The 72089-nt window shown below is 44.9% G+C and overlaps 1 protein-coding gene across 1 annotated transcript; it reads left to right on the plus strand.

Annotated features, from left to right (window-relative positions):
* Positions 1 to 23274: 23274 nt before the first annotated feature.
* Positions 23275 to 31935, plus strand: LOC123136409 (uncharacterized). The gene is made up of 4 exons (XM_044555764.1): positions 23275 to 23584; positions 23882 to 24150; positions 26058 to 26269; positions 30968 to 31935. The coding sequence occupies exons 1-4, from the start codon at positions 23394 to 23396 to the stop codon at positions 31517 to 31519; spliced, it is 1224 nt and encodes a 407-aa protein (XP_044411699.1). The 5' UTR covers positions 23275 to 23393; the 3' UTR covers positions 31520 to 31935.
* Positions 31936 to 72089: the final 40154 nt, after the last annotated feature.

The following is a 72089-nucleotide window of genomic DNA, read 5'->3' on the forward strand; positions in this document are numbered from 1 at the left end:
TATTCCATCCTCCTATCGTACGTATGAATATGCAATGTTGTCTTTTATATTCCATCCTCCTATACTGTGCTTGCCTTACATCAAAGTAGTGTTCGTCTGTATCATGCATCAACCAGTTATGCAGAGCTAATTTTATTCATCTTCTTTTGATTTTGACTTCATAAGGCAATATCAGAAAATAGGAAGGAAAAGAGTAAGTTAGGGGATGTTGGTGGTCCTCCGGACCGACGCAAACAGAGACTCTCTAGATTTGCCACTGTTGCTGTTAATGAAGTTGAAGTCCCAAGTCTACATGATGAGTTCATCTCCCGTACTCCACCATCACAGGTGCTTGCTCTAAGTTGACAATGTGATAATTGGTTTCATGTTGCATATGTTTCCTAGCCTGTATTTCTTCTATTTTGATTAAATTGCACCTGCTGAGTTTATATGTTATACATGTGCATATGACATGCCTTTTTGTGTCTAGAATACACTGCATCTTTCAATCATACCATGTTCTTACATCAAAGTACTGCTGTTGTGTATCCCGCATCAGTCACTCATGATTGGACGCTTTTAACATGGCAGTTTGATAGTGGTTGCATCTTGCATCGATTTCTACGTTGTACTGCTTCTAATTTTTCAAAATGCCACTTATGATAAGACACTTTTAACTTGTGAGAGTGATATATGTTGCATCTTTCATATGGTGTCTAGCTTGCATTACTTCTATTTTTTTTGAAAATCCTTCTACTTAGTTTACACATCGTAGATGTGAATATGTCACGCCGTCTTGTTTTTTTACATGTTCCATCCTCATATGGTTGTCTTACATCAAAGTATTGCTTGTTTGTATCATGCATTAATGAGTTCTGAAGAGCGATTTTATTCTTTTATGTTGTGGGTACGGCTTGACATGGCAAAGTCAAAAAAGAGCAAGGAAAAGAATATAGTAGGGAATGGTGTTACTCGTCGGGTGAAACAAAAAAGGATCTGCCCTTGAGATTCTGCTGGTACTTATAGTGCAGTAGAAGGTCCAAGTCCATTGGCTAAATCTACAAACACAGTATCACCTGCTCCACCAGTTGCAGCATCCGCTTCAACTGTCCGCTTCAACTGTACCAGCATCTCAACGAGTTACTCGTTCGTTTGCTCCGGAACAGGCCAGTTCCCAAGCTGCCTTCACACCTAACACTACTTTTGAAGCACTGCTGACACAACAGGACTTGGCAAGATCAGATGAACCTCATGAGCATCAACACCAAGACGGTACCTGACCGAGTCAAGTTGCAGTTGCATGCTCCTTTATATGTACTCCCAAGTTTGATGTGCACTAACACTTTCCATATTCGTTGTCGAACTAGCACCACGGTGCAAGCGGAAACAGACATCAGGGATAATGCTTGACAGATTAACAAAATCTAAAGGAGGAAGAATGGAGATCCATTTTGAGGCAGGTTTAAAAAGGCCACGTGATGCTACAGATTCAGCCAAGTTAGTATCAGAGGTAGCCGTTGCCGTTAGGTGTCATGCACGTATCCTCCCAACGTGGAGCCAGTACAGGAATGAGAAAGACAATACCCAGTTTAACACCTTCCTTGACCATTTATCCGTAAGTAATGTTATTCATCGCAATTTGCAATATTGTCTTGCTCTGTGCCATACTTTCTAGCTTCCTCCTAATAAGACTCACATTCTTTTTTCAACACATGAGTCTCAAGTTGGATCCGAAAGATGATGCAACTAAACAAGCATGCACTCATGTTTTTCAGTCTGCTCTGCGATAGTATCGGTACCACCTTAAAAAATCTCACTTTGAAGGCAAGGATAACAATCAAATCACCCAAACATCTCCAATGGAATATATTACAGATGAAGACTGGACAACCCTTGTTAAACACTGGTCTGATCCAAAGTATCGGGTAGGGTATATGTATTTGATCAGATCACATATTGAACTTGTATTTATGTATGTGCCTTACAAGTGTATCTTCTTCTAGGCTAACTGTTTGAAGAACAAGACCAACCATTCTAAAGTGAAATTCCAACAGACAACAGGATCTCGTAGCTATATTGCACACTGCGAGGCTCTTGTAATTAGCTGCTAGTTCTTCTTTTTCTGTGCCATATTATCGTATCTATATTGACTTGTTCCAAACACAGAGGAAAACCCGTGCGGACCAAAAAGAACCTAAACCGAATGCAGTGCAAATCTTCAAGGATTGCCACACCAGCAAGATGAAGGGCATGAGCACACCAGTTCAAGCCGATGTTGTAAGTCCTTACTCCTCCTGCCTTTGAACTGATTGGTACTGTGATGTGTTCATTTAACTACTTGGTTTGCAGCCAATGTCAGTTACTCTGTTCACTTCTATACACAGTTGTCTTAACGTATCATTTCATCTTACATGGTTTAAAAGAGATGAAGAATATTCTTTTGCTCTTGATCTGTAATCTAGTTGTGATATTCATGTGCGCACACAATGATACAATAGCCTGTTTGTTTTATATCTGTTTTCCCATGATATGAATGATGTCATACTATGTTCATCCTACTTTAAACCATGTCTCTTTATCCTTATATGTCAACGAATATGAGGAAATAGACAATACAGTAGGCATGCTACATGGACATATGTTCCGAAAGTGATTTTATTTTGTAGTTGGCACTACAATACATGCTAATGTATTACAGTAGTTTACCAAAATAAGTTATGTATAAATGTGAAACCTACTTTGTTTGTTTTTATCTCATTAGTAACTTATCTGGTACACTAATCTACAAGTTCAAACTTTCAGCAAGCTATGGAACAAATGATTGAACAGACACAACCACCTGAAGGTGACGAGACTACCACAGGCACAATGTCACCTCTTGCTGCAGTGCGTCAGTATCTCTCCACTAACAGTGCAAAAAGCACCTTCTTGCGTAATTCTGGGTTGGTTGTCAAGGTAACCTCATCCAAATCGCCTACTGAACAAAATCTTCCGGCTAGACAAAGTGGTATATCTGTGCTCCAGACACAATTCCAATCCCTAATGGATGTTGTTTCGGAAACAAGAATAGTGGTTGATAAATGTTGTGAAGCTATGAATGTCCGGCTAGACGGAGCAATGGCGGAAAAAGGGGGAAGAACATGCTGCTCCATCAGATTCTACAGCCTGAAACATTAGCACTTAGATCAAATGATCTGTGCTTCTATACATGTGATTGTGCTTTTATCTGCAAGGACTGTAAACTTTATGCCAACAGGCCTTTTGTTGTATGGTTGGAATTTGTTTTGTTGTGATACATCATTTATGATGTTGCCAAAGGCAGCAGTAATTACGACTCTATTTTTGTATAGTGTAGGTTTATCTTAGTAATGTATTCGACCAAAAGCTTCGTAGGAGCCTAACATGCCAACATTCGTCGGGCCCATTCCAATTGGGCTAAAAATGATTATGGGCCAAAATTTGCATGTAGCCCACTAAAAATATCTGGGCCTAAATCAGTATAAGCTTTCATATTTTTCTGGTAGGCATGTGCCGATAGTGGGCCTTTAACAGGCCTAAACATAATTTGGCCCTTTGTAATAATAGGCCGTTTACAGGTGTAAATATCTCGAGCCCATAAAAACATGGGCCTTTAATAGGCCTAAAGTGAGATTGGGCCCTGATTGTGTCAAATAACCCACTGGTCTTAGCAGGCCAAAATGGTGGCCCATTTACAATGCAAATCGTCCAGAAGTCGTAATTCACACGAACCGTAAATGCGCCGACCTACTACACGAGCCTTTAACTGGCCGGAAGTTCGGTCGGGCTTGATTTGTGTCATTCTTATATGGGCCGTTAGTAGGCCCGATGTGACGTTGGGCCACATATGGCCCATGGATTTCGTCCGACGTTAACAGGCCGAAAGTCACAACAGGCTAAAAGTGTCCCAAATCTATAGTGGGCCTCTAACAGACCGAATGTGAGACATGGTCGAATATGACCCAAATCCTTCACGGTCGTTTATGGGCCGAAATTTTTAATGGCTATAAATGGGCCCAAATGAAGCAGGACCTTTAACAGGCCGTAAACACACCGGGCCGTAATTCGGCCCAAATACTTAGCGGACTGTTAACGGGCCAGAAGTGACCATGGGCCGCGATGATGACAAGTTTAGGATGGGCCGTTGACGGGCCGATTTGACACTAGCCGTACGGGCCTTAACTAAGAATGTTGGGCCTTTAGTTGGGCCGGCCCATTATGGTCAACAAAATCTTGTGGGCTTTTAGCTGGGCCGGCCCATTATAGTCCGCTAAATCGTGTGGGCCTTTAGTTGGCCCGGCCCATTTAATCTTTATGGGGCACTTTTGGGCTGGTCCACGTGTCAACATATCATAGGCGCATCTCGCCCATTGGATGAGTGACACCTGTGCCAACGCGGAGCTGACACATGGTTCCGTCAGCCAATGAGAATTTTACACGTGGAAAATCGGCATTGGTCATTGCTGTTAGTGGGTTATCGGATCCAAAACCAGACCCGATAGCTGAACAGCGACCCGTTACGGTGGATGCCACGTGTCGGTCACCCTTGATGAAAGCACTTCCATGACGCGACATTTATCGTCATGGAAGTGGACACTTCCGTGATGATAATTTTGGTAATGTCATGGAACACTTCTACGACAGCACAAGTATGACTATCTTGATTCTGTCATAAAATCATCATGGATGTACATGCATGACAGAAAACGTGACCTACTGTGACAAACACGTATCATCACGGAAGTGTATTTTTTTGTAGTGGTTGGTGTAGGCATCACGGGAACGGCTTTCTCTGATGTACTACGTGTTGGAAATATGCCCTAGAGGCAATAATAAATGGATTATTATTATATTTCCTTGTTCATGATAATTGTCTTTTATTCATGCTATAATTGTATTATCCGGAAATCGTAATACACGTGTGAATACATAGACCACAATATGTCCCTAGTAAGCCTCTAGTTGACTAGCTCGTTGGTCAACAGATAGTCATGGTTTCCTGACTATGGACATTAGATGTCATTGACAACGGGATCACATCATTAGGAGAATGATGTGATGGACAAGACCCAATCCTAAGCATAGCACAAGATCGTGTAGTTCGTTTTGCTAGAGCTTTTCCAATGTCAAGTATATTTTCCTTAGACCATGAGATCGTGTAACTCCCGGATACCGTAGAAGTGCTTTGGGTGTACCAAACGTCACAACGTAATTGGGTGACTATAAAGGTGCACTATAGGTATCTCCGAAAGTGTCTGTTGGGTTGACACGGATCGAGACTGGGATTTGTCACTCCGTATAATGGAGAGGTATCACTGGGCTCACTCGGTAGTGCATCATCATAATGAGCTCAAAGTGACCAAGTGTCTGGTCACGGGATCATGCATTACGGTACGAGTAAAGTGACTTGCCGGTAACGAGACTAAACAAGGTATTGGGATACCGACGATCGAGTCTCGGGCAAGTAACATACCGTCTGACAAAGGGAATAGTATACGGGGTTGCTTGAACCCTCGACATCGTGGTTCATCCGATGAGATCATCGAGGAGTATGTGGGAGCCAACATGGGTATCCAGATCCCGCTGTTGGTTATTGACCGGAGAGCCGTCTCGGTCATGTCTACATGTCTCTCGAACCCGTAGGGTCTACACACTTAAGATTCGGTGACGCTAGGGTTGTATGAATATGAGTATGCAGCAAACCGAATGTTGTTCGGAGTCCCAGATGAGATCCCGGACATCACGAGGAGTTCCGGAATGGTCCGGAGGTAAAGAAAACTATATAGGAAGTGCTGTTTCGCCCATCGGGAAAGTTTCGGGGTCACCCTGTATTGTACCGGGACCATCGGAAGGGTCCCGGGGGTCCACCGGGTGGGGCCACCTATCCCGGAGGGCCCCGTGGGCTGAAGTGGGAGGGGAACCAGCCCCTAGTGGGCTGGTGCGCCCCTCCCTTGGGCCCCCCTGCGCCTAGGGTTGGAAACCCTAGGTGGGGGGGGGCACCACTTGCCTTGGGGGGCACTCCACCCCCTTGGCGCCGCCCCCCCTTGGGAGATTGATCTCTCAGGGCCGACGCCCCCCCTGGGGGCCTATATAAAGGAGGGCAGGGGGGAGGGCAGCCGCACCCAAGTCTTGGCGCCTCCCTCCCCCTGCTACACCTCGTCCTCCTCCCGCAGCAGCTTGGCGAAGCCCTGTCGGAGTTCTGCTGCATCCACCACCACGCCGTCGTGCTGCTGGATCATCATCAATCTCTCCTTCCCCCTTGCTGGATCAAGACGGAGGAGACGTCACGCTGACCGTACGTGTGTTGAACGTGGAGGTGCCGTCCGTTCGGCGCTAGGATCTCCGGTGATAGGATCACGACGAGAACGACTACTTCAACCCCGTTCTTTTGAACGCTTCCGCTCGCGATCTACAAAGTGGTATGTAGATGCATCTCCCCTTTCACTCGTTGCTTAGATGAACTCATAGATGGATCTTGGTGAAACCGTAGGAAAATTTTTTATTTTCTGCAACGTTCCCCAACAGTGGTATCAGAGCCAGGTTTATGCGTAGTTCTCTATTGCACGAGTAGAACACAAATTTGTTGTGGGCGTAGATCTTGTCAACTTGCTTGCCGCTACTAGTCTTTTCTTGCTTCAGCGGTATTGTGGGATGAAGCGGCCCGGACCGACCTTACATGTACGCTTACGTGAGACAGGTTCCACCGACTGACATGCACTAGTTGCATAAGGTGGCTAGCGGGTGTCTGTCTCTCCTACTTTAGTTGGAGCGGATTAGATGAAAAGGGTCCTTATGAAGGGTAAATAGAAGTTGACAAAATCACGTTGTGGTTATTCGTAGGTAAGAAAACATTCTTGCTAGAACCCAATTGCAGCCACGTAAAAGATGCAACAACAATTAGAGGACGTCTAACTTGTTTTTCCAGCAATTGTCATGTGATATGATATGGCCAGAAGTTGTGATGGATGATGAATGATATATTGTGATGTATGAGATCATGTTCTTGTAATAGGAATCACGACTTGCATGTCGATGAGTATGACAACCGGCAGGAGCCATAGGAGTTGTCTTTATTTTTGTATGACCTGCGTGTCATTGAAGAACGCCATGTAAATTACTTTACTTTATTGCTAAATGCGTTAGCCATAGAAGTAGAAGTAGTCGTTGGCGTGACAACTTCATAAAGACACGATGATGGAGATCATGATGATGGAGATCATGGTGTCATGCCGGTGACGAAGATGATCATGGAGCCCCGAAGATGGAGATCAAAGGAGCTATATGATATTGGCCATATCATGTCACTACTATATAATTGCATGTGATGTTTATTATGTTTTATGCATCTTGTTTACTTAGAACGGCAGTAGTAAATAAGATGATCCCTTATAATAATTTCAAGAAAGTGTTCTCCCTAACTATGCACCGTTGCTAAAGTTCGTCGTTTCGAAGCACCACGTGATGATCGGGTGTGATAGATCCTTACGTTCACATACAACGGGTGTAAGACAGATTTACACATGCAGAACACTTAGGGTTAACTTGACGAGCCTAGCATGTACAGACATGGCCTCGGAACACAGAGACCGAAAGGTCGAACATGAGTCGTATGGAAGATACGATCAACATGGAGATGTTCACCGATGATGACTAGTCCGTCTCACGTGATGATCGGACATGGCCTAGTCGACTCAGATCGTGTAACACTTAGATGACTAGAGGGATGTCTAATCTGAGTGGGAGTTCATTAAATAATTTGATTAGATGAACTTAATTATCATGAACTTAGTCTGAAACCTTTGCAAAATATGTCTTGTAGATCAAATGGCCAACGCTCATGTCAACATGAACTTCAACGCGTTCCTAGAGAAAACCAAGCTGAAAGATGATGGAAGCAACTATTCGGACTGGGTCCGGAACCTGAGGATCATCCTCATAGCAGCCAAGAAAGATTATGTCCTAGATGCACCGCTAGGTGAAGCACCCATCCCAGAGAACCAAGACGTTATGAACACTTGGCAATCACGTGCTGATGATTACTCCCTCGTTCAGTGCGGCATGCTTTACAGCTTAGAACCGGGGCTCCAAAAGCGTTTTGAGAAGCACGGAGCATATGAGATGTTCGAGGAGCTGAAAATGGTTTTCCAAGCTCATGCCCGGGTCGAGAGATATGAAGTCTTCGACAAGTTCTATAGTTGTAAGATGGAGGAAAACAGTTCTGTCAGTGAGCACATACTCAAAATGTCTGGGTTGCACAACCGCCTGTCCCAGCTGGAGATCAACCTCCCGGAAGAGGCGGTCATTGACAGAATCCTTCAGTCGCTCCCACCGAGCTAAAAGAGCTTTGTGTTGAACTACAATATGCAGGGGATGGTGAAGACCATTCCTGAAGTATTCTCAATGCTGAAGTCAGCAGAGGTTGAAATCAAGAAAGAACATCAAGTGTTGATGGTCAATAAGACCACTAAGTTCAAGAAGGGCAAGGGTAAGAAGAACTTCAAGAAGGACGGCAAAGATGTTGCCGCGCCCGGCAAGCCGGTTGCCGGGAAGAAGTCAAAGAATGGACCCAAGCCTGAGACTGAGTGCTTTTATTGCAAGGGGAAGGGTCACTGGAAGCGGAACTGCCCCAAATACTTAGCGGACAAGAAGGTCGGCAACACCAAAGGTATATTTGATATACATGTAATTGATGTGTACCTTACCAGTACTCGTAGTAACTCCTGGGTGTTTGATACCGGTGTCGTTGCTCACATTTGTAACTCACAACAGGAGCTGCGGAATAAGCGGAGACTGGCGAAGGACGAGGTGACGATGCGCGTCGGGAATGGTTCCAAGGTCGATGTGATCACCGCCGGCACGCTACCTCTACATTTACCTACGGGGTTAGTTTTAAACCTCAATAATTGTTATTTAGTGCCAAGTTTGAGCATGAACATTGTATCTGGATCTCGTTTGATACGAGATGGCTACTCATTTAAATCTGAGAATAATGATTGTTCTATTTATATGAGAGATATGTTTTATGGTCATGCCTCGATGGTCAATGGTTTATTCTTAATGAATCTCGAACGTAATGTTACACATATTCATAGCGTGAATACCAAAAGATGTAAAGTTGATAACGATAGTCCCACATACTTGTGGCACTGCGCCTTGGTCACATTGGTGTCAAGCGCATGAAGAAGCTCCATGCTGATGGACTTTTAGAGTCTCTCGATTATGAATCATTTGACACATGCGAACCATGCCTCATGGGCAAAATGACCAAGACTCCATTCTCCGGAACAATGGAGCGAGCAACCAACTTATTGGAAATCATACATACTGATGTGTGTGATCCAATGAGCGTTGAGGCTCGCGGAGGATATCGTTATGTTCTCACTCTCACTGATGACTTGAGTAGATATGGGTATGTCTACTTGATGAAACACAAGTCCGAGACCTTTGAAAAGTTCAAGGAATTTCAGAATGAAGTAGAGAATCAACGTGACCGAAAGATAAAATTCTTACGATCGGATCGTGGAGGAGAATATTTAAGTCACGAATTTGGTACACACTTAAGAAAATGTGAAATCGTTTCACAACTCACGCCGCCTGGAACACCTCAGCGTAACGGTGTGTCCGAACATCGTAATCGCACTCTATTGGATATGGTGCGATCTATGATGTCTCTTACCGATTTACCGCTATCATTTTGGGGATACGCTCTAGAGACAGCTACATTCACTTTAAATAGGGCACCATCTAAATCTGTTGAGACGACACCGTATGAATTATGGTTTGGGAAGAAACCTAAGCTGTCGTTTCTAAAAGTTTTGGGGATGCGATGCTTATGTCAAGAAACTTCAACCTGAAAAGCTCGAACCCAAGTTGGAAAAATGCGTCTTCATAGGATACCCTAAGGAAACTATTGGGTATACCTTCTACTTAAGATCCGAGGGCAAGATCTTTGTTACCAAGAATGGATCCTTTCTGGAAAAAGAGTTTCTCTCGAAAGGAGTAAGTGGGAGGAAAGTAGAACTCGATGAAGTACTACCTCTTGAACCGGAAAGTAGTGCAGCTCAGGAAAATGTTCCTGTGGTGCCTACAGCGACTGGAGAGGAAATTAATGATGATGATCAAGGTACTTCTAATCAAGTTGCTACTGAACTTCGTAGGTCCATAAGGACACGTTCCACACCAGAGTGGTATGGCAACCCTGTCCTGGAAATCATGTTGTTAGACAACGGTGAACCTTCGAACTATGAAGAAGCGATGGCGGGCCCAGATTCCAACAAATGGCTAGAAGCCATGCAATCCGAGATAGAATCCATGTATGAAAACAAAGTATGGACTTTGACAGACTTTCCCGATGATCTGCGAGCGATAGAAAACAAATGGATCTTTAAGAAGAAGACGGACACGGATGGTAATATTACCATCTATAAAGCTCGACTTGTCGCTAAGGGTTATCGACAAGTTCAAGGGATTGACTACGATGAGACTTTCTCTCCCGTAGCGAAGCTTAAGTCCATCCGAATCATGTTAGCAATTGCCGCATACTATGATTATGAGATATGGCAGATGGACGTCAAAACGGCATTCCTTAACGGGCATCTTAAGGAAGAACTGTATATGATGCAGCCGGAGGGTTTTGTTGATTCTAAGAATGCTAACAAAGTATGCAAGCTCTAGCGATCCATTTATGGGCTGGTGCAAGCATCTCGGAGTTGGAACATTCGCTTTGATGAGATGATCAAAGCGTTTGGGTTTATGCAGACTTATGGAGAAGCCTGCGTTTACAAGAAAGTGAGTGGGAGCTCTGTAGCATTTCTCATATTATATGTAGATGACATACTTTTGATGGGAAATGATATAGAATTCTTGGACAGCATTAAGGCCTACTTGAATAAGTGTTTTTCAATGAAGGACCTTGGAGAAGCTGCTTACATATTAGGCATCAAGATCTATAGGGATAGATCGAGACGCCTCATAGGTCTTTCACAAAGCACATACCTTGATAAGATTTTGAAGAAGTTCAAAATGGATCAGTCCAAGAAAGAGTTCTTGCCTGTACTGCAAGGTGTGAGATTGAGCTCGGCTCAATGCCCGACCACGGCAAAAGATAAAGAAGAGATGAGCATCATCCCCTATGCCTCAGCCATAGGATCTATTATGTATGCCATGCTGTGTACCAGACCTGATGTAAACCTTGCCGTAAGTTTGGTAGGTAGGTACCAAAGTAATCCCGGCAAGGAACACTGGACAGCGGTCAAGAATATCCTGAAGTACCTGAAAAGGACAAAGGACATGTTTCTCGTTTATGGAGGTGACGAAGAGCTCATCGTAAAGGGTTACGTCGACGCTAGCTTCGACACACATCTGGATGACTCTAAGTCACAAACCGGATACGTGTATATGTTGAATGGTGGAGCAGTAAGCTGGTGCAGCTGCAAGCAGAGCGTCGTGGCGGGATCTACATGTGAAGTGGAATACATGGCAGCCTCGGAGGCAGCGCATGAAGCAATTTGGGTGAAGGAGTTCATCACCGACCTAGGAGTCATACCCAATGTGTCGGGGCCGATCAAACTCTTCTGTGACAACACTGGAGCTATTGCCCTTGCCAAGGAGCCCAGGTTTCACAAGAAGACCAGGCACATCAAGCGTCGCTTCAACTTCATCCGTGAAAATGTTCAAGATGGAGACATAGATATTTGCAAAGTACATACGGATCTGAATGTCGCAGATCCGTTGACTAAACCTCTCTCGCGAGCAAAACATGATCAACACCAAAACTCTATGGGTGTTCGATTCATCACAATGTAACTAGATTATTGACTCTAGTGCAAGTGGGAGACTGTTGGAAATATGCCCTAGAGGCAATAATAAATGGATTATTATTATATTTCCTTGTTCATGATAATTGTCTTTTATTCATGCTATAATTGTATTATCCGGAAATCGTAATACACGTGTGAATACATAGACCACAATACGTCCCTAGTAAGCCTCTAGTTGACTAGCTCGTTGGTCAACAGATAGTCATGGTTTCCTGACTATGGATATTAGATGTCATTGACAACAGGATCACATCATTAGGAGAATGATGTGATGGACAAGACCCAATCCTAAGCATAGCACAAGATCGTGTAGTTCGTTTTGCTAGAGCTTTTCCAATGTCAAGTATCTTTTCCTTAGACCATGAGATCGTGTAACTCCCGGATACCGTAGAAGTGCTTTGGGTGTACCAAACGTCATAACGTAACTGGGTGACTATAAAGGTGCACTACAGGTATCTCCAAAAGTGTCTGTTGGGTTGACACGGATCGAGACTGGGATTTGTCACTCCGTATAATGGAGAGGTATCACTGGGCCCACTCGGTAGTGCATCATCATAATGAGCTCAAAGTGACCAAGTGTCTGGTCAGGGGATCATGCATTACGGTACGAGTAAAGTGACTTGCCGGTAACGAGACTGAACGAGGTATTGGGATACCGACGATCGAGTCTCGGGCAAGTAACATACCGTCTGACAAAGGGAATAGTATACGGGGTTGCTTAAACCCTCGACATCGTGGTTCATCTGATGAGATCATTGAGGAGTATGTGGGATCCAACATGGGTATCCAGATCCTGCTGTTGGTTATTGATCGGAGAGCCGTCTCGGTCATGTCTACATGTCTCCCGAACCCGTAGGGTCTACACACTTAAGGTTCGGTGACGCTAGGGTTGTATGAATATAAGTATGCAGCAAACCGAATGTTGTTCGGAGTCCCGGATGAGATCCCGGACGTCACGAGGAGTTCCGGAATGGTCCGGAGGTAAAGAAAACTATATAGGAAGTGCTATTTCGGCCATCGGGAAAGTTTCGGGGTCACCCGGTATTGTACCGGGACCACCGGAAGGGTCCCGGGGGTCCACTGGGTGGGGCCACCTATCCCGGAGGGCCCCGTGGGCTGAAGTGGGAGGGGGAACCAGCCCCTAGTGGGCTGGTGCGCCCCCCCCCCTTGGGCCCCTCCTGCGCCTAGGGTTGGAAACCCTAGGTGGGGGACGCACCACTTGCCTTGGGGGGCACTCCACCCCCTTGGCCGCCGCCCTCCCTTGGGAGATTGATCTCCTAGGGCCGGCGCCCCCCTTGGGGGCCTATATAAAGGAGGGCAGGAGGGAGGGCAGTCGCACCCAAGTCTTGGCGCCTCCCTCCCCCTGCTACACCTCGTCCTCCTCCCGCAGCAGCTTGGCGAAGCCCTACCGGAGTTCTGCTGCATCCACCACCACGCCATCGTGCTAATGGATCATCATCAACCTCTCCTTCCTCCTTGCTGTATCAAGACGGAGGAGACGTCACGCTGACCGTACATGTGTTGAACGCAGAGATGCCGTCCGTTAGGCGCTAGGATGTCTGGTGATAGGATCACGACGAGAACGACTACTTCAACCCCGTTCTTTTGAAAACTTCCGCTCGCGATCTACAAAGTGGTATGTAGATGCATCTCCCCTTTCACTCGTTGCTTAGATGAACTCATAGATGGACCTTGGTGAAACCGTAGGAATTTTTTTTATTTTCTGCAACGTTCCCCAACACTACTTTCCAATTCGAGAGAAGGTACAACTACCTCATCAAGTTCTACTTTCCTCCCACTCGCTTCTTTCGAGAGAAACTCCTTCTCTAGGAAGGACCCATTCTTAGCAACAAAGATCTTGCCTTCGGATCTGTTGTAGAAGGTATACCCAATGGTCTCTTTAGGGTATCCTATGAAGACACACTTCTTCGCTTTGGGTTCGAGCTTATCAGGCTAAAACTGTTTGACATAAGCATCGCATCCCCAAACTTAAGAAACGACAACTTAGGTTTCTTGCCAAACCATAGTTCATACAGTGTCGTCTCAATGGATTTAGACGGTGCCCCATTTAACGTGAGTGCGGCTATCTCTAATGCATAACCCCAAAACAATAGTGGTAAATTGGCAAGAGAAATCATAGAACGTACCATATCTAATAAAGTACGGTTACGACGTTCGGACACACCATTACGATGTGGTGTTCCATGTGGCGTGAGTTGTGAAACAATTCCACACTATTTTAAATGAAGGCCAAACTTGTAACTCAAATATTCGCCTCCGCGATCAGATCGTAGAAACTTTATTTTCTTGTTACGATGATTCTCTACTTCACTCTGAAATTCTTTGAACTTTTCAAATGTTTCAGACTTGTGTTTCATAAAATAGATATACCCATACCCACTCAAATCATCTGTGAAGGTTAGAAAATAATGATACTCGTCGCATGCTTTCAACACTCATCGGACCGTATACATCGGTATGTACTATTTCCAATAAGTTTCTTTAGCTCGCTCCATTGTTCTGGAGGAGTTTTAGTCATCTTGCCCATGAGGCATGGTTCACAACTATCAGATGATTCATAGTCAAATGATTCCAAAAGTCCATCTGCATGGAGTTTCTTCATGCGCTTTACACCAATATGACCTAAAAGGCAATGCCACGAGTATGTTGCACTATCATTATCAAATTTGCATCTTTTGGCCTCAATATTATGAATATGTGTATCACTATGATCGAGATTCAATAAACCATTTACATTGGGTGTATGACCATAGAAGGTTTTATTCATGTAAACAGAACAACAATTATTCTCTGACTTAAAAGAATAACCGTATTGCAATAAACATGACCCAATCTTGTTCATGCTCAACGCAAACACCAAATAACATCTACTTAGGCTCAAACACTAATCTCGAAGGCATAGGGAGTGTGCGGTCGTGATCGTTATCAACCTTGTAATCACTTCCAACACACATCGTCACCTCGCCCTTAACTAGTCTCTGTTTATTCTGCAACTCCTGTTTCGAGTTACTAATCTTAGCAACTGAATGAGTATCAAATACCTAGGGGCTACTATGGATACTAGTAAGGTACACGTCAATAACATGTATATCAAATATACCTTTGTTCACTTTGCCATCCTTTCTTATCCGCCAAGTATTTGGGGCAGTTCCGCTTCTAGTGACCATTCCCTTTGCAGTAGAAGCACTGAAGGAAATATGCCCTAGAGGCAATAATAAAGTTATTATTTATTTCCTTATTTCATGATAAATGTTTATTGTTCATGCTAGAATTGTATTAACCGGAAACATAATACATGTGTGAATACATAGACAAACATAGTGTCACTAGTATGCCTCTACTTGACTAGCTCGTTAATCAAAGATGTTTAAGTTTCCTAACCATAGACATGAGTTGTCATTTGATTAACGGGATCACATCATTAGGAGAATGATGTGATTTACTTGACCCATTCAGTTAGCCTAGCACTTGATCGTTTAGTATGTTGTTATTGCTTTCTTCATGACTTATACAAAGTTTCTACAACTATGAGATTATGCAACTCCCGTTTACCGGAGGAACACTTTGTGTGCTACCAAACATCACAACGTAACTGGGTGATTATAAAGGTGCTCTACAGGTGTCTCCGAAGGTACATGTTGGGTTGGCGTATTTCGAGATTAGGTTTTGTCACTCCGATTGTCGGAGAGGTATCTCTGGGCCCTCTCGGTAATACACATCACTTAAGCCTTGCAAGCATTATAACTAATGAGTTAGTTATGGGATGATGTATTATGGAATGAGTAAAGAGACTTGCCGGTAACGAGATTGAACTAGGTATTGGATACCGACGATCGAATCTCGGGCAAGTAACATACCGATGACAAAGGGAACAACGTATGTTGTTATGCAGTTTGACCGATAAAGGTCTTCGTAGAATACGTAGGAGCCAATATAAACATCCAGGTTCCACTATTGGTTATTGACCGGAAACAGTTCTCGGTCATGTCTACATAGTTCTCGAACCCGTAGGGTCCGCACGCTTAACGTTACGATGACAGTTTTATTATGAGTTTACAAGTTTTGATGTACGAAGGTTGTTCGGAGTCCCGGATGTGATCACGGACATGATGAGGAGTCTCGAAATGGTCGAGACGTAAAGATCAATATATTGGACGACTATATTCGGACTTTGGAAAGGTTCCGAGTGATTCGGGTATTTTCGGGGGTACCGGGGAGTTACGAGAATACGAGGAAGAAGCAATGGGCCTCGTGGGCCAAGTGGTGGAAGAGAGGAGGCAGGGCGCGCGGCCTTCCTAGCCCAAACCAAATTGGACTAGGGGGGCAGCCCCCCTTTCCTCCTTTTCCTCCATCTCCTTCCTTCTCCTTCTCCTTCCCTTCCTTCCCCTCTCCTAGTTGGACTAGGAAAGGAGGGAGTCCTACTCCCGGTGGGAGTAGGACTCCTCCCTGGCGCGCCCTCCCTTGGCCGGCCGCCCCCTCCCCCTTGCTCCTTTATATACGGGGGCAGGGGGGCACCCCATGACACACAAGTTGATCATCATGATCGTTCCTTAGCCGCGTGCGGTGCGCCCCTCCACCATATTCCACCTCGGTCATATCGTCGCAGAGTTTAGGCGAAGCCCTGCATCGGTAGAACATCATCATCATCACCACGCCGTCGTGCTGACGGAACTCATCCCTGACACCCTGCTGGATCGGAGTCCGGGGATCGTCATCGAGCTGAACATGTGCAGAACACGGAGGTGCCGTACGTTCGGCGCTTGGATCGGTCAGATCGTGAAGACGTATGACTACATCAACCGCGTTGTCATAATGCTTCCGCTTACGGTCTACGCGGGTACGTGGACAACACTCTCCCCTCCCGTTGCTATGCATCACCATGATCTTGCGTGTGCATAGGAATTTTTTTGAAATTACTACGTTCCCCAACAAGCACTTAGTTTCAGGCTTAGGTCCAGCTTTGGGCTTCTTCACGGGAGTGACAACTTGGTTGCTATTCTTCTTGAAGTTCCCTTTCTTTCCCTTGCCCTTTTTCTTAAAACTAGTGGTCTTGTTAACCATCAACACTTGATACTCTTTCTTGATTTCTACCTTCACTGATTTCAGCATCCCGAAGAGCTCATGAATTGTTTTCGTCATCCTTGGCATATTATAGTTCATCATGAAGTTCTAGTAGCTTGGTGATGGCGACTAAAGAACTCTGTCAATCACTATCTTATCTGGAAGATTAACTCCCACTTGATTCAAGCGATTGTAGTACCCAGACATTCTGAGCACATGCTCACTGGCTGAGCTATTCTTCTCCATCTTTTAGGAAAAGTACTTGTCAGAGGTCTCATACCTCTCGATACGGGCATGAGTCTGAAATATAAATTTCAGCTCTTGGAACATCTAATATGCTCCGTGGCGTTAAAAACGTTTTTGAAGTCCTGTTTCTAAGCCATAAAGCATGCCACACTAAACTTAAGTAGTCATCATATCGAGCTTGCCAAACGTTCATAACGTCTTCATCTGATCCTGCAATAGGTCTGTCACCTAGCAGTGCATCAAGGACATAATTCTTCTGTGCATCAATGAGGATAATCCTTAGATCACGGACCCAGTCCGCATCATTGCTACTATCATCTTTCAACTTAGTTTTCTCTAGGAGCATATCAAAAAATAGGGGAGCTATATTGTGAGCTATTGATCTACAACACAGATATGCAAAAACTATTAAGACTAAGTTCATGATAAATTTAAGTTCAATTAATCAAATTACTAATGAACTCCCACTTAAATTAACATCCCTCAAGTTGTTTAAGTGATACATGATCCAAATCAACTAACCCTTGTCCGATCATCATGTGAGATGGGGTAGTTAGCAATGGTGAACATCTCTATGTTGATCATATCTACTATTTGACTCACGTTCGACCTTTCGGTCTCCAGTGTTCCGAGACCGTGTCTGTACATGCTAGGCTCGTCAAGTTTAACCCAAGTATTCTGCGTGTGCAAAACTGGCTTACAACCGTTGTATGTGAGTGTATAATCTATCACACCCGATCATCATGTGGTGCTTCAAAACGACAAACTTTGGCAACGGTGCATACTCAGGGAGAACACTTTTATCTTGAAATTTAGTGAAGGTATCATCTTACAATGCTACCATCGTTCTAAGCAAAATAAGATGCATAAAAGATAAACATCACATGCAATCAAAATATGTGACATGATATGGCCATCATCATCTTGTGCTTTTTATCTCCATCTCCAAAGCATCGTCATGATCTCCATCGTCACCGGCGCGACACCTTGATCTCCATCGTTGCATTGGGGTCGTCTCGCCAACTATTGCTTCCACAACTATTGCTAATGCATAGGGATAAAGTAAAGCAATTACATGGCGCTTGCATTTCATACAATAATTAAGAGACAACGCTAAGGCTCCTGTCGGTTGTCGATATTACAAAACATGATCATATCATACAACAACGTATATCACATCACGTCTTAACCATATCACATCACAACATGCCCTGCAAAAACAAGTTAAACGTCCTCTACTTTGTTGTTGCAAGTTTCACATGGCTACTACGGGCTTCTAGTAAGAACCGTCCTTACCTATGCAAAAACCACAACGAAGATTTATCAAGTTTGTTGTTTTAACCTTCTTCAAGGACCGGCCGTAGTCAAATTCGATTCAACTAAAGTAGGAGAAACAGACACCTGCCTACCACCTTCATGCAAAACAAGTTGCACGTCAGTCGGTGGAACCAGTCTCATGTACGGGACATGTAAGGTTGGTCCGGGCCGCTTCATATTACAATACCGCCGAATCAAAATAAGACGTTGGTGGTAAGTAGTATGACCATCACCGCCCTCAACTTCTTTGTGTTTTACTTGTGCATATCATCTATGCATAGACCTGGCTCGAATACCACTGTTGGGAAACATTGCATGGAAAACAAAAAAAATCCACGCACAAGCAAGATCTATCCATGGATATGCATAGTTACGAGAGGGGGAGAGCATCTTCATACCCTTGAAGATCGCTAAGCGGAAGCATTTATCAACGCGGTTGATGTAGTCGTACACCTTCACGATCCATCCTGGTCAAGTACAGAACGTACATCACCTCCGTGTTCAGCTCGATGACGTCCTCGCCTTCTTGATCCAGCAAGAGGGGCGAAGTAGTAGATGAGTTCCGGCAGCATGACGGCATGGTGATGGTGTTGGTGAAGAACAATCTCCACAGGGCTTCGCTAAGCACAACGGAAACTATGACGGAGGATAAACTAGAGGGACGGGGTTGTCGGCACACGGCTTGGTGTATCTTGATGTGTTCCGGGTGCTAGCCCTACCCCTCTGTTTATATGTTGAGCCCTGGGGTCTAAACGTGGAGAAAGAGCCTCCTCAAAGTCGGTTTTGCTCGCAAGGAAGAGTCCTTCTCGGACTTCCAGGACCAGATGCCACAGTCCTCGGCGTCTGGCCTAGACGCCATGGGCCTCGGTGTCTGGCCCAGGGTCAGGCACCAGGGTCTCCGGCGTTTTGACCCTGACCTCTGCAAAACATCCTTTTGCACCGACCTAAAGCTACGTGGGCCTTACCCCTTGGCCTAACCATATCATCCTATATATCAATCTTTACCTCCGGACCATTCCGGAGCTCCTCCTCGTGTCTGTGATCTCATCTGGACTTCGAAGAACATTCGGTCACCAACATACATAACTCATATAATACTATATCGTCAACGAACGTTAAGCGTGCGGACCCTACGGGTTAGAGAATGATGTAGACATGCCCGAGACGCTTCTTCGGTCAATAATCAATAGCGGGACCTAGATGCCCATATTGGTTCCTACATATTCCACGAAGATCTTTATCGGTCGAACCTTTATGACAACATATGTAGTTCCCTTTGTCCGTCGGTATGTTACTTGCCCGAGATTCGATTGTCGGTATCTCCATACATAGTTCAATCTCATTGCCGGCAAGTCTCTTTACTCGTTCCGTAATACATCATCTCGTAACTAACTCCGTAGTCATTTTTGCTTGCAAGCTTATTATGATGTGTATTACCGAGAGGGCCCAGAGATACCCCTCCGATACTCGCAGTGACAAATCCCAATCTCGATCCATGCCAACTCAACAGACACCTTCAGAGATACCTGTAGAACGTCTTTATAATCATCCAGTTATGTTGTGACGTTTGATAGCACACAAGGCATTCCTCCGGTATCCGGGAGTTGCATGATCTCCTGGTTGAAGGAACATGTATTTGACATTAAGAAAGCAGTAGCAATAAACTGAACGATCATATGCTAAGCTAATGGATGGGTCTTGCCCATCACATCCTTCTCCTAATGATGTGATCTCATTATCAAATGACAACTCATGTTTATGGTTAGGAAACCTTAACCATCTTTTGATCAACGAGCTAGTCTAGTAGAGGCTCACTACGGACACGATATTTGTTTATGTATCCACACATGTATTTAAGTTTCCGGTCAATACAATTCTAGCATGAATAATAAAACTTTATCATGATTAAGGAAATATAATAATAACCGTTTTATTATTGCCTCTAGTGCATATTTCCATCACACCTTACACCGTGGGAAATGCCCAGTGGCACCGACGAGCGGGACCAAGGGCAACACCGGCCCACCCGTCATCTATACATCACAGGTGTGAGAGCGGAAAATAGGTGCATCAGCGCCGGCCAGTTCCTATGGCTCGCCCATGCCGCACGACGCGGACTCCGCGTGACGAGACACGAGACGCAACAGGACTGGCTCACCCGAGCAAAATTAACCCAAACAATGGAAGGCATCGCCGAGTCCACCAGTCATCGTGCGTCAACGATAAAAGTCTGGGTCAAAAACAGCTTGTAAAAATCAAACAATCGTGCACACGCGTTGACCCGACCAAGCCTGACCGAACGGCAAGAAATGAGGCGAAATCGGGCGACGCTCGGGACGGCGGGTCGCCCCGGAACCTTATATGTTAAAATTACCAATCAACGCATTTTAAGATCCTCTTGGTGACTGTTTTGCTATTACCCCACATGAATTTCCATATATCAGCTTCATTGCTATGTTTGATCTCATCCAGTTGAGCAGCAAGCTGATGAAACTATTTTTGGCTTTGATAGTGGAAGCTGGAAAAGATTATAACAACTCTCCATGTTTTTTTGGCTTTGCAACATATATCATATCATGCTCAATAAAAGGAGTGGTGCTCAGGTATTCTTCTCGTCATAATGTGACCCTTCTAAAGATCATTCCAAAGCTTTGCAGTGTCCCCCTTATGGACCTCACATAGAACCTTTCTTCTGTAAAGATCAATTAAGCTTAGGCAATCCCTCCACCAGAAAGAGCCCTTGTTAATGCTAGCATGTGGCACGGTCTATGTAATAGGCTTGCCATATAAGCTTGACCCATGAGATATCCTCATGATCATAAAATTTATGTAGGTGCTTGATCAATAGTGCATTGTTCTATACTATGAGATTAAGCACCCCAAGCCTCCTTGATCTTTGGGTTTGCATAACATTTTCCAACTGGCAAGGCAAATTGCCTTCTTGTTGATATCATTACCATGCCATAAAAATATCTGCTGGACTTATTGACATGACCTAATATGGTGATGTGAACTTTGAAGGAGCACATAGAAAATATGGGCATGGATGCAATGACATAGTTGACATAAGTAAGTCTGCCAGCATAGTTCACAACCAACACGATGATAATCTTTTATCATTCCTGGCAATGATGGGCATTAGCTCATGAACAGATAGTTTGGTGGTTCCTGGTGGGAACTCTAAATAGGTGAATGGTAAGCTATTGATGTAGGGACCAACAGAGTAAAACACAAAGATTTAGGGGCCCTGCTGGGACAGGGTCCTGACAACTACATCTCGCTTATAGCGAGACGGAAGCAGCTCTCGCGCGAAGGAATCCCCTTTCTCATCATTTTTGGGCCGGCCTGTTCTCTGTGTTTTTTCGTAGTCGCTAGTTTTCTCATCGCTCCATCGAGTTGTTCGTTGGTTTTGGTCCGATCGTCTACTTTTTTCTTTTTCTTTCTAATTTTCATTCTTTTTTTTTGTTTTTTCATGGGTTTCTTTGGTTTTTCTGTATTCTTTGTTTTTTTCACCGGTTTTCTTCGCTCTTTTCATGATTTTCCCTTTTTTTCTTTTCTTTCTTTTTCTTTGTTTTTCTTTGTTTCTTTTCTCCGCTTTCAATAACATTTTCTTTGTTCCCTATTTTCTTTATTTTTCTTCCGTTTTTCTTTATTTTTCTTGGATTTCATTGGTTTTCTTCATTATTTTTTGTTTTGTTTCTCGGTTTTCACCTTTTCATTCTTTTGCATTGGTTCTTGGGTTTTATTTTTTTGTTTCTTTTGTTGGTTTTCTTTGGTTTTTTCTTTCTCTTTTCGTATAGAACATGAATGTTTTTTTCTACACATTTTTTTCAAATACATGAAAAAACCCATATGCATTTGAACAGTTTTCCTGGACATGTTGAACATTTTTCTTAAACATATATTTTGATGTCAACTTTTTACATACACATTCAACTTTTTTTTACACATTAGGAACATTTTTCATATACACGTTTAACATTTTGTAAATACACGATTAACATTTTTTAATATGTATATTTTTTTATGCATACCTTTTTCTATACATTTCTACATCTTTTGTATATGTCAGATTATTTATGTATACGTTTATTTTATTTTTCAAATACATGATTATTATTTCTTCAAACATAACCTTGACATTTATTTTGGATCGACAGGAGTATAGTTTGGGCGTATGCTTTTTTCCACGCACATTGTACCTTTTTTGTATACATGATAAACATTTTATATGCACATTTAATAATTTCCAAATGCATGATTAATATTCTTGAAATCATATACTTTTTGCGTCTACCTTTCATGTAAACATCGTACATTTTGGTATACACTAGGAACTTTTTTATATACACATTTAACATTTTCCAAGTACATGATTAGCATTTTTGAAACCATATACTTTTTATTTCTACTTTTTGTATAACATTGTACATTTTTGTATACATCAGTAACATTTTGTATGCACACATTTAACATTTTTCAAATACATGATTAACACTTTTATCATATGTATATGTTTTGATGTATAATTTTGCATATACATTGTATAGTTTTTTATACATTAGAAACAATTGTATATACATGTTTAATATTGTTTTAATACATGATTAACATGTTTCAGTTTTTTGTATAAAGTGATTTTATAATAGATACAAGCAAAATAAAAAATAAAGAAAAAAGAATCCAAAAATGACCCTCGCAAAAAAAAAATCAAAAAATGCGAAAAAACGACAAAAAAAGCGTTTAAGGTCTGTGTCCTCGCTGGGCTGGCCCATTCTCGCAAGCGCTTGTACAGGCAGCCAAGTTGGAGCGACGCCGGCTGCACAGGATACGTTCCCCGACCATGAGCACGCCTAAAAAAAAAAGGCTATGGGGGCCGATGTATAGGGTCGCCTGCCGCCGCCAAATCCGTGAGGACCTGAGGCGGCGGAGATGCAAAGCGTCTCACGATCGATTATTGGTCTCTGCGCATGGCCTCCGGCGCTTGGGCGCTGGCGCTCTTGCGTCGGCAGAGTAGTCTCCGCTCCGCCTCGCCGGTGGCCAATAGCGCGCGAGGGACGAGATGCTTCACTCCTTCTGTCATCATCAGCCCATTCGAATCGGCATCTGGATCTTCTTTCCAGGTCTGTTATGGCCTCCTTTCATCTCTTACTTCAGAACATGTACCGTGATAATCCTGTGCCTTGTAATGAACTTTTGGATCTGGATTCTGGCCAAATTAAATTAAAGAAATTGGTATTTGTTGGATTAAAATTGCTATTAGGTCGAATCAGAATTGGAAATATAGAGTTTGATTATTTCACTAATTAGGGTTCCTGGCGGTTCTGTGATAGTATGCATTTTTTTCTAGATAAAAGTGCGATAGTATACATCTTATTTGAGCCGGATGTTAAGATTTGCTTTTATGTTTGCACAACTAGCTGCAACAAGGAGAAGCAGAATAAGCCACACTCGTACAAACCCGAAGGTTGTGCCACTATCAAATGCCTAGACACTGCAAATACGAGGGAGAAAGTAACCAGTGTGAAGAAGTTAACCAATGAGGTCACAGATAGCAATCCCACGAAGGTTGCTGATATATTCATCCCGTGTATCTACTCAAATAGCAGCCACCGTGATGGAGCCATATACAAGAACAAGCTTTTCACGGAAAACTGGTTTGATATCGACATTACCGACCACAACGAGAGTATGTATCCAAATTACTAAATCAGCTTCCCCATTTTATCCATATTCTTGAATGAGTATTTGCTGCACAAGTCCATGTTGGTGAACATCTGAACGGCTTTAGGGTGTAAAAATGGAATTAATCTAGACAGCTCTAGTCTATTGGTTACTGTATTTCATGATTGGACTTACTTTGCCAAGTTAGATGGCCCAAAGTCAGCTCATGTTGGCGGCAAACTCCAACCTCAGGCTTGGGGCATCCAAATTAGATCAGGTTGAACCGTTGAAGAATTTGTTTTGTGCATATGTTTCACAGCATGGGTTTGCACTCAATACTTTTACATTATTGATTATTCCTAGGGCATTTGACAATTCAGGTGATTAATTGATATATTTTCTGCTAGGGCTTTGCGGATATAATTGTACCATCTTCTTTATTTATAACACCATTCCGCCCGTCCACAAATGTAAGCATTTCTAGGATTTTAGGACAGATAAAGGAGTAAGGGAAAATACTATGATGCCCCTCACTAAAGTAGCCAGAGTAGCTCCTGAATGGCCAGCGTGAGAGAGGTTGGGAGATAATTTGGTGAGGGTTGCTTTGATGGAGGTTGAAGACTATTGAGATACTTTATGGACAAAACGTCAGGAATTGCTTACACTTGTGGACGAAGGGAGTATTATACCTAACCTAACCTTTTTTTGTCCAATTTTGCAAAAACTTGTCAGAAAGATAGGACTGCATCAAGGGTCAGCTTTGAGCCCTTATCTTTTTGCCTTGGTGATGGATGAGGTCACAAGGGATATACATGGAGATATCCCATGGTGTATGCTCTTTACGGATGATGTGGTGCTAGTTGATGATAGTCGGACGGGGGTAAATAGGAAGTTAGAGTTATGGAGACAAACCTTGGAATTGAAAGGGTTTAGGCTTAGTAGAACTAACACCGAATACATGATGTGCGGTTTCAGTACTACTAGGTGTGAGGAGGAGGAGGTTAGCCTTGATGGGCAGGTGGTACCTCAGAAGGACACCTTTCGATATTTGGGGTGAATGCTGCAGGAGGATGGGGGCATTGATGAAGATGTGAACCATCGAATCAAAGCCGGATGGATGAAGTGGCGCCAAGCTTCTGGCATTCTCTCTGACAAGAGAGTGCCACAAAAGCTAAAAGGCAAGTTCTACAGGACGCCGGTTCGACCCGCAATGTTTTATGGCGCTGAGTATTGGCCGACTAAAAGGCGACATGTTCAATAGTTAGGTGTGGTGGAGATGCGTATGTTGAGATGGATGTGTGGCCACACGAGGAAGGATCAAGTCCGGAATGATGATATACGAGATAGAGTTGGGGTGGCACCAATTGAAGAGAAGCTTGTCCAACATCGTCTGAGATGGTTTGGGCATATTCAGCGCAGGCTTCCAGAAGCTCCAGTGCATAGCGGACGGCTAAAGCGTGCGGAGAATGTCAAGAGAGGTCGGGGTAGACCGAATTTGACATGGGAAGAGTCCGTTAAGAGAGACCTAAAGGATTGGAGTATCACCCAAGAATTAGCTATGGACAGGGGTGCATGGAAGCTTGCTATCCACATGCCAGAGCCATGAGTTGGCCGCGAGATCTTATGGGTTTCACCTCTAGCCTACCCCAACTTGTTTGGGACTAAAGGCTTTGTTGTTGTTGTTGTTGTTGTTGTTGTTGTCGGAAAACTCTTGGATAATAAACTTGCTTAGATGAGTCTTTTGAAGCACATTGGTAATTTTTGTCACTCGTACATTGAGCTAACCGACAATATTCTTATATTCTTTAGGCAGCCGTTCTCTGCAACTTAGCACAATACTTGGGGCAACTAATTGTTTACCCTTTTTGTAGTATGTAATTTCTCTAGTCTATGAACTAATAATTGTTATATGTTGTGTAATCTTTGGTGAAGCTCGGTTGGAGCCGATGATGTTCTCAAAGGCAATCAAAAAACTTTATTTTCCATGCAACATGTTGCAATTTTTCTCATTGATGTTGGCCGAGTGTTCCATCAACCATGACCCCATAGAATTGTATGGGTATATAGCTGTGCGGGATGATAGGGATGGCATGCGTAACTATGTTCTTAATTATAGCAGGGATGATCCCATCATCACACAAAAGGTACAATTCTAAACTTATCTTTAATCATTGATAATTGTTATTTTATATTTTAAGCTTAATCCTATTACATGCGTAGAAGAAATGAGGTTCAACCTACATACAACTCTTGATGCTTGTTACAAAAAAATATATTTGAAATCGTAAAAGCTTGGGATAGAGGATATAGTATGCAAGATAGAGAATGGAAATGTTGTATTAATTGTCGCCTTAGTTTTTCTAATAGAATTATTATTTGCCCCATGTGATCCCAAATTATGTTGAATTTACGGTTCGACGCAGTAATTATGACCATACTTGAATAACCATAATGTACCATAATGATATGGCTCGTTTGGTCAATGGAAGTGGCAAGGGGTGATAGCCTGTTTACTTACTAGGGAGACTAAACAACTGATTAGGTCGGTTTAATTCTTACTTGCTTCCCAAAATGTTCTGTTGTTATCATCTTACTAGCGAAATATATCTTGAGACATCAATCTAGAGGCATTTTTTATGAGCGTAAGTGAGCTAATTTATTTACTACCTCGTGACAAGAGTCAACGTCCTCGTCTCTATCTACCATCGTGCACCTCTTTGGTTCATTTCCTTTGGTTTGCATCTCTTCTTTCCTACCCATATGGCCATATCATGAAAGATACTCTTTCGCGTAAATGGGTCCTTTCCGTTTTCCACTTGTCCAACCAGTATTGTGTGGTCATGTCCTTTCATTCTGCATACTACTATTTGATGAGTGTTGCAACGTTCGTCCACTCGTCATCACTCTAGCGTTCCTACCAGTTAGAGCATCGACCCATAGTGTTACTTCCATATTCTTTCTTCTCCTCCTTCCCTCGTGAAACAACTTGAGTTTGCATTCCCCTCAATATCGCTGCTTATTGTCGCTACTTGTTAGTTTACTTCATCACCGCAAAATTTCCTTGTCGAGACTTATGAGGAAGAGTGTGGTACAACCCGAGGGCGTGTTTGCTTGTTACTGTGACCCGAGGTCTCATTCCTTGCTGCAACTTATGAGAAACAGTGTGGTACAACCCCATACTGATTTCCTTGAGGGGAAGGTACAATCGCCGTTGAGTCGGAGGATGATGACAAATGGGTAGCCGTACTGTCGTATGCACGCGTCATGTGGAATTATGGAGGCCCAAATGGAGCATCACCGATCAAGGAGGCAAGCCTTTGCGAGTTACTTGGCAAAGGGGCTAGAAGTTCGCTCGTACTCGGTCTAGACTCCTACCCATATATGACGAGGACATCTACATGTAGGAGAAGCTCATCGCCATCTAACAACTATATTGTGTTGTCCAAGACCCCGCAAGAAGGACCAAGCAGATCTGGCACATCTCACCTAGATCGATGATCATAGCGCTGAGTTGCTTACGAACTCGTCGGATTCACTGTGTAACCATGTTTGTACTCTTCTCCACATATTAGTCAAGGCGGGAGTAGTGCTATTACTCCTGACTAGGGGGACGGAACCTGGCTAAATTGTGTCTTGGCACCCCTATTGACATGAGGTGATGTTCCAATGATTACATAAATCATGTACTACTACCCTACCATTATGAAGCGACCAAAATTACACTATAGTTGGCATCGACTGCGGGTACATTGCGTTGTCGGATCCAACTTATGTAGAAGTGAATCCCAATGAAGCAACAAACTTGTGATAATTCATGCAAACTCCACGTTAATTGTTCCCACGCAAGAGCTAACTATCAAGAGTTCTCGCGACTCATCGATATGGAGCTTGTAGAGTTGAAAGACGAATCTCCTAGATCGCCAAATGTTAACCACTTGTGGGGTGGTTTGTCTGCCACATGTTAACCACTTGTGGGGTGGTTTGTCCAGTTGAGAGTTGTGAGATAGGGAGGGATGCCAAGGGGTTGTTTGGTTAGAATGTAGAGAGTCCAATTATAAAATGGAATGACGGTTTAACAAACTAAAATCACATTTGGCTACTCTAACCAATTCTTAGATATGCAAAACTGGACTATCTGAAACCATAATTTCTAAGAACATGCTATATCTCTCTCGCCGATCCTGTTGGGCACATTCATCAGCCGAAGAATAGAATCTGCAGGTCCCGGTGACTGACAACAGTCGTGACGGGCCTAGTGGTTTGCCACACCTTGAGGCCGCCCTCTAGCCGAAGCTTCCTCTGCACCGTTCGTCCTAGCCGTTCCCACCATCAAGGTTAGCTCCTTGAGCATTTGCGCACGTGCGTTCAACAGTCGGCGGATCAAATCGATCTAGTCGGTTGCCCTAGATAGCTAGCTTCTACATGTGCATGTATGCGGCATTCTGTAGTTGACAGATTGAATTGATCCAACTGCGTACCCTCGATAGCAAGGCTCTACATGTGCGTACATGTATGCGCCTGTCATTTTGTGCGTTTGGTAGATGGCGGATCAAATCAATCCAACAGCTTGCTCGACTACATGCGCGTGTATGTGACCGTCCGATGAGATCGATCAACCAACTATCTTGTACTTGTACCCCAACAAAATTTGACGAGAGAATGAGAAGATCACGGAAGAACAAGAATAGTCTGAATCGTTATCTAAATGACAAACACACTTCCCAACCCAAATATAGTCTTCTATACATTGATTATTAACAGAAAAATTAGTAAAAATGGTTTTGCTAAATATCAAGTAAAAACTCGTATCTATAACCAAACGCATTTGCTATCCAAACAACCACTAAGGTCGTGACCAGGAACATCGTGTTGCTCACCCTCAGTCCTTGACCCCTAGATCATATTGGTCGAAGCGCATATTCTGTTCGACGAGTTCAATTATTCTAATATCAAACCCTACCTGTGACGCTACCATTTGGTTGTATTGCCTATGATCAGCTTAGCATTCATCACGTCTTGATCGGTGGCGAGAGCTCCCTTAAGACTAATATGATCAAAAAAGGACCTCAAGCAGATGATAGTCCGACGATCCGTAACAAAACAGACTTGTGTTAGGGGCGACCCACAAGCCATCTAGATGAGTGGTGCAGTTCTTTACGTCGCTATAAGGTGACATGTGAAGGAATCCACTTAAAAGAGTTAATAGATACATAACCATTGCTTTATAAGCTTATATTTCAGATAGACCGGAACAGGGTCGATTATCATAGGGAGTAGTGCTCTCTTGAAGTTGTTGACTTTAAGATGCCTTACAATGCCCTCCTAGGCTGGCCACATCTCGCTTAGGTTTTTGTCGTTCCAAGCTAGCGACCAAAAGGCGTCATCGTAGTCCATAGTTCCTTGTGCATGCGGTGGATTGTGATAGACAAAGCTTGAAGTTGGTTCCCCGGTCATCCAGCGGGACCAAAACTCACATAACTATCACAAGTAACCCACAAGGCATCTTTTCCCCTAAAAATAACTACTATACATCCTTAGCACACCACCTTGCCACCTTGGTCGATAATGATCCTTGTGGGCCTTCAAGGCCTGCGCATACCTAGTCCAATACGGCTTATACTGTACACACGCCGCTAGGATACGCTAGTACGACTGCCCATTGATATGGTGGACGATGTCATCTAGGTTGAAATGCATCCAAAGAGAGGTAGAAATACCAAGGCCATTAGAGAAGGTTGACCAAATTAGAGACGGTTATCCCTTGTGATCATTGGTTGAAGCATTCATTGTTCCTGCTCTAGGTCCTCGAGTTCTTTGGAATACAGGTATTCCACATGACGTCCAAGTTGATCCTTCGCCTCGCTATCTTCGCCCAGATGGCAATGGCTTCCCTGGGACGCTGCCGAGCACAACGCTCTGGCCATTATTTCAGCCCGACAAAGTTTAATAGGACAAGACCCCAAGTTTTGCACATCTCTAACTTGTCGCCCTGGATAGTTGGACCTAGGCGCCCAACGAGTTTCTAGAGATTCCAATCACGTTGTCATGGGGACTCCTTGTCGTGAGATGGGCGATTGTGTCCAAAGAGGTGGCTGACCCTAAGTTCCATAGGGTGTGTTTGGTCTGAGCCCCAACTAGCCAAACCAACATTTAGCATGACCAAATAAAGGGCATGGCCATTTTTTTTAGCCGGAACACCTTCCATTCTAATTATGAGGAACCGACCAAATCGGCGGCCATGGCACGGATTACATCAGGCGGAGATCTGAATACCAAACATGCTGGCTATCAGGATACCTCTGGCAATCATAGGCAGCCAAGGTGTGCGTTGGGAGATTACAAGCCCTAGGACAGTATATGACTTTGTAGTCTATGAATCCGCTGCAACGAGAATTTGGCTTCAGAGAATAACAAGTGGGCCATGGTCAAAAGAGGTAGAAGTGATCGCTTGCTGTAGGACCAAATCAAGGGCATGCCCGTTATTTTGGTAAGGTGGTGTCGTTTGAATTATAGCCATGTACACATGCCAAGTTTTTGGCAAGACTTGTAGGTTTTTCAAGAGTTCAGGATTTATGCTATCATTTATCTGAGTTATTGGCTAACGTTCATTTGTAGAACTCATTTTTTTATGTGAGTTTATGATTTATGTGACCATCTATTTTAACGGTTGGTACTTGACTAATGTTCGTTTGTAGAACTCAAATTAGTTTGCTTTCTAGGAGTTTAGGATTCGTGCATTTATTGCAATTGTTCGTACATGGCTAGTAAGGATAGTTTCCAGTTTGGATATTTCTTAGTTTACTATGTACAGCTATAAATTAACAACAACAATAATTTTATAGGGTTCTTCCATTCAAATGACTGGACCTAAGAGAGCCATCGAATTGGTTTCCCCTGTTTTAATAGAGTTTGATATGAGGATCAAGAATGGAGGGCAAGAAGAGGAGGATCTGCAGTTGATAGATGGAGCAATATCATGCCATGACCGCAGATCATGGAAACCAGTCAAACATCGCATTAAGGGCAATTGTGGTGCTGTTGACATGTCTTTCGCATGTATTGAGCAAGCAGTGGAAGCGACAATAGAAGTAGTCATATCAGAGGTGCATAGTAGTTTCAGTTTATCTCTGCGGTCCTTTGTTTATGTTTTGGAAGACTACGAAGAAACTCAGCTTTTCCATGGCTCTATTGATCAATCGTGTGGCTTGAGAAGGTTTGTGCTTGCTGTCACGCATGGTGACATGATGATATTGAAGTTCAGGTTTGGTAACAGTAATGTTGAACGCCGACGTTCTTTTAAAGCTGAGCTCTACGGATGTTCTAGTCGACAGATAAAGCATGAGCTCGCTAACATCTCAGTCAAGGTGAATTGGTCCACAAATTCAGCTTTCTAGGCTCATGGCAATGTTGATTAGTCACGTTCCATGCGAAGATCTATGGTTGCTGTTAACGTGGGAAACTTTGATGCTATTGAAGTTCTTTCTTTTTTGTTGGTAGCTTACCAAGCTGGTCGCTTGGTGCTGTTGAAGCGTTAACGCCCCTTGCTAAAGCTATATGGTCGTGCTAGTCTGACAGACAACATGGAGCTAGCTTCTGTCATGGGGAAAGTGAAATGAAAAGAAGCCAGGTAAACTACAGTCTGGAGCTCGCTTCTATCCTGGGGAAGATGACCAGTTGGTGATACTTATTTTGGAACGGAGGGAGTAATGTAGCACTGGACGGATGTGCCCTTTATTACATACTGATTTTGCGCTGGAACTGAGATTATTGTTTACCTTAACCCCCCATTCTATTTAGCTGTTGGAATGTCTGCTTGTTTTTAAGTTATTTTTATATGTGTCACTAGTGGTTGGGGCCCACCAATGTGGGCCTCCTGAGTGTTCCTTTGTGTTGCCATGTTGGCTCTCTACATTAGGCTGCCTTGTGTTGGTGCTATGTTGGCTCTATACATTGAGATGGCCTATTTGTTACTCCCTATGTAGCAAGAAAAATGTTCTTATATTATGGGGCGGAGATATGCAAAATGTGTTAACAACCTTATCAGCAAGCAAATATATGAACTCGACCCATTTGAGGCATGTCTCCTAAGGCTGAATTTCATCAGGCTAGTCGTGGGCTATTGGATTAGAAGCAAGATAAGCGTCCGATCTGCTAGCTAGACCCACGCATAGAGGAGCGTGTCTAGGTGGTTAGTTTGGATATGAATTAACTGCGATTTGTTTTCATAATGCTTCCGTAAATCATGTCTATCCTATTTTAATCGTACATACATGGAATTAACCCCCAAATTAAGCCCATCGCTCTTGGTCCACGCATACAGGGTTGCTTCTAAAGCAAATATTATTTCCATTATTATCCAAATTTGCCTCTTGTTTTCAACGTGTTATTTAAATATTTTGCTCCCACAGTTAAAATTGCTTCCATGGAGAATCAAACTTTTTGTGATTTGGTATAAATTTGTAGTTATGTAATGTTTCTTTTTTACTTCAGAAACATTAAAAAAAATGCTTTTGCCTACCAGATAGTTGTTTCTGTACAATAAGACCTTTCAGTAATGGAGAAACATTATCATGAGTATGTATGCTTTAAACATATCAGCGTTGTGTTTCCTGGGAACACAATTATACAAATGTGCTCAATTTGCATAGATGGACAGAAAATTATGCTTCCATAGTTCCATGTGGATTCTCCCGATTCCCTCGCATGCATCATGCACTCACTAGACCTTGGCCTAGGTATCTAATCCTCTAATTTTGATTCTTCTGTTCATAATTTTTTAGGGAAAGAAAATCAGTCGGCTTTTTTTTTTTTGAGGATAGCATGTTTGGCAGTATCTGACAGTCCACCTCGACCTGGATTGGGCCATTGAAATATTTTGCCAGTTCCGGAGTCCGTGAAGTAGCGCCATGCTCTCTGCTTTTACCACTGCCCCACAATGACTCACGTTACGTCCCATCGACATATAAACTAGACCTTGGTCATTTCTTGCAATCGCTCCACCTGCACTTTCTCCCTATGCAGCTTCAAAAGTCGCATCTGTGTTTAATTTGGCCACACCGGCAGCAGATACTATATTGGTGGTGTTCCTTTTGTCTTGTGAGGCACGCACTTCCTCATCAAACTTCCTTAAAAACGCCACTGATCTCGAGATACATTCTTTCCCATTCCCGTGGACTATGTTTTCCCGGAAAAAACATGCACGCCATAGTAACATTAGCACCCTACTTCTCTCTTCCTCGTTACATGCAATAAGGAGGCCCTGAAGCCAGTCTTCCCCCTTGTGCCAGAAGGATCTTTCCTTCGGAATCTTCCAGTACTTCCTCATCTCTTGCATGAGCGCTCTGCTCTTTGTGCAGGTCATCACCGCATGATATTCGTTGTCTCCCGCAGTGCCGCAGATGTCGCATATGTTGCCCGTGGCCAACGTACGTATGCACTTATTGGCTTTGGTTGCCAGGGTGTTAGTGGCTACCCTCCACGCAAATATTTTGATCTTCTCCGGCACTCTCGTTCTCCAGATGCTATCCTAGATACTCCGGTTATCTCTGCTTGCAGTAGAACTAGAGGTCTGCGGTCCCAGTCCCTTGTCGAGCATGGCAAGTTTGTAGGCGCTCCTTACCGAGAAGACACCGTTTCTTTCATAATGCCACGCTAGTCCTCGGCCTCTACTTGTGGGATCCTGATCTTGAGGATCTCCGTAGCATCGGACGGGCTGAAGATCCGCTGAATGAGTTCTTAGTTCGAGCTCCTAGTGATGGGATCTATGAGTTGGTTTACCCATCTTATCCTTGATCTACATGTGAAGCTAGCTGCTTTCAAGCCTTCGCTCCTAGGGATCCATTGGTCCCTCTGTACTTGTATGCTCTTCCCGTTCTCCACTCGCCAAATGAGACCCTTCTTGAGAAGTTCAAGTCCAAACTCAATCCCTTTCCATGGTTGTGAAGCATCAGTGGCAAAAACTGTGTCCAGTAGCTCACCATTAGGGTAGTATTTGGATTTTAGTACTCTTGCACACAGGCTCTCCAGCCTCTGAATTAATCTCCAACCTTGCTTGGCCAACAATGCTTGATTAAAATGGTGCATATCTCTAAATCCAATGCCCCCGCCTCTCTTCGGCCTTATCATCTTGTCCCACGCCATCCAATGCACTCTCCGATGGCCGTCCTCCTCTCCCCACCAGAATTCCCTTATTAATCTCTCATACTTCTCGCAAAAGCCCATGGATAGCTTGAACACCCCCATGGTGAATGTAGGCAATGCTTGGACAATCGATTTTACGTGCACCTCCTTTGCTGCGTACGACATTTGTCTCCCTGACCTATTATCACATATTTTCATGAATCTCTCCATTATTGGTTGAAATTTCTCATTTTTCATTCTACCCTCTGGTGTTGGCAGGCCAAGATACTTGTTCTCGAAAGTGGATGTTTCAACCTCTAGCACCCTTTTAATACCCACTTGGATAGTGTTTGGACATTTTTCCGAAAAAAGTAAGGAACACATATTTGCCCCCACCACATACCAAATCCCAAACATGGCGAATCAAGAGACCGATAAGAATAAGGTGGTGCTGGTTCAGGAGGAAGAAGTGGCATTGAACGGCAAGGCCGTGCTATGCACAAGGCCTATGGAGCTAGGTGGATCGTCTCAGGGGCGCGGTGATCTGTACCGCACACCAGAGGCAAGGGGAGTGGAGGCACCACAGGAAGAAAGGTATGAAGTGGCAAGTGGAGTGTTCCCAGTCAGCATGGCGGTGCAAACCACACATGTGGTGGCCATGGATCTGTCAAGGGAGAGGGCTTCCATGAGGTCTAGGTGGATAGCAATTGGCCTGTTCTTTTCTATGGAGCTTTTCAGTGTCAGCGGGCTCTTCCAGGAACTTAAGAATAAGTGGGGGCTGCGTGGCCGCCTCAACTACTCGCCGCTCAAGAACAACAGATTCCTTCCGGAGTTTGAGCACGAAGGGGATCGCCGCTTCATCCTCAATAACGGGTCATGGACTCACCGTGGAGACACGTTCCTGATGGTGGAGGTGGATGGTACTGCCAGGCCAGCAGATGTGATGGTCGCCCACCTGCCAATATGGGCGCACATCTTCGATGCCCCGCCCATCATGTTCTTTGAACCAGTTGCCCGCGAGCTGTGAAGGAAGTTGGGAGAAGTAATGGAAGTTGATGTGGACACTCAGGGAAGAATTTGGGGTGAGTCAATTAGGGTCAGGGTTAAACATGATGTTGATGAGCCGCTCTGTAGCAAACTAGAGTTCCATGACTATGCGGAAGATGTTGTGTATCGCCTCAATGTAAAATATGAGAGGCTACCACGTTTCTGTAGTTTCTGCGGTCATCTAGGGCCTGGTCAACGCGAATGTAAGCTACCGGCGGACCTCCAAAAGATGAGGTTCTCGGCGGCAATGCATGCCTCCCCTTTTAAGAGAAGCAGCATGAGAGGAGGGTTTGTAGTGCCTGAAGCAGCTAGCGCTAGGTGCTTTCTCCATTTTGAGTCAGAGGCAAATGGAGTGGCCAAGTCAGCACCACCATAACTCGCAACTGAAAGACACAGAGAGGAGGCAGAGGCAGTCCTGGCGGACCCGCTGGTTCTGGCAGCGATCACCACCGTTGGAGCCATCAAGATAGGTACAGAGGAGAAGGAGATAGATGATCAGAACAAGGTAGCTGAGATGGTAGTGGATGAAGGAGTAGGCAAGACAAAGGCAGAGGTGGGGGTCTCCATTGCCGAAACCCCTCCCCTGTTGACAGCAGTGGATCAGGCGGTAGTCCAGGAGGTGGGGACTAGCCAGGATCTCTGAAATATCCCCCGGCGTTGAACAGAACCCCAACTTGGCGCTCCCAAAGGAATCGCTAACCCATCTATGGTTGGCCAGAAAGGGCTGCTGGAAGAAAAACCAAATGGTGGCGAAGAGGAATCGGAAGGGAACAGGAGGGGCAACAGCACAACCGTTCCTGTGGTGACGGGAGGTAAATCTGTAAAGGGACTACATGGAAAACACAAGCACCAGACCGGTAGACGTCCTCTGAAGTCTGAACCTGCAAACCAGGAAACAACGTTGGCAAGGAATCAAAATGGGAAATAAGACGCGAGGGCTAGGCCAGGGGATTTAGTGTCGGAGGAAAGAGGTGGGCGTCTGAACATGGATGAAAATAACACAAAGGATGGTAGCGAGTGTGATGGCACGGATGTACACAAGAAGAAGAGAGGGCCGGAAAACCAGAATGAAAAGGAGGAGACTGGGCTTGAGGAAGATTTGGAAGCGACCGGGCCAGGGGCTCCCGGTGTACTGGCGGATGCGGATGAAAGCGTCCGCCAGGGGCCATGAGGATCCTAAGTTGGAACTGTCGGGGCCTGGGGCAGCCCCGGACAGTTCAAGAACTTGTGTGCTTGGTTAGCACACACCTTTCTTCTATCGTTTTTCTCTCTGAAACTAGGCAGAATAAGGAGCGGGTAAATAACCTTAGGTGGCGGCTGAGTCTTAAAGACGGTTTGCTGCATGATGGTAGGGGAAAAGGTGGAGGTATCGCCTTGTACTGGGATGAATCTGTTGAAATAAAAAAACTATCACTTGGCCCGCGGTACATAGATGTGTTGATTCGTAATAATCCTAATGAACAATGGTGGAGGGGTACGTTCATCTATGGAGAACCAGAAGCACATGAAAGGATCCACATGTGGAACTTAATCAGGAGAATTAAGAATAACTCAAATGCGCCTTGGATGTTGATTGGTGACTTTAAGAAAACGTAGTGGCAGAGTGAGCATTTTTCAGCAGCGAAGAGACCTGAGAAACAAATGGCAGGCTTTAGGGGAGTGTTGGATTGGTGTGATTTGCATGATCTGGGGTATAGAGGTCCTGACTGGACTTATGACAACAAGCAAGAAGGGAGCAAGAATGTGAAGGCTAGACTGGATCGGGGGTGGCAACGCCTTGCTGGAGTAGGAGGTTCCAGAATGCACAAATCGAACATATATGTTCGACTAGATCTGACCACCTACCGTTGTTGTTGCAGTTTGGCCGAAAGTTGGAGTATAGGAGGAAAAAGGAATTCAGATATGAAGCACTATGGGAAAGAGATGAAACTCTACAAGCTGAGGTGGAAGCTTGCTGGAACAACACGGGGGCAACAGCAAACCTGCAGGAAATAAAAGAGAAATTGGTCATCATGCAACAGAGGCTGTGAAGGTGGAGCGCACAGAAAATAGGATCAGTCAGGAGACAAACGAACAAGCTCCGGAACCGTCTAAAAACCCTAATGAACAAGCCAACTAACCAAGCAAATGAGAAGGAGATTAAGGAGTGCACAAAAGAATTGGATGAACTGTTAATAAGGGAGGAAATACTATGGGGCCAAAGGTCCAGAGCAACACACTTGAGAGAGGGAGACAGGAATATGGAATGGTTTCACCGCCAAGCTACCTGGAGAAAGAAGCAAAATACCATCTCCACACTGCAGAACGACAATGGCCAATGGATCGAACAAAAAGAGGAACTACATAAAATGTCTATGAGTTTTTTCAAAGGGATGTTTACAGTAGAAAGTACCGTGGCCCCCCAAGACCTCCTGAACATGTTCAATGAGAAGGTTACCCCAGAGATGAATGACAGTCTGGAGAAGGAATTTATGGAGAAGGAAATTGGAGACGCACTGTTTCATATTGGCCCTCTCAAAGCCCCGGGCCCGGATGGCTTCCATGCATGTTTTTACCAGAGGAACTGGGGGTGCTCAAAGAAGAGATCATGCATGCGGTGAGGAAGTTCTTCATAGATGGAATCATGCCTGAGGGGCTTCACGATACAGTCATCGTTCTAATCCCGAAGGGCAATGATCCGAAAAGCCTGAAAGATTTCCGGCCTATGCAACATAATCTACAGGGTGATTTCAAAATGTTTGGTAAACCGGCTTCGACCGTTCTTGGATGAGCTTATCTCGGAGACCCAAAGTGTGTTCATCCCAGGACAGATGATCACAGATAACGCCCTAATTGCATTTGAATGTTTTCACAAGATCCAACATAGCAAACATCCGCAGAATACACACTGTGCGTACAAGCTTGACCTCGCAAAGGCTTATGACAGAGTGGATTGGAATTTTCTTGAGGGCGTCTTAGGAAAATATGGCTTTAGTAAGAAATGGATTGATTGGGTGATGGTGTGTGTCAGGTCTGTGAGGTATGTAGTAAAATTCAACGGTGAGCTGTTGGAGAATTTTGTGCCGTCGCGAGGTCTAAGACAGGGGGATCCCTTGAGCCCCTATTTGTTCCTGTTTATTGCAGAGGGCCTAACCCGTGTCATGGAGAAGATTGATGCAGGACACATCACACCGGTCAAGGTTGCCCGTAACAGCCCAGGCATCTCAAACCTGCTTTGTGCGGATGATAGCTTGCTGTTCTTTAAAGGGACTATTGAACAAGCGAAGGAAGTAAAGGACGCTCTTAACACCTTCCAGAGGAGTACGGGTCACCTCCTAAGAAAATCAGTCGACTTTGGAAACACATTGATAATTTGGAAGCAATCTCAGCCATGAGATGAAAAACACATCAGTGTTTCACGGCTGGTCTAACGAAAGCCTTCTAGCAGACTTCTGTTAGGAAGTGTTTCCCATTAAAGTTTATAGTTGGTGCTCCTGATTGCAATAAACTACATATTTAACTACAACTTCTTGCTCACGAGACCATATTTAACTACAACTGCTTGCACACCCTTTCCCGATCTCATGCATATATGTCATATGGAGTATCATTGTAAGCAATGAATTTTCAGATCATATATAGATAATAAAGTTGCGGTTTGCAAAAAATTCAAAAAAAGAACTAAAACATGGTAATGAGCTCACAACTGAGAAATTGGGGCCATCAGTATACAAAAAAGAAAAATATATTACAATCCTATATCAGTAATGTCCTAAATGTATCTGTAAGTGTATCAAGTGCCCGCTTAGTGGTTTTAGAGTATTGAAGACAAATAGGTTAAGGACTAATGCGTGTATGAGTATACAAAGATGTTATAGTCCCTGAAGATTTGGATTAACTGACGAAAGACAACCACTGAAAATCCATTTCTTCAAGTGAAGAATTTGGTGCGGCCTTTGAAGAAAGTGATGTGAAGACTTGGAAGTTTGAAGACTTCTGTTTTCGTAGTTTCTTTCTTCTTATTTGAGTCATAGGAAAAACCGTATTGTTAAAGGGGGTCTAGGTGATATACATATCACAATTCCAAAGTGATGCTCAAACCTATACACGCTCTTGCCGCTTCGAGTGAAGCCTTTGGAAATCTCCGTCAATGCTGACAAATTTGCTAGCGACAGAGACGCAGTTCTTCTAGTCGCTAACGAATTCGGCCAGACTGAGGAGTTAGGATTTCGCTAGTGCGATGTACCTATCTTGAGGAAATTGAGTGTCCCAATGAAACTGAGAGTTCAATTTTCCGACAATTGTTGTGTCATGTGCCAACTGTTAAGTGGATCCTTATCCTGACAACGGTCATGTCCGAAGGGGCATTTATGACATTTCATGTCGGGTTGCCCCTTAGTTATAAATAGCCGCCTCCTACAACCACTTAATGGTTGGCTACTCCAGAGAGAACTTGACACTTGTGAGAGCAACCCTTCCTCTGACGACTTTGAGAGAAACCCAAGTTAGGAAAATCCCAACCAGAGTCAAAGTGATTGAGCATCACTGAAGAGATTGATCTGTGTGATCTGACGCCTATTACCTTTGAAGACTGTCATTCTTCCAGACGGTTAGGCATCATGTTCTGAGCACCCAAGAGTAATTGTTGTGTGCCGGTGAACAAGTCTGTAAAGGTTTTGAAAGTCTACCTTGAAGACTTACCACGAGTGATTGGGCGAGGTCTGCTGTGACCTTAGCTTAAGAGGAATACAATGAAGACTTGGTCTCTTCTGAGTTCAACTCAACCGCCTCAACCAGTCGTACAGTTGATATAGCAACTGGAACCGGTCTACCAAATCGATGTGTCTTCACCGAGCCTACCTGGTTTCAAATTCCTCACCCCTTACCTTTAAGTTATTCCACTACTGGAGAATATGTTATCTACCTTTTGAAGAATTTGAAGTGAAGACTTTTATCATGTTGTTTTTCATTTCTTCAGTTCATCTTCCTCATGCTTGTATGATTACATGTTCTTCACTTGTATGTATCTCGTATGCATGCTTTCAGTTTCTATGATGACATAATTCTGTTCGCGTTTCTATTTCTTCACTCCGATCTTCGTCAAATTCACCAGAGTTTGACGAGTTACTAAAAATCTCCCGTTCACCCCCACCTGGGAGTAAACCCGCGATTTCAGTATCTAAAATATAAAATAGTATAAATTCTGAAGCATGACACTATCGAAAATAAATACTCCCTTTGTTCTATAATATAAGATAGTTTTGCAAGCTAAAATAGCTTACAAAACGATCTTATATTATGGGACGGGGGGAGTATGATGGATGATCTTATTGTTATGTGCACTAAAAAATATATATGTTAAAACTATGCACCATTGTCCTATGAACCTGTACTAAAAGAATTCGGGATCCCTTTCCAAAAATCTACAAGTTGTACATTGTCTGCACTGGATTACAAACTTTGTGAGTACACCATTGTTTCCTAGTTGCAAAAACTTGAGCGCAAAAACAAGCTCACTAAATTTCCTAACAAACCTTCCTTAAAGAATTTCAATAAAACAGAAATCATACCATTGTAGCTTCTCTAGAGGCTACAATTGATATACATCGAAATCAAAATTAATCCCATTTGGCAAAACATGTTCCAACACTTCTTACATAGTTCACATGTGCAACCCTACAAGAGATACCAAGGGCCCTTTCCTTTTTGGCGAGCCTAAACTCGGGGCGGTTCTTCTTGGATTTTCGTCGAAAACCTTGTAGGTAGACATAAAAAAAGAATCTACACAAACAAATATGAGGCCATCTGGGCGTTAAATCAAGGGATTTCTAAATCTAAAGTGTAAGTTAGAAGTGGAAGAGAGGGGAAAGGAAAATCAGGAGGGATTGGACGGGTGTGGGACCGCAGATACCTACAACCCAACCCCTCATGTCGTCTCCTGGTCCTCCTTCCACGGCTCTCCTTACTGCCTCACAAGTCACGACTCGAGCCGTGATGAAAAGTGGCAGCGGCCCTAGCCGGGATGGAGTAGGGTGGGAGGTGGCATGAGAGAGCAGGCGGGGATAGGAGGTTTGGGTTGGCCAATCGGTGTGTCCCCACGACGAGAGAGGAAGAGAAGGTTGGGTGAGATAGGTGCCGAAGAGGAAGAGATGGTTGTTTTCATGGGGAAGGCAAGGAAGGCTGAAGGGAGATTCCTTTCTCTCCATCTCTATTTTTTAACCTTTCTCCATCTCTAATTTACGAGGGGAGTTGTTGTCTGGGAAGCCATCATTTTTCTACCGCACAATAAAACGTGATGATGTGGCATAGCCCAAAAGACGACCTTTCTTTCCCACTTAATGGGTTTAATAGCACCAAGTTAATTTTCTTAGAATGGCCTATGACATTATTCAAACCCAACAAAATTATAGGTACACCGCTTTGGGTCATAAATAACTCTTATAGCTAAGAATTAGAGTGAAATAACTCTTTTGTCGAATACAGTGAAATAACTTAGATTAATTTTTCTCGGTGGTAGCAGTCTTTGCAACATGGAAAGCTACCAAGGCTTTAGTAAAATGGCCAATTATATTTCATCTCTGAACTCAAATCCACTACTGTAATATACTTCTAATTCCCAAGCCTGCTCAAATTGGGCCCTTTTCCATTAGATGCCCTTAAAGAAATGGTCTTCCATGTCATTTTTGTCCAGTAAACACTCTTTGGTCGTTTTTGGAACTTTTCTTGGGCGTTTTTCCCCTTATAGCTGGCCCTTTGACTTAAAAACTCGCTCTCTCACCTCTCTGTGTCACTTACATGTGGGACTAAAAAAGAAAAGGATAAAACTCTCTCTCACCACTCCACTGTCGGAGAATCAAATCCTAATCTTGAACTATCAAATTTCTAGACATACATTTGAAGGAAATATGCCCTAGAGGCAATAATAAAGTTATTATTTGTTTCCTTATTTCATGATAAATGTTTATTATTCATGCTAGAATTGTATTAACCGGAAACTTAGTACATGTGTGAATACATAGACAAACAAAGTGTCACTAGTATGCCTCTACTTGACTAGCTCGTTGAATCAAAGATGGTTAAGTTTCCTAGCCATAGACATGAGTTGTCATTTCATTAACGGGATCACATCATTAGGAGAATGATGTAATTGACTTGACCCATTCCGTTAGCTTAGCACTTGATCGTTTAGTATGTTGCTATTGCTTTCTTCATGACTTATACATGTTCCTATGACTATGAGATTATGCAACTCCCGTTTACTGTACGAACACTTTGTGTGCTACCAAACGTCACAACATAACTGGTTGATTATAAAGGTGCTCTACAGGTGTCTTCAAAGGTACTTGTTGAGTTGGCGTATTTCGAGATTAGGATTTGTCACTCTGTTTGTCGGAGAGGTATCTCTGGGCCCTCTCGGTAATGCACATCACTATAAGCCTTGCAAGCAATGTGAGTAATGAGTTAGTTGCAGGATGATGCATTATGGAACGAGTAAAAAGACTTGCCGGTAACGAGATTGAGCTAGGTATTGAGATACCGACGATCGAATCTCGGGCAAGTAACATACCGATGACAAAGGGAACAACATATGTAGTTATCCGGTTTGACCGATAAAGATCTTCGTAGAATATGTGGGAGCCAATATGAGCATCCAGGTTCTGCTATTGGTTATTGACCGGAAATGAGTCTCGGTCATGTCTACATAGTTCTCGAACCCGTAGGGTCTGCACGCTTAACGTTCGGTGACGATTAATATTATGAGTTATGTGTTTTGATGTACCGAGGGTATTTCGGAGTCCCGGATGAGATCGGGGGCATGACGAGGAGTCTCGAAATGGTCGAGACGTAAAGATCGATATATTGGACGACTATATTCAGACATCAGAAAGGTTCCGAGTGATTCGGGTATTTATCGGAGTACTGGAGAGTTACGGGAATTCGCCGGGGAGTATATGGGCCTTATTGGGCTTTGGGGGAAGGAGAGGGGAGGCTGCGCGCCACCCCCCAAGGACTAGTCCGAATTGGACTAGGGGGAGGGGCTGCGCCCCCTCCTTCATTCTCTTCTCTTTTCCCTTTCCTTGACTCCTACTCCTACTACTTGGAAGGGGGGGGGGGATCCTACTCCCGGTGGGAGTAGGACTCCTGCAGGGCGCGCCATAGGAGGGCCAGCCCTCCCCCTCCTCCACTCCTTTATGTACGGGGGCAGGGGGCACCTCTGGACACACAAGTAGATCTGTTGATCTCTCCCAGCCGTGTGTGGTGCCCCCTCCACCATATTACACCTCAGTCATATCATAGCGATGCTTAGGCGAAGCCCTGCATCGGTAGTAACATCATCACCGTCATCACACCGTCGTGCTGACCGAACTCTCCCATGAAGCTCTGCTGGATCGGAGTTCGCGGGACGTCATCGAGCTGAACGTGTGCTGAACTCGGAGGTGACGTGCGTTCGGTGTCGTGGTTCTAAGTCTGACAGTAGAATGGGGGGTAGGTATGGAGAGACAAGATCCTAGCTATGGAGTAGTTGTACACACGAGTGTTTTACGAGTTCAGGCCCTTCTCGGAGGAAGTAATAACCCTACGTCTCAGAGCCCAGAGGCGGTCGACTGGTTTATGTGTATATGAGTTACAGGGGTGCGAACCCTTTACACTGAGGAGGGGGGTGGCTTATATAGAGTCCGCCAGACCCCTCCGACCCTCAGTTATGCAAGGTTTAAAGTACATTAAGATAGGGGGTTACTGGTAACGCCCTCATAAAGTGCCATGAAGACTATTAAAGCTACTTAATGACAGACCGTTGCGTGCTGAGTGACTTTAGGTCTCCTGGCCGTCGAGTGGTTAGCTTCATGGTCAAGTGGCTATCTTCAACGTCGAGTGTCCTTGAGTTCGTCGAGTGAAGTCCCTCTTGGTCGACTGGAAGGTAGCTTCTTCTAAGGATGTCCTTGGGTAGGGTATCCTAGATAGGTTCATGACCCTACCCTAGGTACATGACTTCATCATTAGCCCCCAAATGGATCGAGGTTCGAGTGAGGAAGGAGTTGATGATTTTCTCTGACCTATTTCCTGTGCTCTGATTATGCTGTATCCTGGATCAACGATTTTTCTTCTTTGGCGTTGACATTAACTTCTCTTTAAGTCGCATTGATCCATTCCTTTCTTCTGTCGAGTGAACTTTTGAACTTAGTGAACTTCCGAGCGACGGATCGCAGGAAATCTATCGTCTGACAGATTGATCTGCCGTTAGAAGATTTTGTGGGATCCGAATTGTGGGAAGTGCGCGAAGTGGGGCGGTCCACGGTACTCGGATGGGATAAGGCGTGGATGCCTCGATTTCCGCGCCGCCTTTTTCGCCACGTATCATGCGTGCGCGACTGTTTTGGGATGTGACAGGAGCGCCCGGGCCTACTTGTCATCCACTTGAAAGCGTCCTTATATAAAGCACCGGGCGAGGGTTTTTTGAACAATGCCTTCTCATTCTCCTCTCTGCCCTCTTTGTATCCGCCCGTTGTGCCTGCTCTCGCCTCCGCCTATCCACTCCTCGCGTGCTTCGCCGGCGACAATGGTGAAGGAGAAGACGGCGGCCTTGGAGCGTGCGAAGAAGGCGAGGGCGACGGGGAAAGCGAAGGGGAGAGCGTCCAGTCGGGGCGGATCTTCGTCAAGGTCCCGCCTGCCAAAAGGTTGGGTCCAAGGGGATTGGATCCGCTCGACCATCACCGAGACGGATCTCAATGACCTGGCCAACGAGGGTCTGATCCCCCACGGGTCAGCAAGGCTTTCGGGGACCGAGTGTCAACCGCAGCCGCAGGAGGGTGAGTGCGTTCTCCTAGCCACTCATGTAGACCGTGGATTCTCTCTGCCGCCGAGTGTTTTCTTCCGAGGGTTTCTGAATTTCGTTGGGGCGCAACTCTACCATTTCACTCCCAATTCCATCGCCTATCTTGCTGCTTTCGTGTCCATGTGCGAGAACTTCCTGGGTTGTCGACCACACTGGGGTCTCTTTAAGCACATATTCACCTGTCGCTCACAGACGGTGAAAAAGGCGAGTCCGGATGATGAGAGGACTAAGGTTATCCAGATGTGTGGGGGTCTTGGGATTCAGATGAGGAATAAGAGTACTTTCCCGGCCATGACCCTTCCTGAGTTGGTGAGAGGGTGGCAGTCGAGTTGGTTCTACTACCAAGACGAGTCGACGCCAGGGCAGTCGACTGGTCTCCCTCTGTTCTCCATGGACCGAGTGGACAAACCCTCTTCTCTGAAGGTGCTTCCTGAGGAGAAAGCTCAGGTAAAAATGTTGATGGAGCGCGTAGTCCAACTCGTTAGGGACAGAGTGACGGGCATGGATCTTCTGGAGGTCTTCCTTAGACGGCGCATCCAACTGCTTCAGTACCGAGGCCACCCGATGTGGCTGCACTGTGGTACCGAAGACACCACTCGGGTCCATCCAGAAGCGGTCGACGACGCCACACTGGAGAGGTGGGTGACCGCAATCACAGGGAATAAGGACAACCCTCAAGGGGCTAGGAGGATCCCACCACTCGACTGTACCTACACACCGGACACGGTATGACCACTTATCTCCAATCGTAATCTTGCTTTATTCATTCTACTTCGCTGCGAATTGGTCGATTGACCTTTGTCTTGTCTTGTTGTCTGACAGGCCACCACTGAGTTATACTCGATGCCCAATGGAGCGCAAACGCCGACTGAGGAGGAGGAAGGAAGTGGGGGCGAAAGCCCGGAGGAGTGGGATTTGGATGCTGACGACGATGACGAGGGTGATGACTCTGGTGAGGAGGAAGAAGAGGAGGAGGAGGAGGAAGTTGTACCTCCTAGCTCGGAAAGACACTCGAAGCTTGTCCATGATCCCGCGGTCGAGCGTGGTAAGGGGGTCGCAACCGCCATGCAGTCGACCAAGCGCCCTCGGACTACTTCTCCGGTGCCGACTGAGAAAGCTTCGAAGCAATCTCCAGTGGCGCCGTCGAAGTCGGCGAAGGTCTTGCCGAAGATGAAGATGGTGATCCCCACTATCTCAGGGTAATGGTGTAGCTTGAATTTGTCTGTTCCACATGAACTTATTCTTGGTCGACTCATGAGCTAATCGACTGACTTCTGGAACTGCAGTGCTGCTACTTCTGATACCTCGGGCAGAGCTGAAGATCAGGAAATGGAGGATGCTGTTACTTCGAAACCTGGTATGACTCTTGTAGTTTCGTCTTCAGTCGATTGGCTTCTTGTCTCTAATTTTGATTCTTTTTCTGCAGCTTCATCTAACGTCGTTATCGACCTTCCCGACGACGACGACGAGGAACCACTGAGGTAGAGAAGGAACAAGAAAGCATCTGCTGGCAAGGTGACTCAGGACGCGCCAGCACCCGAGACATTGGTCGTGGAGGGAGACAATGTCACTCGGCCTACTGTAACCTTTGCGGTGCCGTTGACGAGTGCTCATCCTCCATCGTCGAGTGCTGCTCAGCCCTCGCTTTTCTCAACCTACCACGTCCCGGAAGACCAAGCTAGTGCTGCCAAAGAAGCAATACGCCAAGCGGGGGTCATGATGGAGCAAGTGAAGGCGATCCGAGAAGCCAGCCAGGCAGCCTATGACGCCAGTTCAGCTCTTCAGAGTAATGTTCAGGTCAGTCGGTCACTGCCTGTTCTGTTAGGATATGATATCTGAAAACTTCTTCTTTTTGAAATTCCCAGAGTTTGTCTTACACCCACTGGGTGTGTCGATTGAAATTCCGGGTTAGTGGGGGCACGCTGAGTGCACCCACTGGGTGTAGTCCCCAAGGCTATGGTGGACTGCTGGCAGTCGACCATAGTCTTTATGTCTTAAGTTTTTTCCTCACTCGACTAGGTCGAATAGATTCATAGACCGGTGGGGGCACGCTGAGTGCACCCACTGGGTGTAGTCCCCGAGACTGTGGTCGACTGCTGGCAGTCGACTATAGTCTGAAGAACACCTCCCGTTTTTTTGTTGGTCGACTGGTCGACTCTAACTGATGAAACTAGTGGGGGCACGCTGAGTGCACCCACTGGGTGTAGTCCCCGAGACTATGGTCGAATGTTTGTATTCGGCCGTAGTCTTAGAAACGCTATGATTTTTCCTTAGTCACTCGGAAGTGAATTGTCTTTGACATCTGTCGATTGGTTCTTCGTAGAAATCCTGCGACCTTGTGGCTCGTTATACTGAGTTGGAGAACAAACACATCCAGCTCGAGCTTGATCTGAAACTGACCCAAGAGAACCTAACGAAGGCGAAGGAGGAAGCTAAAGGTATGTTTGGTGAGGCCTTCGACGACTGTCTTTGCCTCTCGTTTGTTTCAGAGTCTGATCTCACTGTAACTTTGCAGACAAAGTGAGGGATGCCCTGAAGAAGAAAGACCTTGACTTGGCTAAGATGCAGAAAGCGGCTTTAGAGAAGACCAAGCTCGCAGATGAGAAGCTGGCTTCAGTCACCAAGCTTGAAGAAGAAAATACCAATCTGAAAGCTGCTCTTGATGCTGCCAACAAGGAGGTCAGTCGACTGAAAAGTGACAAGATTGCCCTGAATGACAAGGCCAGTGAGTTGGCGGGGAAGAAGAACGATCTGGAGGCTTATCTGGGTGGACTCACCAAGAAGCTATTCCTCATGCTTGAAGGTAATCTTTTGTATCAAACAGACATTTTAACTGTGATCTCCGATTGTTGTCTTGACTCGGTGGTTATGCTTGCAGAATTTTGCCAGAACTTTGAAGAGGAGACTGGTCGACTGGAAGTAAACCTGGACCCCATCAACTCTCCCGTGAAAGATGAAGTCGCCATGAATGTGCTCCGGCTTGAATCTCGTGTTGCTGCTGTCATCGACTATCTCGCAAGGCTGAAGGTCGCAACTTCTCGCATCGACACAACCCTCTGGCCAAGAGAGACGCTCCAGAACAACCTCGAGTCTCTGATAACTCGACTGAACAAGGTCCCAAGTCGAGTGCAGGAGTGGAAGAAGTCTTCGGCCAGGTGTGGCGCGGATGTTGCTCTGTCTCTGGTCCGCGTTCACTGCAAGGATGCGCGAGAGGACAAGCTGGTGGCCCTTAGGGTGGCTAACACCAAGAAGCACGATTTCCGATCTTTCATGGAGACCTTCATCGCCGCCGCCACTCGGATTGCAGATGGAATCGACTTGGACGAGTTTGTTGCACCTTCCAGCCCTCCACAGGAGGGGTAAAAAACTTCCGAGCTTGATACTTTAAATTTGCCTCGGTATGCCGAGTGAATTTTGTAACCGACAAACCTTAACAGGCTTAGCGCCTGAGCACTTTCGGTTCCGTTAGGTGTTATCCGAACTTGGATTCAACGTTGAATATGTTTGCATTTGGTTTGAGGTGTCTTTTGCAGGTTAAAGCGAGGCGCTTATTGCAATTGACTTGTTCCCCAATACACTTAGGCAAGCACTGGGCTGTAGCTAAGCCCCCGAGTGGGAGGTTTGCTCTCCACTCGGTAGGATTTCAAAAATTTAGGCAAGCACTGGGCTGCAGCTAAGCCCCCGAGTGGGAGGTTTGCTCTCCACTCGGTAGGATTTTCAAAAACTTAGGCGAGCACTGGGCTGCAGCTAAGCCCCCGAGTGGGAGGTTTGCTCTCCACTCGATAGGATTTTCAAAAACTTAGGCGAGCACTGGGCTGCAGCTAAGACCCCGAGTGGGAGGTTTGCTCTCCACTCGGTAGGATTTTCAAAAACTTAGGCGAGCACTGGGCTGCAGCTAAGCCCCCAAGTGGGAGGTTTGCTCTCCACTCGGTAGGATTTTCAAAAACTTAGGCGAGCACTGGGCTGCAGCTAAGCCCCCGAGTGGGAGGTTTGCTCTCCACTCGGTAGGATTTTTAGAAACTTAGGCGAGCACTGGGCTGCAGCTAAGCCCTGAGTGGGAGGTTTGCTCTCTACTCGGTAGGATTTTCAAGGCATACCTCTGGAGAAGGAGGTTGCAGTCGATCTGCACCTCGTCCTCCTTGCAGAGGGCACGTTGTATTTGTGGCGTAGCTCGGAAGGGGAGGGTAGCAGTCGACCTGCACCTCGTCCTCCTCGCAGAGTGCACGTTGTGTTTGTGGCGTAGCTCGGAAGGAGAGGGTAGCAGTCGACCTGCACCTCGTCCTCCTCGAAGAGCGCACTTTGTATTTGAACTTATGCGAGCGTAATGCTGCAGCTAAGCCTCCGAGTGGAAGGCTGGCTTACCACTCGGTAGGATTTTGTTTAACTTAGGCGAGTACTTGGACTGCAACTAAGCCTCCGAGTGGAAGGCTGGCTTACCACTCGGTAGGATTTCAAAAACTTAGGCGAGTACTTGGACTACAGCTAAGCCTCCGAGTGGAAGGCTGGCTTACCACTCGGTAGGATTTTGTTTAACTTAGGTGAGTACTTGGACTGCAGCTAAGCCTCCGAGTGGAAGGCTGGCTTACCACTCGGTAGGATTTCAAAAACTTAGGCGAGTACTTTGACTGCAGCTAAGCCCCCGAGTGGAAGGCTGGCTTACACTCGGTAGAATTTTGTTTAACTTAGGCGAAACGGATTTCGCAGCTAAGCCTTCGAGTGGGAGGCTGGCTCACCACTCGGTTAGGATTTTTTACGGACTTAGGCGAATCAGATTCGCAGCCAAGCCACCCACTGGGGGATTGCTTTATGTGGACAAAAGTAGTAACAATTACCGGGAAAATTATAAAGCTCTTGTCTTTGATAAATAAACTATAGAAGTACTTTTATTACAACTCATCCGAGTGAATACTTAAGTGTAAAAGGGGCGGAGAAGATCCGCGTTCCAAGCTCGGGGCTCATCGATCTGATGCTCGACATTGTAAAGACGGTATGCTCCATTGTGGAGAACCTTGGTGACGATGAAGGGACCTTCCCAAGAAGGAGCAAGCTTTGTGTGGTTTCTGCTGATCCACTCGGAGGACCAAATCTCCTTCCTGGAAGGCTCGACTCTTCACGTTTTTAGCGTGGAAGCGATGCAAGTCTCGTTGATAAATGGTCGATCGGATTAGAGCCATCTCCCTTTCTTCCTCTAAAAGGTCGACTGCATCCTGCCGTGCTTGTTCTGCTTCAGCCTCGGTGTAGAGCTCGACCCGGGGAGCATTGTGGAGAAGGTCACCCGGCAAGACTGCTTCAGCTCCATAGACCAAGAAGAACGGAGTTCTTCCAGTCGACCGGTTGGGCGTGGTCCTTAACCCCCAAAGCACCGAGGGAAGTTCATCGACCCATGCACCAGCTGCATGCTTGAGATCACGCATCAAACGGGGTTTCAACCCTTTGAGAATCAAGCCGTTGGCTCGTTCTGCCTGTCCATTCGACTGTGGATGGGCGACTGAAGCATAGTCGACTCGTGTGTCTTGAGACGTGCAGAAAGCTCTGAATTCTTCGGAATCGAAGTTTGACCCGTTGTTAGTGATGATACTGTGCGGGACTCCATATCTGAATATCAATTCTCTGATGAAGCTGACAGCAGTACTGGCATCGAGGTTCTTGATGGGTTTGTCCTCAATCCACTTGGTGAACTTGTCGACTGCTACCAGCACATGGGTGAAACCACTTCTGCCTGTTCTCAAAGGACCGACCATATTCAACCCCCAGACTGCAAAGGGCCAGACGAGTGGTATGGTCTTCAAAGCTGACGCGGGCTTGTGTGACATATTGGAGTAAAATTGACATCCCTCGCACTTGTCGACTATCTCCTTTGCCATTTCATTCGCTCTTGGCCAATAAAATCCGACTCGGTATGCTTTGGCCACGATGGTCCGAGAGGACGCATGATGGCCACAGGTCCCCGAGTGGATGTCATCAAGGATTATTCGACCTTCCCCCGGCGTTATGCATTTCTGACCAACTCCAGTCGCGCTTTCTCTGTACAACTGTCCCCTTATCACGGTAAAGGCTTTAGATCGGCGGACGATCTGTCGAGCCTCTTCTTTGTCCTCCGGGAGCTCTTTCCTCAAGATATACGCGATATACGGTACTGTCCAATCGGGAGTGATCACTAGAACTTCCATGATCAGGTCGACCACTGCTGGGACTTCAACCTCAGTTGGATCCGTAACACTCTTAGGTTGCGGAGCTTCGTCGGTGAAAGGATCTTCTATGACTGATGGAGTATGGACATGCTCCAAGAACACATCACTGGGGATGGCTTCTCTCTTGGATCCTATCTTCGCCAAATCATCAGCTGCTTGATTCTTCAGTCGGGGTATATGGTGGAGCTCTAACCCTTCGAATTTCTTTTCGAGCTTCCTCACTGCATTGCTGTATCCAGTCATGGCTGGGCTTCTAACGTCCCACTCCTTCATCACCTGATTGACCACCAAATCTGAGTCGCCATAAACCATAAGGCGACGGACGCCGAGTGAAATGGCCATGCGCAACCCATACAAAAGTGCTTCATATTCTGCTTCATTGTTGGAGGAATCAAAGTGGATTTGGAGCACATATCTGAGCTTATCTCCTCGGGGGGAAACCAAAACAACCCCAGCACCAGAACCATTTAACATCTTAGAGCCATCAAAGAACATGGTCCAATGCTCCGAGTGAACTTGAGTCGGCTGCTGTTGTTCAATCCACTCGGCAAGGAAATCTGCTATAGCCTGGGACTTAATGGCTTTCTTTGCCTCAAATTTGATATCAAGGGGAAGGAGTTCAATCGCCCATTTAGCCACTCGACCAGTTGCATCTCTGTTGTGCAGAATCTCTGACAATGGTGCGTCGCTGACGACTGTAATGTCATGATCAGAGAAATAATGAGCAACCTTCTTCATGGTCATGTAGATCCCATATACGAGCTTCTGATAATGAGGATATCTTTGCTTCGATGGGGTCAAAACTTCAGAGAGATAATACACTGGGCGCTGAACTTTGAAGGTTTTACCTTCCTCTTCCCGCTCGACCGTAAGTACTGTACTGACGACCTGTCCTGTGGCTGCAATATAAAGCAACAGAGGCTCTTTGCTGATTGGAGCAGCAAGCACCGGCTGGGTGGAGAGCAGAGCTTTTAGCTCGGCAAACGCTGCATCAGCTTCTGGAGTCCACTCGAACTTGTCTGCCTTCTTCATCAGTCGGTAAAAGGGCAACGCCTTTTCACCGAGGCGAGAGATGAATCGACTTAACGCGGCCAAGCATCCAGTAAGCTTCTGGACGTCGTGCACACGCACAGGGCGTTTCATTCGGAGTATGGTGCCAACTTTTTCTGGGTTAGCATCGATTCCTCGTTCTGAAACGAGAAAACCGAGTAACTTTCCGCCAGGTACTCCGAATGTGCACTTTGATGGATTGAGCTTGATATCATACCTCCTGAGATTGGCAAATGTTTCAGCTAGGTCAGTCAACAGGTCGGAACCCTTTCGTGACTTGACCATGATATCATCCATGTACGCTTCCACATTCCGACTGATTTGAGTGAGTAAACACTTTTGAATCATTCTCATGAACGTGGCTCCGGCATTCTTGAGACCGAATGGCATGGTGATATAGCAGAAGCACCCGAATGGAGTGATGAAAGCTGTTTTGATTTCGTCAGGTCCATACAGACGGATCTGATGATACCCGGAATAAGCGTCTAAAAAAGACAATCTCTCGCACCCCGCAGTCGAGTCGACAATTTGGTCGATGCGAGGGAGAGGAAAATGATCTTTTGGGCAGGCCCGATTGATATGTTTGAAATCAATGCACATGCGAAGTGAGTTATCCTTCTTGGGAACCATGACGACATTGGCGAGCCACTTGGAGTGGTATATCTCTCGGATAAACTCTGCTGCAAGGAGTCGAGCCACCTCCTCGCCAATGGCTTTTTTCTTCTGAACGGCGGACCGTCGAAGATGTTCTTTAACAGGTTTCGCTTTTGAGTCGACTCTAAGGCGATGCTCAGCCAGCCCCCTGGGAACACCCGGCATGTCAGCTGGCTTCCATGCAAAGATGTCCCAGTTCTCACGAAGGAACTGGATGAGCGCTTCTTCCTATTTAGAGTCGAGTGTTGTGAAATATGGGTCGGAGCTGCGTTGGGGTCAGTCGGGTGGATATGAACTGGCTTCGTCTCCCCAGATGACTGGAATGCTGACTCTGTGGCGGGCTTCTTGGCCCGCAACAAATCACTTGGATCTGCATTTTTCTTGTATCCTTCCAGCTCTACCACTGTTATCTGGTCATCCGCAATCTTCGAGCCTTTCTGGAAACACCCTTCTGCCTTCTTCCGGCTGCCAGTGATAGTGATCATGCCTTTGGGGCCAGGCATCTTTAATTTGAGGTACACATAACATGGTCGAGCCATGAAGCGGGCATAGGCTGGTCTTCCCAAAATAGCGTGGTAAGCGCTTCGGAAATCCACGACCTCAAATGTCAGCTTCTCTTTGCGGAAATGCTTCGAGTCGCCGAACACTACATCCAGAGCTATTTGGCCGAGTGACTTAGCCTTCTTTCCAGGGATGATTCCGTGAAAACTCATGTTGCTGGAGCTGAGCCTGGACATCGGAATGCCCATTCCCTTGAGCGTCTCTGCATACAGTATATTCAATCCACTGCCGCCATCCATCAATACCTTCGTCAGTCGAGTGCCTTCGACGACTGGGTCGACCACCAGCGCTTGCCTCCCAGGGGTGGCAATGCGAGTAGGGTGATCGGACTGGTCGAACGTAATGGGAGTTTGCGACCATTTCAGATAGCTTGGTGTCGCCGGGGCGACCATATTTACCTCTCGGTTGATCACTTTCAGTCGACTTTTGCTCTCTACATCAGCAAAAATCATCAGGGTGGAATTGACATGAGGGTACCCTCCATCACTGTCCTCCTTGTCCCCGGCCTTGTCCGACTCCTTCTCTTTGTCCTTGGGCTGTTTTCCTTGAAACTGTTGGATTAAGAGCCGGCACTGGCGAGTGGTATGTTTCGGGTAGATGAAGTTACCCTCTTCGTCTTTCTTCGTGTGGATATGACACGGTAGATCCATCACGTCATTACCTTCTTTATCCTTTACCTTCTTGGGGTTCCAAGATCCTTTGGGCTTCCCTTTGAATTTGCCCTGAGTCACGGCCAGAGCCTCTCCAGGAGCAGCTGGCTCGGCCTTCCGCTTCTGCTTCCGACTGGAGTTTCCTTTTTCCGATTGACTCGGCTTATACTTGCCACTCCGGAGCTGTCCTCTTCTCACCGTTAGCGTATTTGGTGGCAATCTCCATCATTCGACTCAGGGTCATATCTCCGGTTCGACCAAACTTTAGGCTCAACTCTCTGTTCTTGACACCATCCTTGAAGGCGCAGACCGCTTGATGGTCCGACACATTCTCCACAGTATGATGCAAAGTGATCCATCTCTGGATGTAATCTCTCAATGTTTCACTCGACTTTTGTACGCAGACTTGCAGCTCTGTCAATCCGGCCGGTCGCTTGCAAGTTCCCTCGAACGTCCTGACGAACACTCGGGAAAGATCTTCCCAGGTGTAAATGCTGCTAGGAGCTAACTGATTCAACCACGCCCTGGCCGAACCCTCTAGCATGAAGTGGCAAATGCTTCATGGCCACCTCATCATTACCACCACCAATCTGTACCGCCACTCGGTAGTCTTCAAGCCAAGTTTCAGGCTTGGACTCTCCGGTGAACTTACTTACCCCAGTCGCCAACCTGAAGTTGGGGGTATCACTGCGGCTCTGATGGCTCTGCTAAAGCATTCTGGACCTGAAACATGGACTCGGCTGCTAGTGGGCACATCTCTGTCATGGCCACCTCTATGAGCTCTGTTCCGATCGACCAAACCTTGCACGATGATGGATCTCGCGTCAAAGCCTGGTTCTCTGGGGTCGACCGGAGCTCTCCGCCCAACACTGAGCTGGCGCCTGTCATCTTGCTGCCGATGGGCGTTAGACCCACTTCTCGGGGAGGAGTGGGCACTCGAGGCCTATCATCACGATCAAATCGGTCATCGTAGTGGTCCCGCCGGCCTTCACGTCCCACGCGCCTCGGAGGTGACCTTGGGCTGTGAGCCGACTGAACATTATTCGTAGAGATGGATCGACTGTGAATCCTATTACGCGACTGTGACACAACTGAATTCTGATCTCCTGCCGCCTGGAGCAAATCCCTGATCTGCATCAAGCCTCTTCCAGCCTCCGACTAAGAGGGCTGAATTGACTCCGCTATATGGGCTGCAGCTGCCAAATTCTAAATCGGTGTTTGATATACCTGAGTCGGTTGCGAAAAGAGCTGACGTCGGCTGGAGTCGGGTACTCGTTGACGCGCGCACTCGTCGAGTGCTCGCTGGAGGTTCTCTAGTCGAGTGCGTTCAGCCAAGTTGGCCAAACGTGCCTCTTCTAAGGCACGAGCCTTAGGAGTTTCTCCTGCGATGGGAGTATGCAGGGCATCCATGTTCCGGTGGCGAAGATCTTCCCTCTGCTGAGAAGTGAGTGGCTCGGGCCGATACTCTTCGTGGGCCTGAGCGGGGTCGCCCCCATCGTCCATCCCGTCGTTGCGGGGGAAACCGGGAGGGCTACGAGGCCCGTTGACCATCAGGACCTCCGCCGCTGGATCACTGCTATCGCACTCGGTTGCAGTCTCTACGGAGCCAGTCGACAGATCGAACAGGCCCTAGAGAGATTCGTCGTGCTCAATTGCCGTGACTTGGGTGGTGGCTGATTGGCGAGCCATTGCGTGTCTCACCTATCGCTGAGGCCTCGACCGACCGGAGCGCTTGCGCTGGTGGGAGACAGGGGGGAGGACAGCACAGGAGTCGACCGATATGGGGTCGACGGCTGCCGCAGCAGGACGCCGCGGACACACGCCCGAAAGTGCGTTGCCCCGTGGACTGGGAGCGCGTCGATGTCGAGTGGTGCCTCCTGGAGCCAAGCGGAGTCGTCGGCGATGAAAGCGAGCGCACCGAGGCGGATCTCGCGGCCCTCGACCAGAGCTCCGCCAGAAACCATGATGAAGGCAATCAGACAAATTGCAACTTCTCCAAAAAGTCGCTAAGACACCTGCCCCAAGGTGGGCGCCAAATGTCGTGGTTCTAAGTCTGACAGTAGAATGGGGGGTAGGTATGGAGAGGCAAGATCCTAGCTATGGAGTAGTAGTACACACGAGTGTTTTACGAGTTCAGGCCCTTCTCGGAGGAAGTAATAGCCCTACGTCTCGGAGCCCGGAGGCGGTCGACTGGTTTATGTGTATATGAGTTACAGGGGTGCGAACCCTTTACACCGAGGAGGGGGTGGCTTATATAGAGTCCGCCAGACCCCTCCGGCCCTCAGTTATGCAGGGTTTAAAGTACATTAAGATAGGGGGTTACTGGTAACGCCCTCATAAAGTGCCATGAAGACTATTAAAGCTACTTAATGACAGACCGTTGCGTGCTGAGTGACTTTAGGTCTCCTGGCCGTCGAGTGGTTAGCTTCATGGTCGAGTGGCTATCTTCAACGTCGAGTGTCCTTGAGTTCGTCGAGTGAAGTCCCTCTTGGTCGACTGGAAGGTAGCTTCTTCTAAGGATGTCCTTGGGTAGGGTATCCTAGATAGGTTCATGACCCTACCCTAGGTACATGACTTCATCATTCGGTACTTGGATCGGTCGGATCGTGAAGACGTACGACTACATCAACCGTGTTGTGCTAACGCTTCCGCTTTCGGTCTACGAGGGTACGTGGACGACACTCTCTCCTCTCGTTGCTATGCATCACCATGATCTTGCGTGTGCGTAGGAATTTTTTTGAAATCACTACGTTCCCCAATAGTGGCATCCGAGCCAGGTTTATGCGTAGATGTCATATGCACGAGTTGAACACAAGTGAGTTGTGGGCGATACAAGTCATACTGCTTACCAGCATGTCATATTTTGGTTCAGTGGTATTGTTGGATGAAGCGGCTCGGACCGACATTACGCGTACACTGATGCGAGACTGGTTCTATCGACGTGCTTTGCACACAGGTGGCTGACGGGTGTCAGTTTCTCCAACTTTAGTTGAACCGAGTGTGACTACGCCCGGTCCTTGAGAAGGTTAAAACAGCACTAACTTGACGAACTATCGTTGTGGTTTTGATGCGTAGGTAAGAACGGTTCTTGCTCAGCCCATAGCAGCCACATAAAACTTGCAACAACAAAGTAGAGGACGTCTAATTTGTTTTTGCAGGGCATGTTGTGATGTGATATGGTCAAGACATGATGCTAAACTTTATTGTATGAGATGATCATGTTTTGTAACAGAGTTATCGGCAACTGGCAGGAGCCATATGGTTGTTGCTTTATTGTATGCAATGCAATCGCCCTGTAATTGCTTTACTTTATCACTAAACGGTAGTGATATTCGTAGAAGCAATAGTTGGCGAGACGACAATGATGCTATGATGGAGATCAAGGTGTCGCGCCGGTGACGATGGCGATCATGACAGTGCTTCAGAGATGGAGATCACAAGCACAAGATAATGATGGCCATATCATATCACTTATATTGATTGCATGTGATGTTTATCCTTTATGCATCTTATTTTGCTTTGATTGACGGTAGCATTATAAGATGATCTCTCAAGATAAAAGTGTTCTCCCTGAGTATGCACCGTTGCCAAAGTTCATCGTGCCGAGACACCACGTGATGATCGGGTGTGATAAGCTCTACGTTCATCTACAACGGGTGCAAGCTAGTTTTGCACACGCAGAATACTCGGGTTAAACTTGACGAGCCTAGCATATGCAGATATGACCTCGGAGTATTGAGACTGAAAGGTCGAGCGTGAATCATATAGTAGATATGATCAACATAGTGATGTTCACCATTAAAAACTACTCCATTTCACGTGATGATCGGTTATCGTTTAGTTGATTTGGATCACGTGATCACTTAGATGATTAGAGAGATGTCTATCTAAGTGGGAGTTCTTAAGTAATATGATTAATTGAACTTTAATTTATCATGAACTTAGTCCTGATAGTATTTTGCAAATAATGTTGTAGATCAATAACTCGCATTGTTGCTTCCCTATGTTTTATATGTGTTCCTAGAGAAAACTAAGTTGAAAGATGATAGTAGCAATGATACGAACTGGGTCCGTGATCTGAGGTTTATCCTCATTGCTGCACAGAAGAATTATGTCCTTGATGCACCGCTAGGTGACAGACCTATTGCAAGAGCAGATGTAGACGTTATGAATGTTTGGCTAGCTCAATATGATGACTACTTGATAGTTTAGTGCACCATGCTTAACAGCTTAGAATCGGGACTTCAAAGACGTTTTGAACGTCATGGACCATATGAGATGTTCCAGGAGTTGAAGTTAATATTTCAAGCAAATACCCTAGTTGAGAGATATGAAGTCTCTAACAAGTTCTATAGCTAAAAGATGGAGGAGAATAGCTCAAGCAGTGAGCATGTGCTTAGATTGTCTGGGTACTACAATCGCTTGAATCAAGTGGGAGTTAATCTTCCAGATAAGATAGTGATTGACAGAGTTCTCTAGTCACCATCACCAAGTTACTGGAACTTTGTGATGAACTACAGTATGCAAGGGATGACGAAAACAATTCCCGAGCTCTTCGTGATGCTGAAATCAACGAAGGTAGAAATCAAGAAAGAGCATCAAGTGTTGATGATTGACAAGACCACGAGTTTCAAGAAAAGGGCAAAGGGAAATAAAGGGAACTTCAAATAGAATGGCAAGCAAGTTTTCACTCCTGCGAAGAAGCCCAAAGCTGGACCAAAGCCTGAAACTGAGTGCTTCTACTGCAAAGGAAATGGTCACTGGAAGTGGAAATGCCCTGAATATTTGGTAGATAAGAAGGATGGCAAAGTGAACAAGGGTATATTTGATATACAGGTTATTGATGTGTACCTTACTAGTGTTTGTAGTAACCCCTGGGTATTTGATACTTGTTCGGTTGCTAAGATTAGTAACTCGCAACAGGAGTTACACAATAAACAGAGACTAGTTGAGGGTGAAGTGACGATGTGTGTTGGAAGTGGTTCCAAGATTGATATGATCATCATCGCACACTCCCTATACTTTCAGGATTAGTGTTAAACCTAAATAAATGTTATTTGGCGTTTGCGTTGAGCATGAATATGATTTGATCATATTTATTGCAATATGGTTATTCATTTAAAGTCAAAGAATAATTGTTGTTCTGTTTACATGAATAAAACCTTCGATGGTCATACACCCAATGAAAATAGTTTGTTGGATCTCGATCGTAGTGATACACATATTCATAATATTGATGCCAAAAGATGCAAAGTTGATAATGATAGTGCAACTTATTTGTGGCACCACCGTTTGGGTCATATCGGTGTAAAGCGTATGAAGAAACTCCATAAAGATGGACTTTTGGAATCACTTGGTTATGAATCATTTGATGCTTGTGAACCGTGCCTTTTGGGCAAGATGACTAAAACTCCGTTCTCTGGAACAATGAAATGAGCTACTAACTTGTTGGAAATAATACATACCGATGTATGCGGTCCAATGAGTGTTGGTGCTCGTGGTGGGTATCATTATTTTCTGACCTTCGCAGATGATTTGAGCAGATATGAGTATATGTACTTAATGAAGCACAAGTCTGAAACATTTGAAAAGTTCAAAGAATTTCAAAGTGAAGTGTAGAATCATCGTAACAAAAAAATAAAGTTTCTACGATCTGATCGTGGAGGAGAATATTTGAGTTACGAGTTTGTTCTTCATTTGAAACAATGTGGAATAGTTTGCAACTCACGCCACCCGGAACACCACAGCGTAATGATATGTCCGAACGTTGTAACCGCACTTTATTGGATATTGTGTGATCTATGATGTATCTTACCGATTTACCACTATTGTTTTGGGGTTAGGCATTAGAGACAGCTGCATTCACTTTAAATAGGGCAACATCAAAATCCGTTGAGATGACGCCTTATGAACTGTGGTTTGGCAAGAAATCAAAGTTGTCGTCTCTTAAAGTTTGGGGCTGCGATGCTTATGTGAAAAAGTTTCAACCTGATAAGCTCGAACCCAAATCAGAGAAGTGCATCTTCATAGAATACCCAAAGAAAACTGTTGGGTACACCTTCTATCACAGATCCGAAGGCAAGATATTCGTTGCTTTGATGTTTAGGTTATCATCGTCCAACTCCATCTTAGGGGCCGAAATTGTATTCCGAGTGGCAGAATTCAATATTCCGAGTGGTTTTCGGCCGATCATGCCTTCAAGCCGACCTCGGATGAAGGAGTACTCTAAAGGAATTGTCTTCGTCTCGTCGAGGCAATCAACTTTGATATATAGATCATCTCAATCCGAGTTCGTATGCAAAAGTTAGAGGCAATACACTGCAGACCGAATCTAAACGGAAATATGGCGCGAGGTACGAGACACCTTGTCTGATGGGTCGCGCGAGCAATTCGGCCCTCAAGAAGGCCTTGAATCGAAAAACATTCAACACAAGAAAGTTTCGTCTCGTCAAGCCGATCGATTTTCATATATAATTCGTCTCAATCCAAGGTCGTATGAGACCTGGGGAGACAAATCAAGATCAGGCTATGTTTTCGGTCGAGTGAAAAGCTTACCATCCGAGCGAATTTTTACCGGTCGAGTGAAAGCTTACCTTTTGAGTAAAAACTTACCGATCGAGTGAAAAATTACTTTTTGAGTGAAAACTTACCGGTCGAGTGAAAGTTTGACATCCGAGTGAACTTATTATCATCTGAGGGAAGACAATACCGTCGGAATGAAAACTTGCCGATCGAGTAAGAGATTACCTTCCGAGTGAAAATATAGTTATCCGAGTGGAATATTACCTTCCGAGTGAAAGATTCTAACATCCGAGTGAAAAGTCCAGTCGGACGATCCGAGTGACTCTAATATCCGAGTGGATGAGCTCGAATCCGAGTGAAACTGAGCATGTGCCCGAAAGTTTATCAAGATGACCACGGATGGAGAAATGTTCAATATGGAAGTTGTGCGTATCGTCAAAATGGTAAACTTTGGTTTTGGAGTCATCATCATCAGAGATAGTATATGGCCTGCAAATTCACTACAAGACTCAGACAATCTAGTCCGCTGCAAGACCGAGTCCGACTGGAAGGTAAAGATGACCTCGGAAAGTATTCAAGATGACCTTATTTGAAAAAGTGATCAACATAAGAGTTGTTCGTCTCGTCAGGGAACATAAGTTTGATATTTGGGTCATCTTGATAGGAGATCATATGCAAGCTCGGCGGCCCGCGCAAGAAGGAAGACAGAGTTTGGGCCAGATTCAGACTGAATCCAAGTTGGAATAGAACTAGGACTCTAGTACGCGAATTGATGTAATTTTTCTTGTAAGGAAAGCCTAGATGAATCCTTTACTTGTACGGAAGTCCAGCCGCCTCTTATATATGTTGGGGGTGACGGCCGGTTGAATAACACCAATGGAACCAATCAATCTATTACACTTTTGTGTTCATCTATCTTTATCCCCTACCTTTGTATCTTTCTTTCTTGTTCTTCGTTCGTTCTTCGCATTGGAGGGCAGTGATCCACGAGGCTCTAGGGGCGAGCGAATCGACCTAGGGCAGTCCATAGCCGCCGCACTCCCTGACGGGGTCCCTCCCGGGCGTGTGGGATTTCGGGTCTGCAAAAGCGCCCGCCGACTGTCTTGCGTATCGCGCTGTCGGTGGGGTCTCCTTTGACGTGAGCTGCGGTGCATCACCCGCGGCATCGAGGGTACACGTGACGTGTTTGTGTGTCAACACACTTTTTGGCGACTCCGCTGGGGATCCGAAGATCAATCATCATCATCCACCATGTTCGATCTTCCCAAGCCATCCGAGGTAGACGCCGATAACATCATTAAGCCCAGTCTTGATGAGATATCGGCGGATCATCGCCAAGTCTATGAGGAGTACAAGAAGGCGCACAAAGAGAAGGATTTGCAGGAGTTCCTTGCAAAGTTCAAGAAGGATCGCCAAGGCAACATCACTCCGATTGAAGAAATCAAGTTCCCTCCTCTTCAAGCCGAGCAGGTTAAACCTTCTATGAGTACTACCTTTTCTCCTGAGCAGTGGGCTGGAGATTGAAAGTCGTATTGCTGATGGTAACAATCTAGTCTATCAAACTTTCATAGAAAATACTAATGCTCAGAAGAATACATCTCAATCGACTAGTGGTAACAGGCTTTACCTGTTGCATCGGCGCCTCCCGTGCCGATGGCTTATTATCCTACCCAAACAAATCAGATTATAGCTGCACCAACTAATCCTATTATGAGCATGCCAGGTTCGGTGGCAACGCCGAACCCAACCCTACCTACAGCTACAACCACTCGACCACTAGCAAATTATGGGTCGACATACATGCCACAGTTCCTACCTACAACAAGTAGTCCTACTCCTCCTATGCCACTGCCACAAGTTTCATCGTCCACTATGGATGATGGTCTAGCTAATCTTAGAGAGGAGATGGCTAAGATGCTTCGAGAGAATTTTGGGTTGAGTTACCTCGGAATCGGATTTACCAAAAGCAGTACCCCGAGTACTTTGATGCCATCCAGTGCCCTCCAGGATATAAAATTCCAGATTTTGTTAAGTTCAATGGAGAGGGCACAAAAACCACATGGGAGCATGTTAGTCAATACTTGGCACAATTAGGTGAAGCAGGTTCACTAAATGAGTTGAAAGTGCGTTTATTTCCTTTATCATTAACTGGTACCGCATTTTCATGGTTTTCTTCTTTACCACATGGTTCCATTCGAGTTTGGTCGCAGCTAGAGCAGAAATTTCATGATCACTTTTACAGCGGCGACAATGAACTCAAGTTGTCACATCTAACATTGGTTAAACAGAAGCATGATGAATTGGTATCCGATTACGTCAAGAGATTCAGAGAAACGAAAAACCGATGTTTTAGTTTGGTGATAACCGAGAGAGACTTGGCAGACCTAGTGCTGAGTGGTTTGAGAACTCCCATTAGAGAAAAGTTAGAAGGCTATGAGTTCTTAAATATTAACCAAGTCTTACAAAGGGCTTTGGCTCAGGAAAGCCGAAGCAAAGATCTCAAAGAAGTGCATAGGTACAAAGCCGATCGTCCAAAGATGAATATGGTGGAATATGATAGTGATGACTCGGACGATGAGGGTGATGTTTTTGCTACTGAATTTGTTTGGCCATCTAAGGCCAAACCCTTTACTTGCAATGATCTGAAACTGATTCATAAGAATCGTGATGAAGATATGAAGTTTACTTTTAACATTGCTAAGTGTGATAGAATATTTGATGCTTTGCTGCAGGCTAAGATTATTAGAATATCTCATACTTTACCGCCGTTTGAAGAGCTGAAACGGCGTGCTTATTGCAAGTATCATAATTCTTTTTCTCATGCTACTAACGATTGCAATGTTTTTCGAGACAGATACAATCGGCCATTAATGACGGCCGATTGAACTTTTCTGAGATGCAAGTTGATAAACAACCCTTTCCAATGAACACCATGGATTTAGAAGGGAAGAAGCTGCTCATTCGGCCAAAGGTAGCCGAATCTGCTAATAAAGCTAATGTCATTGTTGGTGAGCCCAGGAAAGACAAGGAGGGCGACAAGGTCTTGGGGAGACATGTTGTGCTTGATAAGCAACCCGATGGCAAGGAAGTGATCAAGATCACCATCAAGAATCCTACACTCGGGGGGGCAAACATAGGTGCAGTAGGACACTCGAGTTAAATTTGTTAAGCCCAAGAGTCCTGAAGTTGACAAGTGGAAGATGAACAAAGCTAAAGTACAACGCAAACGAATCAAACCAACTTTTGATATCAAATGATATATTCAGTCAGTATGTGAAACCGAGTGGACCAAGGGCGCAGTTTTCAGAAGGGCAGAGACAATCTGTGTGGAATTGACTTGATTACTCATATAATGGCCGACTGAACATTGGTGACTATCAGTCGGCTGGTCAACATATGCGACCGAGTGGAAACTATCCTAGTGTAAGAATTCACCCAGGTGGAAGCTATCCAAATGAGGAAATATGGATGGGTAGATTTCATCCGAGTGAAATCCATCCGAGTGAGTTCCATCCGAGTGGATTCCATCAGAGTGACGCCATCCGAGTGGATTCCATCTGAGTAAAAAGGTGCGCCCGAATGGAAATTTCATGCATCTGGAAAGTCGAAAAGAATGGCGTGTTAAGTCACCAAGTGTTGCAGCAGTTGAGTCGGGAAAAGGCAAGGAGAAAATGGATGTCGACTCACTTAACTTGGGCACCGAAACATTCCCCATACAGCAGCCGACTGTGCATAACCACTCGACTGAGCCGATACTTGCTATCGCGCCAAAGCACTCGGCTAATGACCATGAAGCAAGCACCAGCCAAATAAAGACGAGGGATCCTAAATACACTCGACCAAAGTGGTGTCCTCCAGGGCTAACAAAGACACAGAAGAGGAAACTACAGAGGTTAAGGAGTCAAGAGATGGCAGAGCAGGAGGCCGAGAAGCAAAGGGATAAGTTGTTCAATGACACTCGGCCCATGGTTCCAGCAAAACAAGTGTGGAGGCCTAAACAAATACAAGATACATTAGCTTCTACATCTATCACAGAAGTACCTACACCACCCAAGGAGGACGATGTGACAACTATTACATCGTCTGTGACACTTCTTACTTCTCCTTCACTCGGACAGATTTCAGAATCGGTTGATCCACTTGAAGAAGAGGCTGATATGTTGGATTATGAGTCCACACTGGTTCATGAAGGTATGGATATCAATATGGTATATTACTTACCTGCTGAGTTTCATGCTGTAGATGAGGAAGGGGAAGTGGCTCAGCTAGATTTTGGCCCTAAAAATGCAATATTCGAGAAGCCAAAAGACCCAGTAACGCATCTGAAACCGTTGTATCTCAGAGGTCATATCAATGGGTCGCCCCTCACTCGGATGCTTGTTGATGGAGGTGCGTGGTAAATCTTATGCCCTATTCGGTCTTCAAGAAATTGGGTTTGCCTGATGAAGAATTGATCAAGACCAATATGGTGCTCAACGGATTTGAAGGCAAAGAGAAAACTGAAGCCAAAGGTGTGATGTATGTGGAGCTTATAGTCGGAAGCAAAACTTTGGCTACTGCATTCTTTGTCGCTTAGGTGCAAGGTAACTACAACGTCATACTAGGCCGTGATTGGGTTCATGCAAACCAGTGCGTGCCATCCACTATGCACCAGTTTTTGATCCAGTGGGTTGATGATGAAGTGGAAGTCATTCATGCAGATAATTCGGCCTGTGTTGCTTTGGCCGATGCATCGGTGGATTGGCAACATCCCAATGCTACTTGCTTGATGGGACGTGATTTGTCAGAGTTTGATTTTCTCAGTGCGACCAAGAATGGTTTTGTGCCCGTCTCTTTAAAGCCGACTGAATGCAGTCAGCTCCAAGGTATGATATGTTTCAATGGATTCTAGTTCCGAGTGGTTACAAAAACGTCTTGTAAAATACCGGTCCAGCAAGAACGATATGTATGAGTCTATCGAGGAGTTTGGTGACATGGATAAACTTGGACAAGGTTTTACATCGGCCGATCCGTTAGAAGAGGTAGATATCGGAGACGGATCAGTCAGTCGACCAACATTTATAAACAAAAATTTGAAAGCTGATTGTAAAGCTAAATTAATCGAGCTATTGGAAGAATATGTTTGTTGCTTTGCATGGGAATATCATGAGATGCCAGGTTTAAGCCGAGATCTAGTAGAGCATCGGTTACCTATAAAGGCCGGTTTTAGACCTTATAAACAATCGGCCAGAAAGTTTAATCCAAAAACATATGACCGGATCAAGGAAGAGATCGGTCGTTTGCTTGAGGCTAATTTCATTCGACCTTGCAGGTATGCCGAGTGGATTTCTAACATTGTCCCAGTGGAGAAGAAAGGATCTGGGAAGTTGAGGGTGTGCATTGACTTCAGAGATTTGAATAGGGCTACACCCAAAGATGAGTATCCCATGCCAATAGCCGATATTCTTATTAATGATGCTTCTGGACATAAGGTTATTAGCTTTCTAGATGGTAATGCCGGATACAATCAAATTTTTATGGCCGAAGAGGACATGTCCAAGACCGCTTTTTGATGCCCTAGTTTCCTTGGTTTATTCGAGTGGACAGTGATGACATTCAGATTAAAAAATGCTGGAGCTACATATCAAAGGGCTATGAATTTGATTTTTCATGATTTACTCGGTGTCATACTTGAAGTTTATATTGATGATATTGTTGTCAAATCGGATGCTTTTGAATCTCACTTGGCCGATTTGCGTTTAACTTTTGAAAGAATGAAAAAGTATGGACTGAAGATGAATCCTTTAAAGTGTGCATTCGGCGTGTCAGCTGGCAAATTTTTGGGTTTCATTATTCATGAAGATGGCATAGAAATTCATCCCAAAAAGATAGAGGCCATACAGAAAGTGGAGGCTCCAACATGCAAGAGAGATATGCAAAAGTTCCTTGGCAAGGTCAATTATTTGAGAAGGTTCATAGCTAATCTGTCAGGGAAAGTTGATGCATTTACTCCTATCCTTCGGTTAAAGAATGATGTTGATTTCACTTGGGGGGCAAAACAGCAAGAAGCCTTTGATATGATCAAGAATTATTTGTGCACTCCTCCGGTGATGAAAGCACCCAAGCATAGAGAGCCTTTTAAGCTTTATATCGCAGCAGAGGAAGGTGTTATTGGTGCTGTTTTGACTCAAGATACTGAAGGAAAAGAGCATGCCATTACATATTTGAGCAGACGCTTATTGGACGCCGAGACAAGGTATACATTTATTGAAAAACTATGTCTATGCTTATATTATGCTTCCACAAAATTGAGACATTACCTAGTGCCGAGTGCTTGTGTAGTAGCTTTTCAAACTGGTGTCATTAAGTACATGTTGCATAGGCCAATTCTTAGTGGTAGAATTGGCAAGTGGGCTTATGCTTTGATTGAATATGATTTGGCTTATGAATCTCTAAAATCCATGAAAGGCCAAATTGTTGCTAATTTCATTGTTGAACATCGGATTAATGACAAGCATGATGTTGATATAAACCTTGTTTCATTAGTACCTTGGAGATTGTATTTTGATGGTTCAGTTTGTAGCAATGGCCAAGGTGTTTGTATTGTTTATATAGCTCCTCATCGTGCTGTTTTTGAATCCTCATGCCGCTTAGAATATATTTGCACAAACAATCAAGCCGAATATGAAGCATTGTTATTCGGCCTAGAGATGTTGCTTGCTATAGGTGTTACACATATTGAGGCTTATGGTGATTCGTTACTAGTGGTGTAGCAAGTATCCAAAGTCTTCCAGTGTTTGGACGAATCACTTAATGTTTATCTTGATAAATGTCTAGATATAATTTCTACTTTAGATTGTTTTAGCATTGCTCATATATCTAGGCATGACAATTGGAAAGCAAATGATCTGGCACAACAAGCATCTGGATATCATGTTGATCATGGCATGTTTCATATCTCTCAAAGACCGATGTCTTGTCTTGCCGATATGGGAGAGGCCGAACCTGAACCTACTGATTCGGCCATTAACAAAAAATCTAGTGCAGGTGACAATTCCGACTGGAGGAAGCCCATTGTTGATTACTTGTGCAATCCGAGTGAAAGGGTGGACAGGGCTGTTCGGCGTATGGCTTTCAAGTATACAATGAGAGATGATGGTCTTTATCGCCGAACAGTCGATGATGTTCTTCTAAAGTGCTTGGATGAGGACCAGGCAAGAGTTGCTATGGGAGAGGTACATGAAGGATTTGTGGCACTCATCAGTCGGCTCCCAAGATGAAATGGTTATTGCGACGTGCTGGGTTTTATTGGCCGACTATGATTAATGATTGCTTCAGATATTATAAAGGGTGTGAAGCTTGTCAAAAATTTGGTGATATTCAATTGGCTCCTGCTGCTATGTTACATCCTATTATCAAGCCGTGGCCTTTCAGAGGATGGGGTTTAGACTTTCATTGGACAAATTCATCCGTCTTCCTCAAAAGGGCATCGGTTCGTATTGGTGGCAACTGATTATTTCACTAAATGGTCTGAAGCAGTACCTCTCAAGAACATGACACATACGGAGGTAATTCAATTCATAACTGAGCACATTATTCATAGATACAGTATTCCTCAAACGTTAACTACAGATCAAGGTTCATCTTTCATGTCACACCAAGTCAGAGAGTTTGCCGAATCTTATAACATAAAGTTGCTCAATTCCTCTCCGTATTATGCCCAAGCTAATGGACAAGCTGAGTCTAGCAATAAAATTTTAATCAAGCTCATCAAGAAGAATATTGAGGATAATCCAAGGAGATGGCATGAGTTGTTGTCTGAAGCTTTGTGGGCACATAGAATTTCAAGGCATGGTGCTACCAAGGTGACTCCATATGAGCTTGTATATGGCCAAGAGGCTGTTTTACCAGTGGAAGTAAATTTGAATGCTTTGAGAATAGCCAAACAAAATGATTTATCGGCAGTAGACTTTTATAACTTGATGATGGACAATATTGATGAGGTTGCCGATAAACGTTTGGCTGCTTTGAAGTCCATAGAGAGAGACAAGTTGAGGGTTGCAAGAGCTTACAATAAGAAAGTCAAGTTGAAGAATTTTCAAGTTGGTGATCTCGTCTGGAAAGTGATTCTACCGATTGGTTCAAAAGATAGAAAATTCGGGAAGTGGTCTCCGAGTTGGGAAGGTCCTTTTACAATTTCAAGAGTAGTTCCCGGAAACTCTTATTTGGTGGAATCTGTACAAGGGACGGTGTTACCTAGAGCTCTCAATGGCAAATACTTGAAGAAATACCACCCGAGTGTGTGGCAAGAAGCCTAAGTAGGCAATGGCCGATATATGATTATCGCCCTTAGCACAAACATGGCCGATACATAATTATCGCCCTAAGAAAATAAATAGCCAATGGAGTGTTGACATCGTCCTTAGAACAAACACCGTGCATATTATTTTTTGGTGTGCAAGCTTTGCCGAAAAACAGGAGGGCATATGTTGACATCAGATTTTGGCACTGCGTAAAAGAAAATGAGATGGATTCGAGTGAAAGGGTTTTCAGCATGAAAAGTTTCACATCACCGAGTGGAACAACTTTGATGTTTAGGTTATCATCGTCCGACTCCATCTTAGGGGCCGAAATTGTATTCCGAATGGCAGAATTCAATATTCCGAGTGGTTTTCGGCCGATCATGCCTTCAAGACGACCTCAGATGAAGGAGTACTCTAAAGGAATTGTCTTCGTATCGTCGAGGCAATCAATTTTGATATATAGATCATCTCAATCCGAGTTCGTATGCAAAAGTTAGAGGCAATACACTGCAGACCGAATCTAAACGGAAATATGGGTGAGGTACGAGACACCTTGTTTGATGGGTCGCGCGAGCAATTCGGCCCTTAAGAAGGACTTGAATCGAAAAATCTTCAATAGGAGAAAGTTTCGTCTCGTCAAGTCGATTGAGTTTCATATATAATTCGTCTCAATCCGAGGTCGTATAAGACCTGGGGAGACAAATCAAGATCAGGCTATGTTTTCAATCGAGTGAAAAGCTTACCATCCAAGCGAATTTTTACCGGTCGAGTGAAAGCTTACCTTTCGAGTAAAAACTTACCGATCGAGTGAAAACTTACTTTTTGAGTGAAAACTTACCGGTCGAGTGAAAGTTTGACATCCGAGTGAACTTATTATCATCTGAGTGAAGACATTACCGTCGGAATGAAAACTTGCCGATCGAGTAAGAGATTGCCTTCCGAGTGAAAATATAGTTATCCGAGTGGAATATTACCTTCTGAGTGAAAGATTCTAACATCCGAGTGAAAAGTCCAGTCGGACGATCCGAGTGACTCTAATATTCGAGTGGATGAGCTCGAATCTGAGTGAAACTGAGCATGTGCCCGAAAGTTTATCAAGATGACCACGAATGGAGAAATGTTCAATATGGAAGTTGTGCGTATCGTCAAAACGGTAAACTTTGGTTTTGGAGTCATCATCATCAGAGATAGTATATGGCCTGCAAATTCACTACGAGACTCAGACAATCCAGTCCGCTGCAAGACCGAGTCCGACTAGAAGGTAAAGATGACCTCGAAAAGTATTCAGGATGACCTTATTTGAGAAAGTGATGAACATAAGAGTTGTTCGTCTCGTCGGGGCACATAAGTTTGATATTTGGGCCGTCTCGATAGGAGATCATATGCAAGCTCGGCGGCCCACGCAAGGAGGAAAACAGAAGTTGGGCCAGATTCAGACTGAATCCGAGTTGGAATAAAATTAGGACTCTAGGACGTGAATTGATGTAATTTTTTGTAAGGAAAGCCTAGAGGAATCCTTTACTTGTACGGGAAGTCAAGCCGCCTCTTATATATGTTGGGGGTGATGGCCGATTAAACAACACATAATTGAACAAATCAATATACTACTTTTTCATCTACGTTTATCTCTCCATCGTTTTTCTCTCTCGTTCTTCGCTGTTCTTCGTGTTTGAGAGCTGCGAATCTCGAGGCTCTAGGGGCAATCGAGTCGACCTAGGGCAGCCCATAGCTGCTGCACTCCCTGATGGGGTCCCTCCCGGGTGCGCGGGGTTTCGGGTCTGCAAAAGCGCCCGTCGACTGTCTTGCGTATCGCGCTGTCGGTCGGGTCTCCTTCGACGTGAGCTGCGGTGCATCACCCCCGGCATCGAGGGTACACGTGACGTGTTCGTGTGTCAACATGTACCTTCTCCCGAATTGGAAAGTAGTTCATCACAGAAATCAGTTTCAGTGATTTCTACACCAATTAGTGAGGAAGCTAATGATGATTATCATGAAACTTCAGATTAAGTTACTACAGAACCTCGTAGGTCTTCCAAAGTAGAGTCTGCACCAGAATGGTATGGTAATCCTGTTCTGGAAGTCATGTTACTAGACCATGATGAACCTACAAACTATGAAGCGGTGATGAGCCCAGATTCCGCAAAATGGCTTGAGACCATGAAATCTGAGATTGGATCCATGTATGAGAACAAAGTATGGACTTTGGTGGACTTTCCCAATGATCGGCAAGCCATAGAAAATAAATGGATCTTCAAGAGGAAGACAGACGCTGATAGTAGTGTTAATATCTACAAAGCTCGACTTGTCGCAAAAGGTTTTTCGACAAGTTCAAGGTGTTGAATACGATGAGATTTTCTCACTCATATCGATGCTTAAGTCTGTCCGAATCATGTTAGCTATTGCCATATTTTATGAAATCTGGCAAATGGATGTCAAAACTGCATTTCTTAATGGATTTATTAAAGAAGAGTTGTATATGATGCAACCAGAAGGTTTTGTCAGTCGTAAAGGTGCTAACAAACTGTGCAAGCTCCAGTAATCCATCTATGAACTGGTGCAAGCATCTCAGAGTTGGAATATACGCTTTGATGAGTTGATCAAAGCATATAGTTTTATACAGACTTGCGGCGAAGCCTGTATTTACAAGAAAGTGAGTGGGAGCACTACAACCTTTCTGAAAAGTATATGTGAAGGACATATTGTTAATCAAAAATAATGTAGAGTTTTTTGGAAAGCATAAAGGAGTGTTTGAAAGAAGTTTTTCAAAGAAAGACCTCGGTGAAGCTGCTTATACATTGAGCATCAAGATCTATAGAGATAGATCAATACGCTTGATAAGATTTTTCAATGAGTACATACCTTGATAAGATTTTTAAGTAGTTCAAAATGGAACAGTCAAAGAAAGAGTTCTTGCCTGTGTTGCAAAGGTGTGAAATTGAGTAAAACTCAAAACCCGACCATGGCAGAAAATATAAAGAGAATGAAAAGTCCTTCCCTATGCCTCAGTCATAGGTTCTATAAAGTATGCTATGCTATGTACCAGACCGATTGTATACCTTACTCTGAGTTTGGCA

Source organism: Triticum aestivum, chromosome 6B (genome assembly GCF_018294505.1).
Source record: "Triticum aestivum cultivar Chinese Spring chromosome 6B, IWGSC CS RefSeq v2.1, whole genome shotgun sequence".
Classification (NCBI taxonomy): Eukaryota; Viridiplantae; Streptophyta; class Magnoliopsida; order Poales; family Poaceae; genus Triticum; species Triticum aestivum.

What these genes read in the sequence shown, in the direction of transcription:
- LOC123136409 (XM_044555764.1), top strand. Translation starts at nt 23,394, where the DNA reads ATGCAAAGCGTCTCACGATCGATTATTGGTCTCTGCGCATGGCCTCCG. An exon ending in CATCTGGATCTTCTTTCCAG is followed by an intron (nt 23,585 to 23,881) that starts GTCTGTTATGGC and finishes TTGCACAACTAG; the next exon opens with CTGCAACAAGGAGAAGCAGA. An exon ending in CATTACCGACCACAACGAGA is followed by an intron (nt 24,151 to 26,057) that starts GTATGTATCCAA and finishes TCTTTGGTGAAG; the next exon opens with CTCGGTTGGAGCCGATGATG.